Raw genomic sequence first — 61,402 nt, 5'->3', positions numbered from 1 at the left:
GATCCAAGTGCTCCTGCGTTTGCTCCAGCATTTGCACCGGCGCCTCCAGCAGCGCCATTACCAATGGCAGATCCAGGCGTTCCATAAATAGGGGCACCTTTGGTTGGAGCACCATAACCACCGATTCCACTTCCAGATCCAAGTGCTCCTGCGTTTGCTCCAGCATTTGCACCGGCGTTTCCAGCAGCGCCATTACCAATGGCAGATCCAGGCGTTCCATAAATAGGGGCACCTTTGGTTGGAGCACCATAACCACCGATTCCACTTCCAGATCCAAGTGCTCCTGCGTTTGCTCCAGCATTTGCACCGGCGTTTCCAGCAGCGCCATTACCAATGGCAGATCCAGGCGTTCCATAAATAGGGGCACCTTTGGTTGGAGCACCATAACCACCGATTCCACTTCCAGATCCAAGTGCTCCTGCATTTGCTCCAGCATTTGCACCGGCGCCTCCAGCAGCGCCATTACCAAAAGCGGATCCAGGTGCTCCATAAATAGGGGCACCTTGGTTTGGAGTACCACCATAACCAACATTTCCACTGCCTGATGCACCAGCACCAGTACCAGCATTAGCTCCAGCGTCAGCTTTGCTTACTCCACTGGATCCAGGGCCGTAAGTTGGTGCAGAGGGTCCATAGATAGGGGCATCCTTCGTAGGAATACCGTAGTTACCATTGCCTGGTCCAGAATTTCCAAATGCACTGCCCGATCCACTTGGTACAGTTTCGTAATTTATTTGTGGACTGGCAGGTATGACTATAGGAGCCTCTTTAATCGGTTGACCGTATGCTCCACCAATTCCAGCTGCGTTTGCGCCAGCATTGGCATTAGCAAGGGCCCCGGCATTTGCTCCTGATCCTGTAGTCGGTCCGTAGCCTCCTGGTGCACTGCCCTGACTGGGATATGGTGCTTTAATTCCCTGTGTATTTCCAGTTGTTGCTCCACTATTATCAGATACGTAATGTCCAAGTTCATGTGGACCTCCAGCTTCCTTAGCTCCAGAGTTAAGGAAGGGATTTTGTGCACCGAATTGTCCTTGAGACCCTCCAACTGCGCCAGCATTTGCTGCAGCGTTTGCACCGGCGTTTGCGTTAGCATTGGCGCCTGCATTTGCAAGTCCTTGACCTTGACCACTCAGGAATGGATTGTACGCTCCAATGGGTTTTTGTGCATTGTTTGGATAATAGTTTCCACCCTGAGCTGGCGCTGATGCTACTGGATATGCGTTTCCATTGGCGATGGCGCCTGCATTAGCATTAGCCGCTGCGTTGGCGTTTCCTTGAGAAGATCCACTTAAGAAAGGATTGTTCGCCCCGATAGAAGTGGTTGGAGCACTTCCTGGATAGTATCCCGATCCTTGAACAGGGCCTAATGATCCAGGGTAACCACCGTTGAGGCTAGTACCAGCACTGGCGATCGCTTTTGCATTAGCGTTTGCGTTTGCAAAACCATTAGCATTTGCGTTTGCAACGGCATTAGCGTTTGCAACGGCATTAGCGTTTGCGTTGGCATTGGATCCTCCATAGCCGGTCGGATAGTCAGGTTGGAAGCCGGTTGGTTGGTTGTAGTTACTCTTTCCAAATCCGCCTGCTGGAAAAAGGTAACAATAAGTAAAAAGGAAGAAAAAATTAGTTGATCTTTCATCGCGAGGACAATTTACAGTACGTGCTACATAATAGAAGTGATACATAGATGTATATTACAATCGTGTTTTTATATCTTTACAAGATATCAGTTGTAGATCAGTATAAAACAAGAAACATTGAGAAGTAATGAAATTAATACAAATTTTAAATTCACAGTCATCCCAGGCTGCAACAAATCCTCGTGTTAAATGTTAATCATAGTAAGACACAAAAGAAACGAAACATCAGCTTCCTGTTGATTAATAACAATTCACACAAACTTTACGTTAGTACTTATCGATCTGAAGTATATGCAAAGAAGAAATTCTCTTAAACTCCAGAATAAAGTACAGGTGCGTCAGTGCAGTGCATCAGTGCAGTGCATTATCGTGTCAATTTACACACCGCTCATCGATCACTCTCAGCGGAAGTACAGTCAGTTAAATCAACAGTGCGACACAAAGTGATTACAATCGACACTCCTCTTCAACGCGAAACTGTGTGTTCTTTAACCGCATGCATGCCACATCAGCTGTAAATCAACTGTACACCGTCCAATTTCCGTCCGAACGAGCTCACCTTGGCCATGCTGCGGCGACTCCTCGAGTACGATCACGACGGTTTCGGGTTCTGGACCAGGTTCGAGATCAGGTCGGGGATACATCGGTCTACCGTATACCGGTTCCTTCATCACTACCACTGGAATCAGTGTGTCCCCATTGTTGGGAGGAGGATGAGGAATCTGTGGAGGCTGCCGAGTTGGAGACATCGGATGTACGATCACTTGTGGACGCCCATGATGATGATGATGATGATGATGATGATACATCGGAGGAGGATATGCAGGAGGTGCATAGACTGGAGGAAGTGCGTGAATCCCTCGATTGTATCCCTCGAAACGGTATGGAGAACCGATTAATGTTTCAGGAGGTCGTCTTTGAGGAATGACGAGAGCTTCACTGGCAGAGGCCGCGTTGCTTTGAATATTTCCTGGAGAATAGTAACCAACCGGTGATTCTCTGCCTCGGTTCGATTTCGAATTGGCATTTACACCTGCATTGTTCTGGGTGGTTTCTGGAGAATAGTAACCCTTCGATGATCCTGTACCGCCGATATAATTTGATTTCGCATTTGCATCTGCAATTGCACCAGCGTTACTCTGAAGACCTCCAGGAGAATAGTAACCGCCAGGAGGCCTTGTTCCGCTAATAGAATTTGCTTTTGCATCTGCACTCGCAATCGCGTCTGCATTAGTTTGAAAAGTTCCAGGGGTGTAATATCCACTGAGTGCTCCCCGGCCGTTATTCCAAGTACTTTTAGCATTCGCATTCGTGTTGGCTGCCGTATCGATTGGAGCGTATTGAGGGGAATAATAGCTGGTCGCTGATGCATCGCTATTAGAGACAGCATTGGCATTCGAATTCGCGTTGGCGTTCGCGTTCGAGTTTACACCTCCGTTTGTATTAAAGTTCGCATTAGCATTTGCACCGGCGCTCGCAACGGCGTTCGCGCCAGAATTACTGCCGTGATTCGCGTTCGTAATCGGTTGAAAACCGGAACTACCGTATTCTTGATATTCTGTTGGAACGTAGTCGTTGCCAGCGGCGTTAGAATTATAATCTGGAGAACCGATGTAACCTATGTTCAAAGAAAATTCAACGCTTTTTACGCGATCGAAGAAATTGCTTGGCGCGACGTAACAGGAAACAGCGATTTGCTTCTTGTTTACTCTGACATAAGAAAATCCTCCGATTACGAAACGTTCACGAGAAGATGTTCGATAATCACGTTGAAGAACGTGTTTCGTATTTAGATCTATTTGCACACTTTCGCAGATTATTTTCATATTGAACATTCTCGATCAGTCAGGTATTCCGTTTGAATATTCTCTTGTATTAAATACCTTGAGCGTTAGCAGTTGCACTGGCGTCGGCCTTCGCAGAGGCTCCCCCAAGGGCCTGAGAATTCGCGTTGGCAGCGGAGTTCGCAACACCATTGCCTTCGGCCGTTGCCGAGGAGATGGCTACAGTGCGCGAAATTGAAAGTGGTCCTAAATCCAAGTGGTGATTGCTGCCGAACGAATGGCTCGAAGATTTAGGTTCCTTGTGAAACAGACCCAGTGGATCTAACAGCGTGCCTTTGTGGTTCTTTAGCGCATCCAGGAGCACACCTATAAAGCAAGATTGGTATTTGTGTTTTAAAAAAATGATCTATGGAAGATATCTTAATAATTAGACATAGTAATTAAATTAGATATTAGCAAAGGTTTTTTTTCGAAATTCCGAGAAAAAAAGAAACTGCAAATAAAATCAGAAGACTCAAAGGGCAAAAATAATTGCATCGAAAATAATTAGTGTCCTTCTATTCGTTTCCTAAAATACTCTTTCGTATCGTAACACAGTTAATTTTTGCATCGCCTCTTCACCACCCTCGACACTTATCCGCTAATACTCGAGTTCTAAATAAGACAAAAACTCACCAGGTCTCGCGGACGAGCTGCCTAGGTATAAGAGTACCAGCACCGGCACAAAACACTTAAGAGATCGCATGTTTCTCGCACTCTGTGAAGAAGATACACGAATCCACCAACTTAATCTTGCCCACCGCTATCGCTGCTTCGAATCGATAATCGCCGTGGTCGAAGAGTCAAGAACGACTGAAGCTGTTGAACGAGACAACAACTTATATACGAAGCATCGGTGGATTTTACGTTGGTCAATAATTGACCGTCGGTCACTGTTGCTCATTGGTCTCCTGTATTCTATTCCTTTCCCCCATACGGACTGATACTTTCAACTGGAAACTTCTTCGATAATGTCGATAGACTTTCCGAAAACGATCCTGATCTTCTAGGAATCGATAGCAGGGAAGCACCGACCGATAATAATTTTGTGGTCAAACGACGAAACTTTCACTGGTTAGCAGCGGCTAACACTGTCAAGGTTAAACCGCTTCGTCGAACTGTTTCTCGTTTTTCCATGCTCGGGTATTTTTTCTGTTTATTTTACAAATCACAATTCGGTTTTCCGAATGAACGAAAGTTGGAAATTTGTCGAGTTACCTGGTATTATCCGAACCAAAGACAGCACAAAGGGAAAATCCTGGTGATTTCAAAGATACAGAAACGCATCAGCATTGATCACAAAATTATTTGAAAAAGAGGATATTTCGATAGAGGAGAGGTCGGGGTCAATAGGTAAAAGGACGAAGCGTTATTTCTGAGACAGATATTAGAAATTAATTCATACATATTGAAAATATTGTTGGAAATTTTAGCACGATGCCTTGGATAATAATTTCAGACAGCGAATATGTAAATAAATATATGCGAATAAGTTTTGTATTCCGTAAAATATTGCGTGGCTAGTTATAATTAAAAATAAACCTTGCAAGGAAACGTTTCTCGAAAAATAAATTAGTCGTTAAATTGATCGTTTCCAAAGTTGATCATAAATGTCATGGTATTCCAAGCCGATATACAGCAGGGAATCACATTTCAATGTACTACGAGTATTTGTACTGTTTATCTGTGGACGATGGGCACAAACTTGGAGATTGTCTGACATTATAATATTGTTATATAACGGGTGACAGATTTGACAAAAAAATGATGGACACCGATGGAAAAACATTACTTAATAATCTGCAGTTAAGAGAACCATGACAATTCCATCGATGTATTAACGAAGCAATTAATAACTATGAGTAAGGCACAGTGCGTAGGAGAAGATAGTAAAATCGTGGAAGAATCGGAGAAAGAAGGATACGCGATCTTATAAAGATCCGGCATCGAAGGCGTTTTATAAAGAAATCTCATTAGCAACATGTATCTGACACGAGCTACCGTAGAAGTCAGATTTTCAGAATTATCATCAAGAAATGGATTGGTGTTTCTGAGAATGGAACCTGAAAACCTGGAAAGTTAGTTGGAAATATCAGTGGAATGTTGTTGGATGCCGCGCGGCACTTATTTATTTCTCTTTGTATTTATCGGTATTAGATAATTGGAATTTTATGATCGGTAAACGACGCGCGCGTAAATGATGGTTGACGTAATGACATTAGCATACAGGAAAATTCTGATAGCGGTATCTCTTCGTAAGAAGCGCTGAGAAAATATTTGAAAATAATATATGTATATATGAAATCTTCTTCTCATCATGTGTAAATATTCCCTTATGCAAATATCAGATAAAAAGATTTATGACGATCGATCTTAAAATATAAATACGGTCGATGTTAAAGTATGGATAAAGTCGATGTTAAAATAAAGAACGCCATAAAATCACAAGGGGAAATCCAGTGATACAAACGAATTCCCATCGATTAGTAATCTCCACTCTCTGCTGTTTGTCGGACGCGACAGTAATTTCTTGACCCAATGAATTCTGATATTAGGTCAAGGGATATGTCGCGTGGAGTTACCAAAGAAAAAATTATTGATACGTATTTCTCTGAAATGAATTAAAAATGTTCAGTGTCCGGTATCTCCTGTGTTATTGGTCGTTTTTTCTTCTTTTCTGGCAACTAGTTTTTGTCCCTCTTTTTCATTCTCAAGCCCGAAATGCCATTGACGTAAGCACTTGTTTTAAAGGCAAGGATACATGTCGACTACAGCTATCCTACGTAGAGATCCTTTTGCGAAAGAAAGTTAAAGTTACGCTTGCGACATTCGAACTCTTTCGCAAAGGATTTTGTTCTCGTCCGAACAAGAATTTATCATCATCTTATGCGAGCCTCTAATACATAATTTTTCGATTTAATCATCGATAGATCGACACATTTATGATCGTTTTATATATTGTGTATCGATTGTAGGTTTCCGAGTAGTTTTACAATTTCTATTTGAGACTCTTAGAAACTGGTATCTCCAAGGTCAGGTTCAACGACTGCTAACCCATTGGGTATATTATGCGAATATTTATGGAGAATACAAAAAAAAACATTGATCGTGTCCACTTAACGACCAATTCGTCTTCGAAAAAAAAAAAGAAAAAAAAAATATCAATGTCGTCGTTTGCTTTGGATTCCAAGCATAGGTATAGAGAATTTTAAAGCTAACAGATGATCATTTTAAATCTTTGAAATCGTCTCGATACTTGGAAGGAACAGAAATAGCGATTGTAAAAGGAGTAAGAAGACACAAACGTGTCTCTGCGATTATGTAAATTAGGAATAAAAACCGGTTGATACTATAAATGAAGGGCGCAAGATAAACCTTCGGGATAACCCGTCCGTTCTATAATTTAAACTGCACAAGATGTCCCTCGAAGATACATCGTTGATATACACTATTTCTGTGTAGCTCGATTTTCAGGAGAAAGGTCACAGCCAGATTCCTTTTGTTAAAGGAACTGTGAAAACAATAATTTTCATGCTGGAGTTTGAAAAAAACAAAAGGTAGATTATCTTTGAGCGATAAATTATTCTTTTTTAACAATGAACATCAACGCCTATCGTATTATTATCTGCAGTTAAATCTATCGACGTCTAACGAGAAAATATAGAGATACGAAATACTTTTTCCAGTGATTTATTTCTCTGAAAGAACAATCGTGCCTTTAGTTTGGTTGCTGGAGAATCTTTCATTATAAATTCAACGACTTGTCCGCAATGAGATCTTTATCTATCTGTACATGAAGAAAGCGATCCTGTTATTTAACGTTCATGCGGAATTAAAAATTAAGCGGGATGATAAGCCAATAGCCTTGCGTTTATATTGCGCATTTACGACACAACTGTAACAACTATAATAAGAAAAATCGCGATTAGTAAGTTACATTGCTTACGAAAATATATGATGACAAATAGATTTCTCGAAATATTTTCACGGATTCTAATACAGCCGTATGATTTTTCATTGAATATTCCGAGGTTTCCACCTACGTCATGGTAATGACGACTCGAGACGGACACGTACCGGAAGCAGCGTGATTTAATAAACAGTTCGCTATAAACATTGTTCCGATCATACACCTTGAACCACTAGTTAGAAATTCCAGAATCTCGTGAGGGAACTTCTAATTAGATTCAAGCTGGAAATCCCATTCTCTGAATCACACTGGGCAAATATATAAAAAATATTTCGATTTCCATGTTTACAATTTATTTATCACGCCTACGATTTGTCGACATTTCGCTATATTTTATACTATAACTAGCTGTACCTTTTATCTTCTTTGAATACTATACATTTTTGTAGGATTGTTCCATAATTTCCTGCGATTTCTATTTCGAATTTAAATCTAATTAAAACTGCTTGTTACATATCAATTTCTATTTAAATAATATTTCCTCTCCGATATTAAAATATATAATTTTACGTCGACGGTAGAATATTACCATCCGATAAAATGCCACAACAAAAATCCCAATTGAAAAATTATTAATCGCTGAAACTGTCGAGTAATTGTGAAGAAAATTGAAGTTTATACATTTATTTTGCAAAAGCCGAACGAATTTATTGATTAACCTATCAATCTTCCCTTCAGTCTGCGTCCTTTGACCAGAACTTAGGAGAACTTCGTATAGATCTGTTCCAGAACTCGATATCTGGACTACACGGAACGCCAAAGGCAAACGCGCGAGGATATTTATCTGAATATATGCATGAAGTCGTGTGAACGTTCGATGAGTTTCGTACGATATCAAAATTCGAGTAGGCAATTCTCGACGACAAGAAAGAAGCGATTTGCTGCGTAGAATTCAAGTTCTTTGGGTCAAGTGCCCCGAGAATCAAGCGAAACGAGCACGCGTTGCTGATACGGAACTCGCATTCTTACGAAACCAGACCGCGAAACATTTCATTCACTCGCTTCGCCTTGATGACTCACTCGCTGAGCGAATCGTGTTACACGCGCGACGAAATTCGATGGCTGCCAAGAAAAACCCAATGCGCCAATGCCATGCTTACGTGACGATCACGCACGCGTTAGGCTGTTCCCACATGGAGATCGAACGAGATAGTCGATTTGCATAAGCGTTCTTTTCTTTCTGTGAGCATTCGTTGTTAGCGGACAGAGGAGGGCAGTGGGAAATTTTCGGAAGATAAGTGAAAGAAATGTACGATCATCTGAAAATTTGATAATGAAATTGTCGTTGAATTTGTTTACAGAATATTTATAAAGATGTCTATTTCAGTGAATGATGAAAAATTTGGGCTGTGGATATTTATAGTACAAACGCATATTTCCATGAGTATGACTAAAAAATATGGAGCCTAAACAGCAGTTTGTTTCATTTATCAAATATTGTGACGTGTACTCGACTTTGACGTGCATATATTTTTTATTAATATTTTTTGAATATTTCATCCATGAAAATAATATTTTTGTATTAAAGTATGAGATAAGAATGAAAACACGTAAAGCGTGAAATATCTAATTTTTCTAGAAGTTAAAAACATTAGAATGTTTGAATCTATTTAATCGTAAATAATTCTCGAACTTATAGCCCCTTTAGGACTGTGACCCGGTTTACAATGGCTTAATCCTTGCGTCATACTGTAAGGCGTCATTAAATATCGCGCGACTATTTCTTTCGCGTCAACTTAAAAATAGAATTTGCATAAACGGTAGCTCAAAAGTGAAACATTCGTTTGTATTTCATTCAAAAACTGCTCTTAAGTAATACACCCAATTTATATGAGAAAAAGCATGATCAGTGCAATACGCCATTAGCTTTCCGGTAATGGGATAGTTTTCTTCTTGAAAGTCCTCTTCTTCTAACTCATTTTCCCGGATACCCACTTTAACATCGATACTCTGGTAAAATGTATTATTTTGAATAAAAAAGATAAAATTTAAATATTGGAACAGGTATGAAAATAGAAAGGATAAGATAAAATTTTAATTTGTTAGCTTTCGGATTAAAGGTTCGAGACGATTTTAGTTAAAAATCACCTGTTTAGAATTTAATGTGGTTGACGCAGTGCCCACTGTGAAGATTTCGGCAACATCGACGATAAAATCAAAGGTCTTTGCTTCTCTGAAGACATTTTTGAAAGATATAAAAGCTGGAGAGCTTCGAGTGATCACGTAAGGACCCATAGGCTTTGGCAAGGAGCAAGAACCGATCAAAGGGAAGCTTAAAGACAAAGGAGCTGTTAATCGTTACATTAAAACATCGAATTACCAGTTTCACTTCTATTAACATTTCAAGCGAACAATCATGTACGTGTGTGAAAAAGAATATCAGTACGAATTATGCTTTTACATAAATTCTCCGGCAGTGTCCGAAGATGCTATCAACGTGGCAGTGGCATTTTCAACATCGTACGGCTCGTAAATTACGTCGATTATACCCTCGCTTAGTTCATTCACTTGAATATTTTTCGGACACGCGAAACACTCACTATCTACCTAAAAAAGTAATAAAGAAAGAAGCACGTGAGGCTAGATGGACTGTATTTTCCAACGTATCAGATTGCTATAATATCACGCACGTGTATCAAAAATATGGCATTCTCGCGAGTGAAATTTTTCACAGGAAGCGAGAACGCGTAATTGCTTCCTAAAGCCGCATTGACACGCGTGGTTTTCTCTGGAGGAGCGGGACTGGCCTTCAATCGCAATTCGTATGGAAATCGGCCCAGCTTGTCGGAATCAACATTTAACATGACATCGTCGGTGATGAATGGCATCGTTGGATGATATATTATAGTAATATACTCCTGCAATTTTCCACATTTCAACGTTCCAAGTATTTAAAGGAAGAAGAATAAAACGACGCTAGATTAACGAGGATTACACACGTGCGATAGTGGTTGCACGATCTTTGACACTTTGGTAACAGTGACAAATGGATGAAGACACTCTGCTGTAAATTTGATCGTTTCACGTTCGAGGGGATTCTCCAGTTTCAAAGGGTAACAAATCTGGGATCGGGCAGGGGTTGCCAACTTGATCGATTCGATTACTTCCGGTTCTGTTACTTCGTACTCTATCTCGTAGAATTGATATTCTTTCTCCACGTTGGTGAACGTTACCTGCATCGAGCAAAAATAAACATCGAGCGTCGTGAGAGAAGGATACATCTCTATTTTTACGTTCTATTAGAAATGTTACGTACTTTGAAATAAAAGTTCCATTTCTCGTAGCAATAAAACACTGCTCGGTAATCTCGCAGACTGTTCGGTGGAACGTCGATTCTTTCGTTACCTACGAAGCTATATAGAGGAATCTGTCCACGAAGAATGAAAAACGGTAAGAGATTTATGTTCGAAGAGCTTTGAAGCAGAGCACACGATATCAACACTATAAAAATCAATCACCTGTGATTGCGTGTTATCGTTTGTTAACAATTCGATCTTACATTGGAATCGCTGTTGCGTATTTAACCAGTTGTGAACAGGCAACAGTTCGGTATACCTTGTTTTCGCGGGGAATTGACGGCTTATCTTCTCCGTAACTCGAGGTGGCAAGCTTCTGCCACGAAGAAAATATAACAAATATAAGTTTTCGTCCTGGGATTTCAGCATCAGCGTTCCCTGCACGAATAAAAAGAAGAGAGAAACAGCTTCGTATATAAATTTCCATTTTGAACTTTGATTTATATCGGTTGACTTTCTACCATATGCAAAGTGTTTTCAGAGTTCATGACCAGCGGTGAATATGTCACAACACAAGGAGCAAATTGTTGCGAAGGAACTTGCAACGTTTCGTCGGCGGAGAAGTAATCTCCGGTTACTTCAACCTTCAACTTCCAGGTATGGGTGGAATCGTTCATTATAACCGCGGATCGAGTTTGCTTTTCTCGTACCAAACACTCGAACGCGATCGTTTCGATCGGATCAGGTAGTTTGCAGCACGCTCCGCTAATTTTAACCCTCAAAGATTGGTACTTCTCAATCTCCATTACTGTCTGCAAAAAAGATACCGAAAGTAGTAAGGAAAAATAGTAAAAAGAAAAAATTAGGAAATATACTTGTATCGAGAACTCGTCAAAAATCATAATTCGGCGTTAATCTCGTTACGAAGATAGATTAAAGATTGTAAGTAGGCTGTTAAAAATAATCAGCGGTCGAAGCCCCAATTACTCCGACGTCAGCGGACAATTTTTAGCTCGTGTAATCTCGAAAGTTAAACCGACGCGACGTCGAGGACGTGGTGGAGTGGCGGGACACGCGTGCAGAGAATCTCATTAAGAGATTGTTTGACATATTTGTACGCCGTGACGGGAAATGAGGTCGTGAACTCACCTCACCCTCAATTAAGTTACGCTGCTCAGGGGGTTGAAACTTCACCGTGAAACTGACATCCATACCGGCCGAGCAGTAACCGGACATAGGAGTAATTTGGAAATCTTTCGGCAATTTCGATGTGTTCCACTTGAATCTAAATTAGTTTTCCTATTAACAACGTAACTTTAACCTCGCTTTATACTGGGTGTTTCGGAAAGATTAATACAAATTTAGGGGCACGCGGTGCTTGTTTAACTTTATCATTCTTCGTGTCACCCTTTAATTGTATTTATCTAGCTTTAACGAATTTAAGTTTCAAAGAAAAATTGAAATAATCGTTATCAACATGTACGATCTCTGGTTTGAATTTTTTGCTACAGATTTTGGTAAAATACACAGTGTAGATAAGTAAGTAAAACAATCAAATGATATTTTGTTTCATCTTTATTAACATTCTTTTGATTGTTTTAATAAACATTATGACAAAGAAAGAAAGTGAAATTGTTAAATAGTTTCCTCAAAGCAAATTTCCAAGAAAAATTAATCCTCCTACGTTCTATTTTTCTTCTTTTTTTTTTTACCGCACGCGTACCGAGCGAAAATTCAAAGTCGATTTTCTCGAAAACAAAGCCTCAAACGAAAAATTTTTATTCTATATTTTCGACTTCTTTTTTCGCGTAGAATCACCCCCTTTGCACTTGTACCACCAGTTAACAACCACCCTGTATATCCTTGTAAAAGTAAATTCAACTACTTCAGGGGTAATTAAATAGTTGAACGAAATTAGTTATCGACAAACCTGGAGCCCAAATCTCCGATGTTCATTAATATCACCTTAGACTCTTCTGTACAACCCTGAACTACAGTACCAAAAGAGATATGGTTCCTATTTAATCGAAATTCCGCTCCTACGCAACTTCCGCGCACCGAAAACAATGGCAGGATCATGGAAGACGATTGAAAGGCCACTTTAGTTTCGAACGATCTTATCCTCGATGGAGATTTAAAAGTGACCAACACGTTGACCCTTTTATTCGGCTTCAAAACTACGCTCGACGATGGTTCGATCTTCAGAACGTCCAAAAGTTTCGGTTCGCCGGTTTCAAACCTTTGATCTATAGTCCAGGAACGCTTGATCTCCATAATGGATGCCTGAGCCATTTCGCTCTCGTCATCCGACGGGTCACAATGTCTCTGACTTTCGCGGTACTCGTCGTAGCCATTTAGATACTTCATGATCCCGAACCTCAGATCAAGCGGTGCCAAACCTTCGTTTATCACCGGAATCTTCCTTACGACGCTCTTGCGAGCGGGAACGTTACCAAGATCTATCGATTGATCGCGCGGGTTCACCAAACGAACCTGGAAAACACTTACATAGTGTAACGCAGGATATCAACGCTAGAAATTCGAAATACGCGCTTTTTAAGATAGCGATAGGAAAGGAAAGGTTGGATTTTTCATTCGAGATATGAAGATTGCCATCGTGCCACCTCGGATTTTGGGAAGTTCCGAGAGATTAACGTTTGATCCTCGAGCGAATTCGAGTACGTATCTCGCCGAAACGTTAGTTAGTGTCTCGTGAGAGTTCCTCTTTGAACGCGTAGCACCGAGAAACTTGCTTTGTTACGCTTTCCGTCGCGTCGACTTCACTCCGTGGAGAACCGGATCCCGGTCGCGAAAAACCTGACGAGCAACCTCCTTATCTCTATACGAAAGTTTTAACAAGCCGTTGCTCAGTGCAACATGATGGATAATTTACTTTATAGCCGATGCCCTCGCCAATAATCGTTATCCTCTTCTCGTTTGCCGAGTTGATGGTGAACACCAAACATTCGTGGTACTTAATCTCCTTCAATGGTCGAAAAACGATCGGTATGGTGATCGTAGAGCGTGCAGCCAGCGCTTCTGATATCGAATTTAGGTCGATGGAGAGGTGTGGTTGTTCTTCGAATTTACATTCGATTCTGTGTTACGATAATTGCGTAAGATAAATAGAAAGGATCACAGGCTCGTTAATACATTGACGCTAGAATTGCAAAACGCTTGAATCATTCACGCTGTAATAGTCGTATATGTAACATAATTATTTTAGTTCACTTTACTTGCAGTTTAGTTTAAATTATATCGTTTAATTACAGTATGTATCGCGATATTAATTAACAAGTTGATGAATCTCTTAATCAAATATGCTAATGTGTCCGAAAATTCAGCCCACGAAATTATAAGTTATAAGAGGCAAAAAAGACGCAACGAGATAAAATAAGAAGGATAAGAGGAATAAAATAATTTATAGCGAATATTTTATCGATTATACCGTCTAAAAATATCGCGCAGTAATTTTAATTACATCAGGTTCTGAATAAAAACGCCTGGATACTTTCCTGGTGAATAACGTACAGTTTACAAAAAAACGTTCTAAAAAGTCCCTGAGCATTAAAATGTTAAAATAGCAGGTTACATAATAGTTCTGGTCTTTACAATTAACGGTCAGTTTTACAATTACGTTAGTTTAATTGGCAAATCAGTTCTACCCCTGTCCACTGATTTCCGCTGTACCGAAGCTGAGCTGTAGTCTTATGACACGCGATTACTATTAAGCGTACAGAAACGAGCGCTTAGAAACTCTTATAAACCGCAGACGAGAGATACAGCGACCGTAAAGCGGTAAATGACTTCTAGTCCTTCATTTTTTATTTCGACGAGCGGTAAGAGGAACCTGAGAAAGTTCTAAAAAATTTGAAAAAATTGTAGCCTCGAGGGTTCACGTCGTAAACTTAAGCAGCTTAATTTATCGTATCCGAGGGAATGATTAACGAGGAACATCAGCCAAGCGTGATATGCGACTTTGATGAAATTTTGATCACGAGTGAATTTTTACAAAGAAACTCACATAAAAGCTACATCATCGGAGTTTGTTACACGAAGCTCCGCGTAATAGGAGATTGCATTGTGTTGCTGAATGTAGCAAGGTCCGAAATCGTAGCGATTGAAGCTGAATTCGATGGCAGGTCTTCTGGACGTAGCTTTCAACGTGAATTTGTAAGTGGGACCATTGGATATCTGAAGAGAAGTAGGAAAGATCGTTACACTTGTCAAGTGAGATATTTCACGCAGATCGGAAGATTTTTTAAAAGTTTTCTTGTCGCTTGCGATTAGCGTACCTTTAGAAGAACACAATGATCCTTTATTGTAACTTTTTGATACGTTGTTAGGGTCAAATAACAGGCGGATCGATCCTCGCTGGTCACATGGCCTTGCTTCTGAGACGTGGTCACGCTATACGCGTTTCTGCAGGAAATTTCCGGCGTCATACCGAGCTCCCAAGCGTAATAGAACGCTACTTTACACGCATTCGTTATGTCGAACTTGAGATTAATCGGTACTTCGGGCATTATCTTCGAGCGAAAACAAGACACGTTTTCATTTCTTTTCAATTCGCCTTGTTGCATCCTTAACACTTTGACTGCCACGCCGAAATCACATGTTTCGTTCAGGACGCCACAGGAGTATTTTTATTATTCAAAGCATATAATGGCGAAATAATAATAAATTGATGATATAAGACAATATGCTTCTCCAATGGACCGTTTATGTTGACAACATTCTTCCCCAAGGGACCGTTTATCTTATTGGTGGTCACGGGTGATCACCGTGGCGCCTTGGTAACAATTGATAGCGACATATTATAACGAGGCTTCTTTTATTTCAACAAACCATTCGCATTCGTTATTTTGTCGTAAGCAAAACGTGCAGAATATATTGTTGAAACATGTAGAAGATGTCAGTAAACGGTATTTGCTCATTGTATATACAGGGTGGTTGGTAACTGGTGGTACAAGCGGAAAACTATTTTCTCTTTTTTTAATTTTTCCATCGAGACAACGATCTACAGTGAGATCCGTTATAACGTACCGCACGCGTACCGAGCGAAAATTCAAAGTCGATTTTCTCGAAAACAAAGCCTCGAACGAAAAATTTTTATTTTACATTTTCGACTTCTTTTTTCGTGTAAATCACCCCCTATCCGCTTGTACCACCAGTTACCAACCACCCTGTATAATAGTAAGGTATGTGCACACTTCTAACTTCAATTATATGATTATAAAGCAGCATTTACGATTATTTTCTAAGATGTGTTTACAATAATATTCGTAGATTACTCGTCAAAGATATGGATGCAAACACAGTGCACGTTAGATGCAAGATTTGTTCTCATTTTTTTTTATGTTCTAATAAAAATGTTTAATCGTTCAATGGGGCACTTTTTGTCTCAAAGTATCTTCTATTTATCGATTATATTCAAAATGCCCTAACTGTCAATTTTTATATAATTTTTACGATTGTAAGAAGTTCAAACGCTCGGGTCACCAATGACCACCGTGGCTCAGATCAACGTGGCAGTCGAAGTGTTAAACGCGCGTGACAACTAGACTGCGAATACTTATACATTTATGTTAAATTTGAAATTGCAAAATCGTATATCGTGCACGTGGTATACGTAAAACGTACAAAATATGCAAGAAAAAAGTACTCGTTATAAAATTTAACAGCTGAAACAAATCTCTGATTAGCTTCTATTCCTGTAGTTGTATTCGTAGAAATATAAATTTGTATAAGCATCCCCAATCAGCCATGACATTTTCCTTTTTTCTTCCTTAGTGATGTTCGGAACCGGTTTATTCACCTTGCCCAGGTCGATGACGTTCTCCTTACTCTCGGAAGCTCGCACGATTTCGCCGTTGAGCTTGCAATACGAAACCGAGGACACGATATCGTAAACGGAGGCGGTCACGAACATGGTAAGGGGATTTTTCATCAGCTTCACGGCGCATTGAATGGAAAAGTGGAATTCACCGACCTGGGTTGGATGATACTCGACCCTGTGGACGAATTAAAAAAAACATTCATCCTATCATTCTGCTCGGTATCTCGCGTAGAAAGCGTAAAATTCGAAAATCATCTGACAAACGAGAAGGATTTCGTGTTACTGATATAAATCGATATTGGAAAAACAGTAAAAGAGGGAAAATCGTATAGATAAAATATCGCAGAGGACGTTGTGTGAAGCTAAAAAATTGGTTTCAAGATAAAGAAGAAAATGAATAGTACTGAACCAGGGGTAAGAGTATTTAAAAATATAGATTTTTAACTATTGTTAAGAATAACAATGACCAGAAATGTTGCTCGCTCTTCGAGATCAGAGTTCCAGTCATCGGCGTTACGCTAAGCTTTTGAAATTTACCCTCGGAATAAAGCGATTCCTCTAACACGCTAAACGGTATATGAAAATCCTCGTTGTTCAATATTTTCAACGAATCTCTCACGTTGAATCCTGAGAACAGAATAAAATCCGCTGTGAGGTTGTACATACAAGCGGTAGAAACGAATGAAACGCGACACCCTGTATACAACTGTGCTCCGAATGAGAGAACAGAAATGAGAAAGAGAAACACGTTGGGTGGTTCACGGTAAGAATGCTTCGAGTCCAACCTAAGATCGTTGGCTTGAGTTTCACGTGAATCGTGAGGCAGTACACCGACGGTTCGGTTACGATGCCGACAAGCAGGAAAAGGCACTCCAGATTGTATCTATCGATGGAAAAGAGCCAGAATGATTCAAAGACGCCGATGTTCTCTGCCAAAAATGTGAAAGCCAGGTCGGTACGTTTTCCACGTTCGGCAATGCCCTCGGTCACCGCGCAATGAAAATTCGATATCTCGCCTGGTCCAAGAGGCGATCGATTCGTCCATGAGAAATAATAATCGTCTACAGTGGGGTTGATCAGGTGGAATTTTCTGAAATCGTACATTTTTATTTTTATAGCTTAAGCATTGTTTCAAGGTTCGCGCTGCTGTAACGAACGCTTCGATCGTTGTTCGAAGAAGATTTCTTTTTATTTACTTTTCTACTAAACTTCGTTAAAGCAAAACGTCTTTTACAAACGGTACAATGTAGTACACTTACTTCACATGAGTTCCGGCCACGCCAACCACTTTAAATTCGATTACCCTAATGTTCTGCCACAAAGTGGGATCGTCTATTTCATATCCCAAGGGACCAGGTAGCGATGGATCTCGTCTTCCACTGGTTACGTAGTCGCTATCCTGTACGTCGAAGTGACAATAAGGCAGCAAACTTCTTGCTACGACGGGAATTATCAGATCCGCTTGCTTCGATTCGTGATTTTCTATGCTATATTTCAACAAGTTTTGAACAATTTTTTCCATTTCCAAGGCTTTTTTAATATATAGCAAAATATGATAGAGCGGGCTCGGTTAAGGGGAAATAATTGATATGCAAGCTGAAAAGATACATATTTAGTTCGATAATGAAATAAAAGGGGAATTTTGGTAATATCAGATTAATTAACAACATACTGAATTTTAATACCGCTGCTTTGTAAAAGAAAGAAATAGAAGACATGGTTTTATTAGATTCATACTTGCACGTAAGGTATGCCTTGTAATAAAATACATCCTTGGGTGAAAATTTTAATGTACATTCCACAGATTGTCCGGGTGATATCGTTCCTGTCTCGGGATAAATTACGAAAGGCAGATCATCGCCTTCTAACCAACTGTCGGTGGTTCTTCCCGATAATCCTGCGGTACTGCTGAACAGATCCGATTGTTTCATCGTTGAAGCATCTTTCATATCGACGCTATCTGCAAAATTATAAATATTATTTTCCATGAAAGATAACCTAATGACAGAACGGATGAAAGAAGCACGAATGAAATAGAAGAATATTATGATACCATGAAATTGTTTTTTAAAAATTAATGACATACACCGAAAGACAGATAATTCATGTTTTCCTCTTAATCACTGATTTGCCATTGATTTGTAAAATTTAGTCAAAGTCACATACTATTACTATGAATCTTACTATGTACAATATATAACTTATTGGTGGACTGTGAATTTTTATACAAATTCATATTTATGAAAATACACAAATAACGAAACCTGGAATTGGGTTTGGATTTTTCGTATATTTTTTGTATTTTTACGTTTTACGTGAATTCTGTGTATTTTAGTATCTTTCAATCTTCAAAATGCATAAAAGTCCACAGTCTTTTTTACGAGCAATGATATACCATTACCGGAAACGAATGACATGCATCGTCGTGACAAAATATTCGTGTTAACCCCAGCGCTCGATTCATCCTGGCCGAAATTTCTGCGACTGAGTTCACTTGTTGCGGAGAAGATTCCCCTAGATGATCTCGAATGCTGGGAGCGGGTTTCCTCCGCGGTTCTCGGTCTGGAAGTCACGTTCGAACTGTCTCCTATGTACCTCTTCGGATACTGTTCGTCCATGTTTATCTTCCAGGCGAACACCGTATCTACGATCCCTGGATTCGATAGGAAGAATTTGTACTCCCTGGTCTGCAATGAAATTTCGCAATTGTTTCCAACGCGATTGAAATTTTTATTGGTATCAAACGTAATTTTGTTCCAGGATGTGCAACGAATACGCGAACTATTTATCTTGTTAGAGTTTCTAATTAAAAAAATCTCTTCTTCTTAGTTTTTAATTATCTGATTGCAAGGTAGAAAATCGACCTGAAACATCAGCGTATCGTTGAAACAAATTTCTTGAACAGTGCACAAACATTCCGAAAATGCAACAATGGCGTTTAATAGGAGATCGATCGATCTGTTCGTCCCAGCCAAAATTTCGTGCTTTGCCTCGATGGTTGGTTCCACGATTTTCTTCAGTAACAAGTTTACGTCGCTTAATCGATCCATCAGATCATGATGTATCCGCTCCCAACGCACCTCCGTCTGTCTATCGTCCCAACCTACTAACTGGTGTTGCGAATATTCTACCAGAATTTCGCATATCAAACACTCGATACGAATCTAAAAGGAAAAATGAAAGGTAAAGAGCACGTTATTTAAAACAATTTACTAACGTTTGTGAACGTGAAATACACAAGTTGAAGTGGCAGAAAAATGATAGATCAGATGTAATATCGTATTTTCAAGGAAACGATACTATAAGACGGTGGAATATTGGAAATTATTTCGTTCACGATTCAGTGACAACAGGTTACATTTGGGAAACGTACGTTCTCGTAATTCGCAGGTTCAGGTGCCAGGAAAGTAGCAACGATTTCTTTGCACGTGAGATACTTGATATGTCCAATAGATGGCTCGAACACAACGTGCGGATGTGCACTCCATTGGAAACGAAACCATCGATCTGTAGATTTATTGGCAATCTTGAATGTCTTTTTGTACATTTTGCTAACGAAACAAAGTCCGTAGTCGAGAATGTAGGTCAGAGACGCAGAGTGCATCGAGATGCTCGAAGCTGTAAAACACACTTCCGTTCACGTCGTGGTTAATGAAACAGCGAAATTTGAATGAAATTGATGACAAATGAATCGTTCAAATTTCAACTTTGTACAGTCGTTCAAATTGCCTTTCACCTGAAACCAATGAATTCTGCTTGGACAAAACTCTCCGGACCTTGTGATTTTCGGTCACGACTTTACGTTTATTCTCCTCGAATTGTAAGCCGTCCAGAACGATCGGCTCCACGTAACACTCGCCTTCCAAATTAGTCGACATATTCTCGTACGGATTATCGATCACGTGCAAACGAATTTTTCCATGATGTTTCCCGATTTCAGTCGGAGCGAAGATTACTTTGAAGCGAGCTACATTTCCGGGTGCCAGACGAACTACGATGCATCGATCGCGTGGCTCTGTAACGACAAAATTACAAATGTTTGGTAACATCTTCAATTTTTCTTTATAACGCTGAGATGGGGTTAACGCTAGGATGAAGATGGTCGCGTCAATTCCAACTCGTGCAAATATTTTACCTCTACTTCTTTCTCAATTATATCCGCGCGTCATTGTTCTAACAATTTATACGAATAATCTCATTTTTCAAGTAAATTTAGGACACTGGTTAAATGGCTAACCATCGCAGTAATCCTCCCAAATTTGCAGTAAATGGTGCGTATCCGAGCAAGCGGAAAAGAGGAACACGTTATTCAAATCCTCGTCGATCTTCACGATGACTTTCGCCTTAATGAATCCGATGTTTTCCAAAGCGAGATATCTGTAACTGCTCTCGTCGATCAATGTACGAGGAAAGTTCAAAGTAGGTCTTTCTCGTGCTCCATGCACTGGCTCTGTAATCGCCACTTCCGGCACGCAAGATTCTCCTATCAGTTTGATGAATAGCTGGTCTGCTTCGAGATGCGAAGGCAAAACCACGGCTGCTCGAAACGTTTCTTGAAACGTCTGCAAACAACCCCAGAGAATTTCGAGAAATTTCATTTAATCTCTCTCTCTCTCTCTCTCTTTCTCTCTCTCTCTCTAATGTAATAATTTCAATCACCACGAATTCACCTCTATGATGTGCGGGGTAAAAGACACTGTGAACACTTTGTGACTCATTGGAGGAATCTGGTCGTTCGTCGGTTCTACGATAAACGTGTTAGGTTTTGCTGTGTTTGGCATCAAAGATTCTTCCATCAAGCGAATTTCTACGTTCGCAGCAACTACGCCACGATTATACAATTTGAAACAAGTTACGTGAGTGCTCAGTACGTTGATATACCGGAAGTAGAGTGATTTCTCTTGACGAGCAAACACAGTGTGCGCCCCGATCTGAAAAAAGAAAGAATAAATGTAAAGAAACAAAATACAAGATTGCACATTCGCATTTGCAAAGCGTGCATCGTTTTAAAGGACCAAGAGACGATAAGAACATCTTTGGGACAGTCGAAGTCTTGAATTCTATCAACCACGCGATTTTCTTGAAACGTCGAGTCGAGGTCCTGGAAATCGATAGTGGGCATGAACGAGTTCATGGATAACGTGACTATTTTCCCTTCTCTGTCCTCGGGAATGCTATTGTCCACCATAATAATAATCTGTTCCTCTTGGGAACCCACGAATTCTGGGTAACAGCTGATGGCGATGCTGTCCGCTTGATCAACGTCTACGGTGCCCTCTGTTTTCATTATCGTAATTGGCCCTATTGTCAACCTCTCTGGCTCCGAATGGATTCTATACGTTCAAAGTTAATTAAGTCCTCCTGTATTTCATTATTTTGCCGCATTTCATTTGTCAAAATATAGTACTTGGTCTCGGTCTTGACGCTTCTGGCAGATTTCTTCCCTTTCTTCGACGTGGTTCTTCTCTCCGCCAGGCTCGTCTTCTTAGGAAATTCTTTCGGCAACGGTTTGGTCATGTACATGACAGAAGGATGTTTGTGCAATAGTCGAATAGAATAGTGTAACGGAAATTTTCCGATGTTCTCGATATTGAGGTACATGGTTTTCTCGGTGCACATGGCCAACGCTCCAAAGTTTACCACAGGATATGGATTGATACGAAACCTGTCGTAATTCAAAGGGGAATTCCATGGAATCCTCAATATCCAAGAGTTTTCAAGATATCGAAGAACATACCTAGTGTAATATGCAACAAGAGAAACGTTGAGAGGAATCTCGGCGATTATAGTAGTTTCTTTATGAGTGTCAACCAAATGACATTTTAATATCGGGGCTTCCTTAAGCGTCAGCTCGGTCTTCGGTTTGAATATCATCTATGACAGTAGAAATGAGACATACAGAAGCCAAACCGATCGAGTCCATTGAGAGAAATAACTTGATCTCTCAACAAATTAAATACCGATCATTAAATTGCGAATGTTTATATTATACTTTTCTGAAAAACTTAAAGGTGCAGAAAATTTACAGGACACACGTGGCCAGTGACTCGTTAAATTATATTTAAAAATACAAACTTCTACAGTTTTCTCCTGATTTGGTGAAACAGTTCCAGTGGTTGGTTCGATTTCCAGCTTCTTCTTGAAATTATCAGGTAAGTTTAATTTCGCCAATTTCTCTTTGTCTTCCACGGTAATTCTACAAAAGTCATCATCTTCCTCGTCTTGTTCGTAATAATATGAGAAAGAGAAGAACGTGGAGCTGTCCTTACGCGTATTTCACCTCGTAGTCACCGCGATTTCTCATGGAGAAAGTCGTCTTCGCGGCGAAGTTCACCCTTATGTATTTCAAATCGATAGGATTCGCGTAGTTGATGTCCACTGCGACGTCGTAAGTTTCTCCAGATATTAATACGACATCGTAGAAAATGGGATCGTTGTCGTCCTCGTCTAGAAATGCCTTGAAGATTATCGCCTTCTTGCGGACCACACCGACCTGTACAAAAATTCTCTAAGAAATTCTTTCTTTCTTGTTAGATAATATTTAGAAAGTTTATTCTACGTTTAAAAAATGTTCTCTAAGTTACTCGACACGATATTTAACTAACTTTCAATTGATCGAAATCAAAGAAACACATGTTACCGTGGTAGCGTGATAACAAAACTCAATCTTTTGCTCGCTGCGAGTCTCTATCACTCCATGAAAAGGCGTGAACGTTATCTGTGGATCAGCAGGCTCTTCGGCTTCCAAATACCAAAAGAACGGAACCGGAGTTTTATTTCTGATAGTCAGTGTTCGATATTCTATTCGATAGAGCAGTATGCGACCGAAGGACAACTCTTTCTCATCCAGTTCGATGTCCAACACGGTACCTTTGCTTTGCAACTGAATTTGTTGCGAAATTATAACGATTAAAAGATTTCGGATCACGAGATGTAAAATAATGGAAGAGCCAATTTTACTACCGACAATGATTCTAGAAAATAAATTGAATGGCGTCATCGCGTTCCATCACACATAGATAATATGCTTTTAAAGAAAAATTAATTGCAGTTCAATTTATTGTAATTTTCTAATTAAAATACATCTTCTAAAAAATAAATGTCAAAATATCTCTGACCGATATGTATATTAAGTATACGAACGAATAATCCAGATTATTCAGTGAAGTTCAAAACTGCTTTCTATAACTTCAAAATCTATTAAACAAGATCCAATCGTCAAGCCACTGACAAAGGAGGAAATTTGCGAGGGAAATTGCTGTGTGACAACGCTTGGCCACAAACTGCTTCTACGACAAAAGACATCAACGTGTCTTGGTTAGTACATCTTGCAGCAACTGGACATTACTCCTTCCAATTATCATCTGTTCCAATCGATGTGACGCGTCTTATCCGACACGCACTTCCAATTAGTGGATTAGATACAAAAATGACTTGACGATTGGAGCTTGTCTAAAGACGCAGCATTTTGCCATGATGGAAGTCACCACTTGCCCCATAGATTGGCTTAAAAATAGAGAAATCAACGACGAACACTTCGATTGAACAACTTGCTGTATCGTTTTTTAGCTAAACGTTAACTTTCCTTAAAAATTTGGACTATTCATCTGTACACCTAGTATTTAAGTTTTCTTTTCACAAAAGCTCTTCAATTAGTTCATTAAAAATACCAGTATCCTTCAAAAGTCTATTTCTACAGTTACCTCGATCACTTCGACTTTCGGATTGTTTGTCACGCACAAGAACAACTTTCCCGTGATAATTCCTAGTCTGGTAGCGATGGCCGACAAGATCAGAGTCGCGCAGTTACCTCGCTGCGTAGATTTCGTTTCTCGTTAGCGAGTGAATCGTTCGATTTTGCGAGACGCGGACTACTACTACGGAATAATTAAACAGCGTGTCGTTAGCCGATAACGTACAGCGATAAGGAGCTGCTGGGGCTGAACGAAGAAGCACTGGGAATCGTTTTCCGTCAGTGAGACGCGAACCTCCACCTCCACCTCGGAAATGTTGCAAAACTTCAGCCGAGCCTCTCGACGATGCGGCCTGCAAACAGATAAGTCGATGTAACTTGCGAATTCGCCAACTGAAAATGGAAGGAACGCGCTCGATTCCCTTGATAATAGAGGAAATCGTTTCGTTTCTTTAACAGAGGCAATCGGTTTCGTTGCATTTCTCATTCTACCAGTCGAGTGCACGCGCATCATTGCACTAACGAAAGGACTATGGTCCTACAGACGTAGTACTCTTAGAAATATTCTAGTTAGTATTAAGAGTAATTCTAAGAGTATTTCTATTAGTACTATTAGAAATACTCTTTTTCCTCTGATATTTCTTTCTAATTACACTGAGAACATAATTGCGAAGATAGTTATAGATTCTTCTAAAAGTTATAGGAATTGTCGGAGCAACTCCGACACTTTGTATAATTGTGTAATTAATGCATTAAAATGTTTAAAGCGAAGAAATACCTTCTGTCTTTGCGGAGAACCAGCTGAGATCCAAAATCGTACAACTCTTTGTCGTAGAAGTACGTAGAACTCTCTGCCTCGTTCAATTTAGCATCTGCAGTCTACAATACGTTTACGAAGGGATTAACCAGATATACCTGAATTGTTTCTAACGATTCAAAATGATATTATCTTTCCCTTATTTGGCTCTTTAATGAAATATTAATCGAGGAACTTTCTGAAAAAATTTTTATTTCTTCTCTAAGTATGAAAAGAACAAATTTCTTTGAAAGACATTTCTACCATGTAGTTGAAACATAGTTAATATTAAAAAGCTAAAACTTCCAACCCAATGAACTTTTGCTACCTACTATGTATCCATGGGTTCCTGTTCCAGGAAGCTATTCAAATATTACTTAGTAAAACAAAACAATAAAGTAGAACAAATAGTAAAACGAAAAAGTAATCATCCTTCCGGAAAGTTGTTAAATATGTTTCCAAAAATCGGAAGATAAAATTATCTGCATGAATTCCTGCAGCTAGTTCGAGCATATAGAGATAGAGAATTAGTAATTAGTACCTTCGCAAAAATCGTTTTAGGATTCATATCCAGCCTCGGTATATCGGCTACACCGGTAACATTCACTTCGTAGGTGACGTAATTTCCATCCAACAGAGTCAACGCATACGTCTCCTCATAGTGACCCGACTCTTCCGGTTGGAAGCGGATCTTGAACCTCTGGCTTTCGCTCGGCAGTAAAATCCATCGTGGCTTCAAGGACTCTTCCCGAATCGTTTCCAGAAATGACGCGTTGTTCGTGTCCTTGCTTCCAATCGTCGATGCGTTCACAGAACGATTTTCCGCTCTGCTCAATGATTTTTGTTCCTCCGTTTTGCTCGCTTTACGTCCACGTCTTCTACGATTTCTTTTAGCGATACTGTAATTCTCTTGCACGCTTACCTCGCTCACTGCGTTTGACTCGTTCACGGAGAAGATTTCCGGCATCGATGTCAAGGAAACCAATCGATAGACGTCTGAATAATAATTCATTTATTCGCGAATCTTTATTATTGGAAATATCGGTATAGGAATTACAGTGAGATTCAAGAGCGTACCGCCGAGAATTCTTTTAGCTCGTTTTTCTACGGCTTTCCACCTGAGGACGGAATAAAGCTTGGGTCGAAGATCTGGTACTGGTATAATCTCGACGGCTACAAAAGATACGTGCATATTGTATATTTAAGAAGACAGATTGTTATTATTCAACTTACGGAGAGCAGATTTTGCCAATAGGTTCTCGTTCATTTGAGCCACAACTAGATCGTACATTGTGTCTTGCCAAGGATCGCTGGATCTTACGTACCATATGTGAAAATTGTTTGCAGGCACCTAATTTTTACATTTCTTGTATAATTTTCTACGAATTATATCGTTTGTACAAGGTATAGTATCGTTTCTTTTATACGTCACCTCTTGAACTGTATCTAAAGGAGATACATCTTTGGATCTAGCGCTTCTTGATGCTTTAGACTTCGTCGTAGAAGCTGTTTCCTACAGACGAAATAATAATGTCGTCATCGGTACTCAAGAGGAATTAGCAAGGACGAAAATAAAATTACTATCGTCTTTTTTATGGGATCCCAATTACGAATCACAGTCTCGATCGACGAGAGATCCTTGTAATATCGATCCATAGTGGCTGTAATTTCTTTCACCTCGCTCGATACAGATTCTTTCCCTGCAGAATAAGAAACACGTGGTCATATAAATTACGACCGTTGTTCTTAGTTCTTTACTTTAGTAGACCCACTTCGTTTCGAGCTGTCTCTACTTCTCGTTGCTTTGCTTGTCCCTCGTTTACTGGAAGCTGGCCTCGAGTTACTGGCTGCTGTCGCGTGTCTCGTCGACTTTGCGTTCCGCTTCTTCTTGGTTGTCTTCAAGCTTGAAACGTAGCTACGATCCTCCTGCGAAACAGTCATAATTTTCATGTAAATTTACAATCGAATTCAAACCTTGCAATCTCGCAGAGAACCTTCGAAACTTTCTAATTAATGGAAAGAGCTTCCGCGGCTTTCGGATTTAACCGCAGCTGATGCTAAACTTCCATTCGCTCTGAAACTGTTTGAAAGATCGCGTTCGTTCGAAAATTTTTCATTCGATAAATTCTCATAAATTAATACATTCACCCTTTAAATACATCTGCCGCCAATAGACAGTGAAAATGTATTTTGTAAGAAATACAAACTAAAGATATACAAGAAATTTAATACGCGTACGTAAATGTCTTTAAAATTGTACGATGGAAGAATAATAGGAAGATGTTAAGGAAATCCTTGGAATTTCTTTTTAATAACTACGATATCGAAGAAAAGGATTCTACGATGTAAATCGTTTAAGAAAAAGTTACGAATGAAATATTGCATTAATGCTATGTTAATCCTTAATGGGTTGCCAACACAGATCGGATTCTACAGATCAAACGATCAAACCTTTTTCTTTGTACGTTCCATCATTCTTTCGATGAATCGAGCTCGCCTACGCGATGCTTCCGCCCTTTTAAGAGGTAGAATCGCGTCCAGATACATCTTCTTATCCTCGTCGGGAAGTTGATCGTATTCGGACGACGACATCTCGTCGATGTCCTGGATCTTCTGATTGGGATCGGTCGCTTTCATCGCTGCAAAGATGAAAAGCTCGGTTTCCTGTGCCGTTGGCAATTCTATTTCACGTGCAATTTCTCATAGTGAAGGATCGAACAACTTTTTATTTCGAAGCTATCTCGCGTTTTCTTTCATTTTTTATCTTCTTATAAATTGCCTACTTTGCCTTTTAATTTTACCTATTTCCTTTTGAAGTTGCTCAACCCTTGTGTCGTAGCAAGCCATCGAATTAAGAAAAGTAACGAATAGAAGATACTCGATATTGCCGACGATTCGTAACAAGGAAAGCAAAGCTTCGAGCGTGTTATTTCGCAGGAAATTGCACTCCAAGCTCTGTACAACGAAACCTCGCTTGAAATCCTCCATGGATAATCTATAAACCATTCGTTTCGTTATAAATTGAGGCAACTGGTTACAGATCGATCGATTTTTAATCCATAGAAAGATCCATAGAAAAAAAAGGAGATTCAAGTAACAGAGAAACCTTTCTTCAAGAGCTTCAGCTATTAATTCGGAAGTAATCCCAAGAAACGAATCCTTCTTTTTCCTTAGACTTCTATCACCTCTGTCTCTGGGCGAGTCATTGATATCACGGTGATCAACTATTTTCTGCAGTAACAAAATAGCTTGTATCTTATATTCGTATCTACTCAAAGCATCCAACATTTCCAGTTTCTCGTTGGTTGGAATTTTATCCAGCTCTACCAGCGGATCAGGATCTGCATGAAGTCGAAGGATCGTTTCTCTCTGCGCGTCTGAACTTCGTATTTTGGCAGATTTCGACGTTTTCAATTTCTTCGGGGTTTTAGGCGATCCTCCTGTCCTGGACGATTTCTCCTTCGGCGAACTTCTCCTTTTACTCGAAGTTCCTGTTCTTCTAGTTGATTCTGATCCGACCTCGTTGCTTTCACCAGCGTCTTGGCTGATCAAACGCTGTCTGATAAACAATGAAATATTAACTCATTAACAAAAATGAAAACTTCGAACAAAGGGAAAAGCGATTATGCAAATTCCTTTATTTATAATTAACCAAAGAAAGCAAACGCAAAGAAAGACTTTTGTCACATCTTCCGAATAAGTAATAGTATCTTATTTTGCATATTTGTTACTTATAATTTATTATTCATTAATAAGTACTTTCAAGTATCGTGGATCTTACTTTTGTTTCACAAAAGCCTCCGAGTAAGTCTCATAAGCATCGTCGATGATCTGTCGAAGTTGAATCGAGCACGGACTTCCGGAAAGCGCAGTAACTTCCGTGATCGCCTTATCGATGCTAAGAACTGGAATTTCTAAGACTCTGGCGCTCCGGCATGCAACCTCTTGATACTCTGAACAATATAAATTACGTACCATCGATTAAGAAGATATCGAACAATGACTAATTACGTGTCCGAAGAGATTATATCATCGTTAGTGGTATGGATTAAGCTTTGCAACAAAGTAGATCGTGGAAACTGGAGTTGGTGTGGGATTCGTGAATAGCGAAGATGTACGTGTTACAATGGAGTACCGGTGAAAGGAGCTCCATGGAAAATAACGCAGACTCTTTTCTCAGGCTTCGAGGGATCCGGAAGATTGTTCGACACGTCGGATTTTCGCTGGATATTCTCGAAAAGTTCCTTCACCGGGTCTTTCATTCTACTTTGGAAATCTGAACTCTTATAAAGGCTGTCTATGTAACCTGGCAATATGAAAACTTATTGTTGTTAGAGTTTAAGTGGCAAACACTGTACATTGCCATTCGAAGGTATTCAAATATTACGTCATGCCATAAGTTCGTGCCGACTTTTGTGTATACATTTCATGTGTCGATTTATAAACATACGGCGATAAGGGATCAATGCACTTGAGCTTAGCTGATCGAGAACAGGCTAGAGCAGATTTTCGTGGGTATAAGATCATAATATAGTGAACACAGTGACTTCTAACAGTAAAAAATCATGAGTGAAATGCGTATCCATTTTCGACATCTCGTGTTATATGAATTTCGGAAAGGAAGTTCTGTAACAATTGCCACGAAAAACATATGTGCTGTTTACGGAGAAAATGCGCTTTCATCTCGCACCTGTAGGAAGTGGTTCCAACGTTTTAGAGCTGGGAATTTCTGTTTAGAAGACGAGGAACGCTCCGGACGTCCTCCTCAGACAGACGAAGATAAAATTCGGAATCTTGTTGAAAAATCACGAAGTGTAACAGTTCAAGAGATGTCAAATGTTCTGAAAATACCTAAGACAACGATTCATGGGTGTTTAAAAAAAATAACATATATAACCGCTCGAAAAACGGCACGAACTTATGGGATGACCTAATATTTTCGTATTTCTGACGGCATATATTTTGATCGCAAAATTTCGAACAATGGTCAGTTTATGTCAATTCCGACATATCGTTACGAAAAGAAATGACAGAGAAAGAAAGGACTTACAGAAAAGCATGTGTTGGATTTCTTCGGGATCGCTCGTGGGTAGAGGAATGGACTCCAGTAGAGTTTCGTTCAAAATTGAAAAGTCCGGATAGTCTTTTCTACCCGAATCCGTGCTAGACAAGTCACTGACAACTTCGTTTCTTCTCCCGCGACGACTAGATTCACGAACGCTGCTTTTCCTCGCCGTAGATTGCTGAATAGATCTTCCGCGTTTTCTCGTTTTCCTCTTCAATACGCTCGACCTGGTCATCCTCTCTCTCTTCTTCCCCGTGTCTCCTTCGTGACTCCTTCTCTCAAGCTGAACTTCTTCCTCGAATAGTTCTTCTTCGTTTAACTTCTCCATAATTAACGCCTGGGCCATCTCGTTGATTATGTCTCTGTAAAATTTCGTTAATTGCCAGGGTATCGATTCACCAGGCTTTCTGGGTGGCAGCAGTATTTCCTTCACTTTGTAGTAATACAACAGAGCTTTCGTTATATGATCCTCCATCTGGAAAACACTGGACCAACGTCGTTTATCGAGAAAGCGATATCTAGCAACGTCGTTTATTAAAAGGTAGGTATGAGTCACTCAGATATCAAACTGATCAACTCTCATCTCAATTGTCTGTCTCAACACAATTTTTATACGTTTTTGATTTCATTGCTTGGATTATTTCTAGTATATAGAATTAACCGGTGTAACTTCTGAGCAACTCATAAGCGTATCTTTACTCGTCCAAATGATGCCAGAAGAACTCCACAGGATAATTGCAAGTATTCTCGATCGTGAAAACTACTTCTTGAATATTCGTATACGGAATAGTGGGCAGAAATTGAATAGTCGGTTCGATTATGTTCAATCTTTTTTCGATTCCACGACCAGTTATAGCGACTATCTGCGTTTCAGGGCTCATTTTTACGATAATCTTTAACCTCGTCTCTATATAGCACTGAAACGATTAACCCTTCGAAAGAATTTCTTAACAGAGAGCTTAACAGAGAGCTCTTACCGTTTTCCGAGGTTTGAAATATACCCGGACAATTTCGAAATGACCAGGTGGGCAGTAATTTGTATCGTACTCCACGTAAAATGGATAATCCTCGTGTTGCTTCTTACGATGAACGTCCGATAGCCTCGCCTCCCACTCGCAATCGACTAATCCGCTGGGAAATGATTTTAGGTGAAAGATAAAATGAGTTTGACGAAAGTCGAGTATACAAGGATATCAAAGGACGGACAGGAAGATTAAATTGACGTTAAAAATATCGGACCAAAACAGAATATTCAAGACGACCATTGCGTACGAGTATGTTTGCATTTTCTTCCATCCATTTCATATTACTTTGTTTCCGTGTGCGCCAGATGAAAGTGGAAGATAGCGAATAGGTCGACTTTAATTAAGATTCTATTTGAACGAATTTGGAGAAAAATGACTCGCACGCAATGGTGGTTCGCGATTCTCAAAGAAACGCCTGACTCGTTACGCGTTGCAACAACCGTCGTTGTGAGAACGAGCTTTTTCAGAGAATGGAAGGGTGAAAAATTTCGTATAAGAGGACCGCGTGTTTGCGGTTAAAAGCGGATAGGCAAGAAGTTCAGTTCGCAAAGCAGCACGATCATTTCTAGTGGAATATACAGCGGCAAGAAATTTTGCGGGTAGCATTCTGACAAAATGAAATTCGTAAAGTATTATTCTCTGTTTAAATATGGTAGGATGATCCTCGCGTTTCGATCACCGTTTTGTTAAATAATTTTCTCATATTTGTCCGATAGAATTTATACGACAAGAGACAAATGAAACTTTTACGATAACAAGCGTGTAAGAGAGAAATAATCGTCGGAAACAACTGTCGACGAAAAGTAAAGAAGCAAGAAAGATAAAAGCAGAATAAGAAAAAGTTGATGGTTACGCCGATGCGAAACAGAAGAAAACCGATTGCAGTCAGTCTTTACGCCAATGGTTCTCGCGAACACGAAGGAACAAGGGCTTTTCGCCGACGACGCGGCCAGGAAAAAGCTGCCCACGTTCTCATGTGCTACACACTACTGAGTCAGCAGTTTTTTGTTGCTTCTAGTACTCGCGCAGGAATTTATATGGGTCACTCGGCCGAACTCCATTCATTTTCGATATTTTCGTGCGCGAATCGTACTACTAGTCGATCCAAGTAGAATAGTCCGATCTGGGCCGGACAAAGACAGAATTAAATAGCTCGTCCCGTTCTACGCATTGACTCTATTATTGTCTAAGTTGCGATAAAAGAATAATTTATTACTCATTCTTGATCAAAATGTGGAGAACCAAACATTCTCCAACAACAACGTCCTGGAAGTCCAGAAACTTAGTATTGACGGTGACGTACGGATAAGTTACTATTCCCTTTATAGTGACAGGAATCGTGCATCCATATAATACCTGCATGGAATCGTAAATAGAATTTCATCTGCCAAGCTCGTGAATTCTCTTCGTTTTCGTCTGGACAAAGATTACCTCTATGTAAATCATATGTTTCACTTCTGTGCTTTTCTCTGAAAATCTTTCTCGTGTAGGGTGCCAGGTCACTTGAAGAATAGCAGAATCGCCGACCAACAGCTTGGAATGCTTTCTGAAGTGTACTATGATGCCAGATCTTTCTGGGTGGTCTTTCTTGTTCTCCATTTTCATTCTCATTTCCACGTTCCATGGGCCGTAATTAATTACATTGGCCGAATAATGAACAGTACGTTCGATGATCACGTGTTTCATATCTTGAAAGAGAATAAAGTTATTCAGTTTAATGATAATAATCTGTTATTATTCACGACAATGATATTTGATAATTGCCTGTGAATTTGAATAAATTTGCGAAGAAGAAACGGCAGAATTTGCAATCGTTCGCAGGCTGCATAATGCAGAGCGAATAATATAAACGCACAATTACGTTCGAGGCAATAAAAGGAAAGGTTACGAGGAGCAAGACATACCAATAACGTGCTCGGATGAAAAAAGTTGAGGAATTGGCTCGTTCCTGCGAGTCGTAGCATGCTGCATTAAAATGTATGAATTTGCATCGACGAACTTCCTTGCCAACCACCTTTCTATCGCCATGTCGATGTCCATCGTTCGTGGAAACGTCTCGTCGTACGGAATAATACACCATTCCTCGGCTCGAAGGAAAGTACAGTGTGTTAATACGAAACGAACCATATAGAATACTTAATGTTTGCCTACTGTCATTCTTGTTCACGAGTCGGTGAAATATTCATTCACTCTAAATACAATAGGACTCTGCGCGGCTACTCAGCTTTATAATAAATTTATCGTTCCTTAAATATCCTGACAATATTGAAACTTACCGGCTAACATCTCCATGTCCGTTTCGAGTAAATCGTTAATCTTCTTGGCAACGATGTTCCCTATTTTCTGTCACATACAATCCATCAATGTTTATGTAAAACGTTGGAAACATCGTCGATTTGTCTTACGTTAACTATGAAATCCTCGGTCAACGATTGGATAGCAGAGTATTCTAGCTCGATGGAATGATATTGATGCATTTTTCCTCGAGGAATGCACAGGTAAACTTGTGGAAAAGCACCATAAGCGATCACTTCGATCGTGACGGGCATCAAGTGACCGATCTAAGGATTTTTTTAATAAAAATGCAAATGCATGCCTCCTTATAGAGCCTTTACGAGCCCCTTATTAACAAATCTTCGAATAACAAAGAACTCGATGGAATCGTCAAGCGTATTACCGATTTAAAAAGGGTTTAGTCGTACTTCTAACTGAAATCGATGACCGATAGGACCGAGCATCGTTGGCAGATGATCCACGTGAAACTCCACGACCGATTCAGCGTCCACAAAGCCACCATCCGGTTGGATTATCAATGGATATATATCGAATCGATCGATCGCCTCGTTGGAAGCCACCTCCGTGACTTTTATTTCGTAATCGAACGCTATCGTACAGAGATTCCTCAAGACAAAGCTGCTACGAGAATATTCCAGAAACAACTGTAACATGTTTTACAATTTCGTGAAATTGTATGACGATCTATATTGATCATGAATTACAAACGTTCGTAATTTATACAACTGACAAAGCTTTCATTTGTCGCGAGTAATATTTTAGTATCAACCCTTAACGATTGTCATGGCTAAAATTTCGTCCTACAATAAATTCTGTACTAATATTATCGCCCTGTAATTTATAATATCTTAGCATAGAAGTAAGGATCCGGCGAATATCATAAATCTCAAAAATAATTGTACAAGAGAAATGTCGAATAACGTTCTACGATTAAGTGGATATTTTCATTAGACAGTAAGATGTATGAATACCTGTTGACCAAAATCGATAACATTCGTGTCAATCGCGTATCGAATAGCGTCTGCGCGAGCGAGTAGATGAATCCGCTCGGTGGGTCCACGGAAAATTTCACAGACGATGATGGCTTTTATTCGAAGCCGTTCGAAACCGTGAAATCCTACGTGTACTCGTTGCACAGAATACGGAAGCACCGTGCCCTCGTTTGGAACGATCTTCAGAACCTGGAAAGATATTTCATACGTGGATGTTGTCATAAAACAGAACGTTATATTTCCTCGTGAAAAGCAAATATCGGGCTTAAACTGCTTTGAAAGAAAATCTTTACTGGATTTGAAAAGAGAGCTCTATCTACCATATCTAATGTATCTGTTCCTTTAAAAATTCTTCCCTCTGTCTACTAATATTATTTTACTTTTAATCCTTATAATTTTATTTAGTATCATTAGAATTTTATTTCTATTAACTTCGTTGATATAGTCATTCCTCGGAGGATCGGTCCGCATGCTCTCTAACACAACCAGATCTTCGTCTGTCTTAAAATATGATCCAACAATCGGCATTAGGAAGTTTCTTATTTCCTCTGCAGATACCAAACAATCGTCTATTTCAGAAATTTTCTCCGTAAGAGGAACTTCCGAGCTCTGGTTCTCTGAAATGGGCGCTGCAACAAAATTCCGCTAGTTTTTACAGGAAGATCTGAGAGAACATTAATTGAAGCAAGAAATACAATTCGTAGGTGGCGGTATCGTGTCTAATGGCCCGTCTCCGACTCCGTCTTGCTTGTCACTCGTGTAAATGTCTTCGTGTATCTCGTCCGCTACCTCGACCTCTTGCATCTCGGCTGTATCCGCCTCTAATTTTGCTTTGCGCGATGAACATCCAGAACACTCCTTTAAGTGCATAATAATTATGAAGATTCAAAGTACTAAATCAAAATGTCTCGTTTTTATCAATTAATACAGAAATATACTTGATATTATTCTAATTTCTTTTAAATTGCATACTCGATTTAAAGATTATCATTAATTCGAAAGAATTAATATCATGTATGACCATCTTTGGTTCTTTCGACGATTTTATCAAATAAATATTCGATAATTGAAATTTCGTCGAGTAGTTGTTTCCTACAAATCAAAATGTAGTTTCATTTTCGAACTCACCGGCACGACGTCCGAATCGCGTTGTATATCGATGGAATCTGCGAGCCACAGGAATTTATATACAACCGATACTGGTCCGTTATTGGTTAACGTTAATATTTCCTCGGCGCTTGTGCCCAGCTCGCAGTTAATTACAAAATCACTAGGCTGTATGTCGAGGTTCGGAAAATTCACGTAACCCTTACACATGATTTTATCCTAAAAGCAATTCTTCCAAACCATGAAACAATATCAAATAACCCTCGAGAACACCAAAAAATTTACCTGATTGGGATGCTCCTGATATTCCAGTCGAAGTACGCCGGAATAATTTTTCGAGTAACGATCCTCGGTATCGCCATCGAAGGAAAAGAAAACGCGAATTTTCGTCGTACCTCCGTCGATCAGGACGATCTGCATACTTTGCACGTGTTCTTCGGTAGAGGTTATCAAATGAAATGGTTCTTTCACCGAGAGCTGAACGTTAAGGTCCAGCTTCGATTGATTGGTCACCAATAATTCGTCTAAACGAAGAATCACGACGATCAGAAAATTCAGACGTCAACAGATCGTCTTCGCGTTTACGTGTTTCACGTGCAAGATACCTGTTTGCTGTAATTTGTCTTCCTCGGGGCACACGTCCACCCGAAACGTTAGCCTCCTTTTACTAAATAGAATCTGTGGTTCTGTCAACGTAACCGTGAAAGACGACGTGCCGATCAATTCACGTTTCCCTATACCGTGAAATTGACCGAAAACGTTCCATTTTTCTACCACGCACTCGTTTCTACGTTAACAGTTATGTTATATTTCAGTTTGATCGTGAGAAATTCTATTTCCGTTCAATCATTGCGTGACCGTTTTGCCATTCTACTCACGCTTTCCAGAACAACTTGCAATAGACATGTCTCGTTTCCCCCGGTGGAATATTGACGATCGAAGGATGTAGTTGAAACTTCGTGCTGCGTTTAAAGAAATTTATACAGCATTTATACAATGGGAACGGTCAAATTTTCTCCTTACGTGTGCGACATTTGCATTTGACCTCGTCGAAATCGTACTTCTGGTTCGGTTATCCAGATCATTTGATAGTCATGAGTCCCCTTGTTCGTCAGAGTTATTGTTCGATCTATTTGCTGATGGCTAAACAAGTGCAAGCATACATTATTTATATTACATTAAGCTGATAGGAAAGTTCTGTCGCTTTCGCTGCTCGAAAAACAGAAATATACAGGGTGGTTAGTAACTGATGGTACAAGCGGAAAGAGGGTGATTCTACGCGAAAAAAAAGTCGAAAATATAGAATAAAAATCATAGAATATAGAATCATCCCCTTTCCGCTTGTACCACCAGTTACCAACCACCCTGTATATCGTCTCCAACAAAGACGTTTCCACAAAATGCAAGCACTAAAATTATGCTTCGTCGTACAAGAATTTATCGGTCGAATCGATAATAATTAACTCCTCCGATAATATTACCTTCTTCTTTCTATAAATCGTCTGTCGATAGTCTAAATATACAGAGTGTTGCCATTTTAAACGCCAAAACTTCTGCACCGTGTAGGAGACCGATAAACTAAGAAAGTAAGTCCTTTGGAGAATTGTTTGTTCTTGCTCCACTGTGGAAAAAATTGCAGGAAAGAAACAAAAAGATTTTCGCTCCTACGTTTATTTATTTACGCTTATTTATGTATGTTGGACCGTTCAAAGTTTCGTCCTCTTGCTGCAATACAAATATTATATCTAACAATAACCTCCTCTTTAATTACAGATGAACATTGCTTTGATAATATTTGATGCACTGCAACTACGATTCGACCTTATCTTCATTAAATAGACGATAACACGAATAAGTGAATGAAAGAAGGAAAACGTGTTCGTTTCTTTCCTTGTGATTTTCTCCAGAATGGAACAAAAACGAAGGAATCTCTGACCTTTTTTTTTTTTTTTTGCTTAATTTATCGATCCCCTACTCTCTGTATATGCTTTCCGATTATCTGCGGTTTGTAGAAATCCTGAAATAAGCTTGCAAATATAAAGGCAGAGAAGCAAATGTCTGGCGACAGAACGTTCCGGTCGATCGAGTAATTTGATAGTGTGATAATGAATGATTGGAACCTGAAAAGCAGGCCCCAGTCGAAAATTGGGAATATTTGTGGCTCGAAAACGACACTGCAACCATATCCAGTTGCTTTGACCTCTACAGGGATGGTTCTGCTGTTAATTACACGCAGCATAATTTTATCTTTGTATTTCCCAGGGTCCACGAGGTATAGTTTAACAGTAATGATCATCGATTCATGCGGTTCGAGATCACCAGACTCTGGACTGACGCTCCACAGTGAATCTTCGCTTTTCTTCAATGATTAGAAACAAAAAAAAAAGAATTAAAAAATCGAGTCGAGAATTACATTATCGCTCGAGAGAATGTGGACAATTGATTTCTCTGTAATTTTTGACAAAACGTAATTTAACTGCAAAATCACTATCGAAGAAAATAACAAGAAGAATAGTACCAATGTCGCGATAAACTGAGTAGGAATAGGCGAATCGTTGATAAGCTGGAATTCCATCGTTTTTTCTTCGAGAACTTTCACCTCGCCGAAGTCCAAGGAAGTTGGCTCTGCAGAAACCACGGGCCCTTGCCCGTTGCACGCTATGACCAAGTGGGATGATACTGACGATGGTTCTCCCATAACTAACATACTATAGACATTTTTTTTATACTGTTTCCAAGTTTGTAAAACAGTTTCGATTCCAAGCTACACTTAGGTGTATCAACGATAATTATAAAACATCAAGTACTTTACTTTAGCATGATTTTGTGAGGTCCTAGAGTCTTCGCGATAATAACAGCTTCCATTGTCTTCGACCGATGAGCCTTGACGTATCCCTGATTGTTGCAAAGGGAACAAATCACCGCCGAATTATCCGAAACCTAAAGAAACCGAAATTGAAAGAAACGAACGAAGAGGAAAAGCATCTAATAAACATAACTACGCTGAATGCTGTTGATGATTGTCCATCCCAACGATACCTGTTGTGGTATGAAATAAAAATAGCCATCCAAATCGGAAGTATTCTCCACAGCAAAGGATCGCGAATAAGGAAAATTGGTGAAGCAAAATTTAATGGTGATTTCTCGCGGCACGATCGATAACGAAGCCACTTTACCGCAGAATTTCACTGGCAAGGTGACAGGATCCGAATCAGAGTCCCACATGTCGACCTGAATAGTCGTCTGACCGACACGCGCGATATTGGCGGTGTAAATGACCTGCAAATCGTTAGAATCTGTTTCATAATCCCCGTTAAATCAGTCAATCTAACTTGTCAATTGTTAATTATAAACGATCGAGTAAAGGGATTGTTTACTTTGATTTTCATCGAACCATGAGCAGCCACCACCCCTTCCTGTGGGGCGACTTGGAATTCTCGCGGTTTGCTCGGGAAACTTGGCTTCGTTTGGGCTTTCGCGTAGTCCTCGTGCAGCAATGGAACCTGATCTCCGTCGTTCAGCACGGTTATGGTGAAAGCTACAGGTATCAGGGCTAGGTTGTTCAAGTGCACGTCTTGTCTAGTGCTGAATCCTATGAACAACATAGTCGTTTAACTGTGCTTGTTCTTATCAGCCGTTCTTCAATTTTTCATTGAATATTTCTCATTGAATATTTTTCATTGAATCTCTAAGATTCTATATTCTATATCGACGGTTTGCTAGAAGAGTGACACATCTTTGACATATTTGGAAACGTTGATTCTGAGTTATTTATTAAGGGAATGATGTCATAATTACCTAATGAAACTATATTATTTAACAAGAACGATATCGGGGCCCCCGAAATCTATTAACTAAATTGTGAAAGAAAAAAATTGTTCCTTCGTCAAATAGTTGACCAATTAATAATTTTCTTTCAAACTTTTCATTTCCTAAAAATGTACTTTCCTTAATTATGTCATTCTTCCGTCGAATCGACGATATATTTCGCCTTTCCCTCTTTTTCTCTACTTAATAGAATCATTTCGCCAAGCGTACCGAGGGCTGTCGTGCCGAAATCGAGGCTCTCCTTGTCAAAGTGCAAAGTAGGACATATAATGCATCCCCTGTAAGACAAGAAAGCGACGTATCGTCAAAAGGAACATCGTCTTCCGAACGATTTCTCCCTAATCTTCGATCGTACAACGTACTTGATATGCAAGCTGAGCACCTCGAGGCTCTCTTTCACCACGAAATCGACCCTCTCCACGAAATCACCCTTACGATTCGACGAGAACGTTAAATTGAAAGATTTATGCTCGTCTGGTTGTAGCTTAAGACTGAGAGGTGTCACGTCGATCGTTCCGCCGAAATCGGTTGGTTTTGCCCTATAAATCAACGTGCCGGGTATGTGCCCTTTGTTCGCCACTATTATCTGAAACGATGGCATCGTTTGTTTCAACGATTTCTGATTTAATTCGAGTTTTTTCAGGTGAAATTAATACGAGCCGAGAGGTAAGATAGAGAGCTCTGATGGATCTGACGGATCTACGGTAGATTATACCTCGTAATTGTGCACCGAACACATGTAGATGTTCTCCAAACTGATCGTGAGAACGTTCAAGCGGAAAACCGGTCCTTTGCCTGTTCCATAAAGACTACAATAGAAGAACAGAATTTCGTGTATAACTCTTACAATCATTTGAACAGTCTCCTGTAAACTAGCCTTTTTTATTCTTTTTTATTTCTGTTTCTGTTCTTATTTCGCGATACTTTATTTTATTTTATTTCTTGTTACTGCTGTTAATTTATTTACAACCGATGTAACAAAGAGTATTTATCTTGTGGATATCAACGAATCGGTATTATTATTATTATATAGGGTAGTTGGTAACTGGTGGTACAAGCGAAAAGGGGATGATTCTACGCGAAAAAAGAAGTCGAAAATATAGAATAAAAATTTTTCGTTCGAGGCTTTGTTTTCGAGAAAATCGACTTTGAATTTTCGCTCGGTACGCGTGCAGTATGTCATAACGGATTTCACTGTAGCTCGTTGTCTCGATGGAGAAATTAAAAAAAAAAAAAGAAATTTTTATTCTATATTTTCGACTTCCTTTTTCGCGTAGAATCGCCCCCTTTCCGCTTGTACCACCAGTTACCAACCACCCTGTATGTTATTATTAAAATGTTATTGGTTTTACAATATTTTAGAGAATTATACTTGTCTTACGTCAGTGGTATTCTATCTTCGCGACCAGTCACTTCTAGATAGGCAGTACTGGTCACCTCGCCAACTTCCAGCGCACGAAAGAAAACTGTTACATCGGTGGACGATTGTGGCCAAATTTCAGCTTCCTAACAGATATTCGCCAGTAGTCATTTATCGAATAAACGTAAGTGGCACGTAAATTGTTGTTTAGAATCGAAAGAACTCGCCTCTGGTGCAAACATAAAACAAATATGATTATACTGAAAGGTTTCTTTCGTCAGAGACTCTAGCTCGTCCGTGTAGATACGTTGATAAACCAGCTGATGGATATCAGGGGTGCACACGTTATAATGAACGAGATCCACGCAACGATTAAGCTCGCTCTCATAAACCAGATGGAACAATTTCTTATAACTGCGGCAAAGTTGTTATTTTTCACTCTGCCATTATCTTCGTGATGATCGTTTTACTTACTGTTCTCTTCGCTCGTTATCCGCCTCGATGCTCTCGAGCTGCATCCACTTGTACTTGACGATATAATTGCTCCTGTTGTGGATCGTGAGAATCTTACTTCTTGATAGACCCAAGAAAGTATCTTCCATCCTGATGCTGCCTCTGTCGATTCGAACGGGGCAATTCTCTGTGGAGCATCGAAGTTCTATTCGCAGTTTTTCTTCTAAAAAAAAAAAAAAAATAAAAAAATAATAAAAAAGAAATAGGGCAATATCGGTACTTATCTAATCTTTCGGGTTGCCCTCCTTCTTTAAATACCAGTTTCGTATTCGAGAAAAAGATTTCCTTCGAAATCGCCAGTCTTGTTAGACAGAAAGTGTACAGTGAACTGAAGCGATTCTTCTTCTTCCATTCTACCCTTCGATGGCTCGATCCAGAAGCAAGGGCTGCAATTTGTTGCAATTATTTTTACCATTTCATCGTAATATTATTTACGTATGTAAATTAATGAGGCTTTCTGTCGCCCACGACTCTTTGAGTTAATTAACTTTGATCCATAAGATCGCTCAGGCTCTTACAACCTCCGCTTTCCACATTCTTATAACTCAAAATTCTTTGTCTCGATTAAAATAACACTAAACTTTCATTGCAAATGTGACATTTTTTTGTATTCGATGACACATGTATTTATGTCTCTGGCTCTTGGACTAATATATTTTATTCTTCTTATAGAACTAATGATGGATGAATTTTATCTCGTATATGAAATAAATGAAACATAAATTAATTACTTGTCAGTGTAAAGGGTGAAAACAGTTGAGGCACCTCCGATGTTGCGTACAAATATCGTTTTCGACGAGGGGATCTTCACGCCTGTCAGTGGTACTTCGATTCGATCAGGAAAGTCCAAAATTCCTCTCGCATTGATCGCTATCGATGTCATTGTATGTTTAAATTGTTCAATGTTCTACTTTCATGTAGAATCGACGTCGACACGAAAAGTCGAAAAGAAATTGCTCGGAAGATATTAATGGTTCTCAATATCTCACCTACTACTGGTACTATCAGATCTCCGCTATCAGTCGCGAATTTCAATTGATAATGGTAGTCTTGGTTCCTATCAGGCATGAACTTCACTCGATAGGAATTGGAAATACCTGGCGCAAGCATCGTCAAGTAACTGCTTCCACAGAAATCCACGGAAAAGAAAGGATCAGGCTCGTAAGAGCTTCTCAAATATCTTGGTACCTACGATTCACGAATAATCGAGTGAATCTTATGATTCTCAATTTTGATTTTATTAGCAAAAGAAACGTAAGATCGATCGTATCCTTGAAAATAGTTTTATGGCAATCTAATCGAGTTTTTCGTTATAAGAGCTTAAAATTACCGCTGACGCGTTTCGAACGGTCACTGTCACACTCAAAGAGATTCCTGGGGTGAACTGTTGAAATACGATAATACTAGGGCTGACTTCGAAATTGGAAGCCTCGAGTTCCATACACAATGGTAAATTGAATCTATTCTTCCATTTCAAAATATACTGCGTCATCTCGTCCGTTGTCATTAACATTTGTTTCATGTATTCTGATGGGCGGGCAGTATACTGGAAATATTCAATTGAATCAAATTCTGATCAAAATAATTGATGGGATAATATTCTTTGATAGTCATCGCAATGTAAATTTTGCGAAAATTTGCCAACCTCTTCTGCATCCTCGTCTTCTTTATATTGCGACTTCCGAATCAAACAGTTTACGATCTGCGTCGTATTAAATTTCTGAGGACCCCTCCATATATTTGTTTGATTGTCCTCGTTCATTTTTTCCTCGATATTTAAAATAATCTTCCTCTCGCGAATGATACTGATTGAAAATTCAGCAATTGCTCGTGCATATGTATGTCAATAATCAATTGTTCCAGTTCACGCTGCTATCGATAATCGAAATTCAAATATTACATCCGTTCTTATCTTGATCATTTTACATACTCCTCCTTGAGGACAAACTTCGCAAATTTTTTAATTAAGATCTAACTCGATCAGGAAGCGGCGAATCATGTCACCACTTGACGCTCCAGCCCTAATATCGTGGATGATATATAGATTGCGTTGGCTGATACGTCAAGCAGCTCTTTGGAGAGTTAATCCAAAATTAGTCAAAGTTTAACCGTCTGCGGAACAGCAGCTCTCAAACTTTGCCTACTTTACCTAATCGTCTCCTGCTTTTAATCACATTAGAAATTCATTTTGCACTCCTTCTAATATAACGGGAGGTAATGACGTTGACATTGTTCCTTTTGCACAAGATCCTCCATTTACTTTATAAAATAACAAATACCGTCAACAGACATTTACGATCACATTTATTTCCATGAAACGTCCATAAGTACAGTGTACAACTCTGAGAATCGGACTTATCAAAATCCCTCTCTAATATTGCACAAAAATTTCAGATATACGCGACAATTTTTCTCTCGTAAAGTATCGATTCTCCATTCAACCACGGAACACTATTATTCGCTTGAATAATAAATTGTTAAGGATGTTAATTAACAGCATGGATAGGGGTTGCAAGGTGGTACTGTGCAGCAAGGCGATGGGCAATAGGGTACGGTGGTGCAAACTGATGGAGGACGACAAATTTTATCGAGCATTTCGACGCAAAGTTTACGACTTATTCGTGCACAAGGTGGAGAAAGAGGAGATTCTGGAGGGTAGCCGACTGCCTTGGCGTAGGCTTTTAAGCAGCACAACGGAGGTGCTCGACAAGCAGGGGGTTGAGGAGGTGGTGGACAGCAAGGCATTTTTGATATGCAACAAGGATCGCAGTCTTCCTGATAACAGCACATCCCTGGACAAGGTCCTCGTGGACAACCTAGAGGCGGGCATCTGACGTTGCATACTTCCGGTTCGGGTTTTCTACAAAAATCGTTCATTCGAGATCATCGAATGATTGAAATTACTTTTCTATTTCATTATTCCTGTATTTTTTATTTTTTAAGAGGAATTTTTTAGAAAAGACTAACCGGCATCCGATCTCGTCAATTATTTCGAGCATCTCGTCCATGTAATTGCGGTACTTGCAGGGATCCATATTTGTTGGAGGATTAATTGATTGTTCACCGAGAATTTCATATATTTGTTGTTAATGCATAATAGCGAAAGCGATGAATTTTTATGTGAACGTTGGATTTAATGCGTTTTACTGTCAAATAGAAAGAAACAAAAGCGTAATCGAACAGTATCGATACGATATTGTGCGATCAACTTCAGCCACGGGTAATAGAGCAATAATGACGTTTTCAAGGGTTACGTTTTACAATTAGAAATTATTCGAGACGAGAAGAAAACCACTTTGTCGGTGAACAGCATCCTATTGGCAGACGGCAATTTGCTGATGAGGACGAAACGGCGTAGGAATGGCACAAACAATAGGAAGAAGAGAAGAAAGGCAGCGATTCTAGCAACGAGGATGTGCTTGACGTTGAAAGGGAACAACTATCCAGGATGAATGTCGAAACGCTCCTGGACAGCTTCGTTGCTATTCGATTCGACAGCTACTGTGAAACGCTGCCTATTACTTTCCCAAACTTTCCTTCTTCTCTCATTATAGAAACACAGTCGATCGTAAGAGTAATAAGACATTTTATTCTGAGAAATCATAAAGATCTAAACCACGTCCCTTGAAATTTATCAGATCAACGATCTGTTTCGTTCAAAAGACCTGGTTCACCATAAAATAATTAAAAAGGTCGCATATACAAAATCACAAATACAATAAACGCTCTTCTAAAAATTCACAAAGCACATATCAAACAAAACTGAAGTATAAAACAAAAATAAAAGAATCTCAAAAAGTTCGTATTACTAGTACATCATCGGGGGTTGCACGTGTCTGTTTGCAATCAGAGTTTCTGGTGCCACAATCTGCTGATTAGGTAAGTAGTCCTGCTTTCTCGCCAAATATCTCACACCCCCGATGGTCCTGGATTCGTGAATATCCGGTTGGCTGTAATACACCTTTTCAGGTAGCATCTTATCCTCCGCCATTTGTCCATTCATCGAACCATTCATATTTCCACTAGCGTCACCACCAGCATGATGGAAGCTTCCCTTATTCAGTTCTATCCTCTGGCTCGATCCGACATCGCCTTCGCCATTGTTCCTCCCTAAATTCTTCGTGTTTTGATAATACTGTTGCATCTGTTGATAGTGCTGAGGATAATTTCCATCGAACTTAAATGGCATTACGTTTCCACGATTTACCATTAGATTTCTCTCGACGTAAGGAACGAGACTCGTCGAATTCTGATCTGATAACTGTTGCTGGACTATCAATTGTGGCTGATCCGTGGCTACAGTGCCATTTTCTCTTTCAGCTTGCACGCTATAGTAATTATTTGGAATATTTGATTTCTGTCTGGGATATTCTTTCAAATATTCCTGTTCAATCTTCCTCGGGTTTAATAATCGTTGAGACGAAGGATTGTTCGGATTCCTCGAGTTGGCCAAACCATTCGCAGACACTTTGTTAGCAGGTGGCGGTGAAATAGACGTGATCAAACGACGCTGAAACTCTGTTTCTGCCTCGGTGCGATCTTGCAATCCGTTCAGCTTTATTATATTCATCTTCTTAGGAGCCAAATTAGCCAGATACTCTAGTCCTCTTCTGGTTTCCATCGGCAATCTTTCATTCTCCAGCAGCTCCTTCGCCGCTGCCGGATCCTGCAATCCGTTGTTTCGCCTCTGTGGCCGAATGTCGTTCTTATATTGACGCATTTTTAACAAACTACACGGCTCCGTAGACTGACTGGAAGATTGGACATGTTCTTGATTTTCTTGAAGAATAGGCTGATAAAGCTGCTGGTATTGTTGTAATTGAGGTTGATTATAGTACTGCTGATGAGATTGTTGGTGAATATACTGACTCTGTGGCATATTTTGTTGATAATTCATAGATTTCATCGGATCGTTCACATTGCCAGGTACTGGAACAGTGTAAAGTTGGGGATGCATGTTATTCGTGTAATTCTGTAAAGCCCTCTGTTGCTGCTGCCAATTAGCCTGTTGCTGTTGCCAGTGCTGATGGTACTGCTGATTCGCACCCTGAACAGGAACCTGCTGGCCAGACATTTGACCCATCATCTGCTGTTGCTGTTGCTGATGTTGCTGTTGCTGGTGTTGCTGTTGCTGGTGTTGCTGTTGCTGGTGTTGCTGTTGCTGTTGCTGTTGCTGTTGCTGATGTTGCTGATGTTGCTGATGTTGCTGTTGCTGGTGTTGCTGTTGCTGGTGTTGCTGTTGCTGGTGTTGCTGTTGCTGGTGTTGCTGTTGCTGGTGTTGCTGTTGCTGGTGTTGCTGTTGCTGGTGTTGCTGTTGCTGGTGTTGCTGTTGCTGGTGTTGCTGTTGCTGGTGTTGCTGTTGCTGGTGTTGCTGTTGCTGGTGTTGCTGTTGCTGGTGTTGCTGTTGCTGGTGTTGCTGTTGCTGGTGTTGCTGTTGCTGGTGTTGCTGTTGCTGGTGTTGCTGTTGCTGGTGTTGCTGTTGCTGGTGTTGCTGTTGCTGGTGTTGCTGTTGCTGGTGTTGCTGTTGCTGGTGTTGCTGTTGCTGGTGTTGCTGTTGCTGGTGTTGCTGTTGCTGGTGTTGCTGTTGCTGGTGTTGCTGTTGCTGGTGTTGCTGTTGCTGGTGTTGCTGTTGCTGGTGTTGCTGTTGCTGGTGTTGCTGTTGCTGGTGTTGCTGTTGCTGGTGTTGCTGTTGCTGGTGTTGCTGTTGCTGGTGTTGCTGTTGCTGGTGTTGCTGTTGCTGGTGTTGCTGTTGCTGGTGTTGCTGTTGCTGGTGTTGCTGTTGCTGGTGTTGCTGTTGCTGGTGTTGCTGTTGCTGGTGTTGCTGTTGCTGCTGTTGCATCATCTCCATTTCCCGAGCTTCTTGTTCCCTTCTTCGTTGCTCCTGTATTTTCTCGACTTGTAGGTAAGATAATCTCGTAGGCGTCAGATGAATCATCCATTCAGGCTTTTCATCTTCCTGTTTTCTTTTGCGATTCTTCACCACGAGCTTCGTTCCTTCCGAAAATTCTCCCTGTTGGTGTAAAACCTCCACGTACTCTAATAGCTTTCGTTGCTCGTTCAGTAACATCTCGAACTGTCTTTGCATGATCTCCAAGGGTACTCCTTGCTGCTTCATAGTGGCCAACAATTTTTCCTGATCGCGAATCATAGCGACAGTGAACTTCAAAGGCTTCTTTCTTCCAGTTTGTTCTTTTGGATGACTGTCTTGGGATTGCTGGGGATTGAACTGCTGAGTAGGAACCATTTGTTGATTGGGATTCATCTGCTGATTAGTTCCTGGCTGATTATAGCCCATCAAACTTTGTTGTTTTTGGACAATCGCGTTTCCCTGTACAGGATTTCTATACAACTGCTGATACTGATGCATAGGATGTTGCTGATGTACAGAGCGTTGCAGTTGCACAGGCTGTTGATGATGTATAGAGTGTTGCAGTTGCACAGGCTGTTGTTGATGTATAGAGTGTTGCAGTTGCGCAAGCTGTTGCTTATATTGAGGCATCAATTGCTGTTGTTGATTCTGTAGTCTACAGAGTGCCTGGTTACCATTTACCACGTCAACGTTGTAAGGTTTCAACTGGGCCTTAATGCTGGAATGTTCAGCCATCTGACTATTGTTGTTCCATCCATTTTGTACATTCATCGCGCTATGATTCGGTTGGCTTGATCCAATCATTCTTGAATTTTTTAATTGACTGGTCGCTACATCTTGAGGGGAAGTCATTCCATGACCAGGAAAATAGCTTCCATGTTGCTGAGGATTATAATTCGCAGGAGCTACTTGGCCTCCTACTTGCTGTTGATTCCCCATCATCTGCGTTTGATAGTTGTTAGCCCTCTGCTGCATCTGTTGCTGCTGTACCATGTTCTGCTGCAGCTGCTGATAAATCTGCTGAGGATTCTGAAGATTCGTGTGCGGTAAAACGGGACTACGCGAAGAACACTGATGCAGATGATCAACGTTAGGTGAGTTTAACGTAACAGGATCCATAGGATTCAGCAAGTTAGGCTGTTCTTTGTTCAGCATTGCTCGTCTGTAAGCCATTGCATTTCGGCCTCCTACCGGTTGTTTCTCGTAATCGACTTCATCAGCATTCGTCTGATCCTCATTTTTTATTTTTCCTTGATTCATAACCAAAACGTTTGAAACCTGCTGTATGCCTAGTTGCGACGTCGCTGTAACTTCAGGCAGATTGGAGGAAATCGCGTGGTTATTCTTCCGTGGAGAATACTCTCGCGATCCGTAGGGCACGAAAGGACGATGGGATTGAGCGTTTGAAACTTGTTGAGGCAGCGTACTCTCCGAGTGCGGATTCATCTGACCGATCTGATGGATCGCCTGCTGAGGCACAACCTGTTGCTGACTCACACTTTGCACGCCCTACGAAACGATTAATTTGTGCTTTAATGCGTCCAAGTTGGACTATTTGAAGATTGCATTTGAACTGGAAATACTGTTCGTGGCTAGGAAGTTGGATAGCAGAGGCAATACGAGTCTCATCGGTTATAGCATAATAGGATTAAACAAACGATCATTCCCTGGCGGAATCAGATTCTCAATTGTTCGTATTTCACACTTACGCTCGTTTTGGCAAACGAAAAACATTTGTTGCGTTTGTAATATAAAATCCTTTATGAGACACGACTGACTCGATTAAAATGAAGAAAGCGAAAGTTAAAATAAAAGATATCCAAATAAGGATAAAAAGACCTTTAAAGAACTTTAAGTGGATAAAAGAACTTTAAATGGTACAGTAACGTCATATTCCTCGATCAAAGTCTCCGTAACGAGATTGATAAAATTAAAAGGAAAAAGGCAAAGTTAATAAAACATTCTCATAGTAGGATATTCGGACAATCAAAAGCTTCAGATGTAATAGAACGACTTCACTTTCATCTATCGGTTCCCGCATGAAAAAATTGATAAAACTAGAAAGAAAAAATAAAAATTAATAAAATATCGACTTACCTGTGGCTGTCGGTGTTGATGAACATGCTGTGTGACCGCTGTAGCGTCACCTTGACCAGTGTCGCGACATTGCTCAGGATGTCCAGCCACGTACACGATTCCACATTCTCGAGGATCTTGCTGTGCGATTAAAGCACCTATTGGTTTGGGAGAAAAAGGCGGAGGACTTTCCAACTTTTTAATTTTCTCCGCAGGGAAATACTTGAGTCTCGGCGAGGAACACGACCTAGACTCTTTGCATCTGTCTTGAGAGCTAAACCTTGTCTTCGGCATAGAAACGTCCACGGCTTTGTTGATCAGTTTTGAAGGATCATTCGAATCGACGAGATTGTGCGTAGATGGTAATTTCTCGGTTTTAAAAAACTTTTGTTGCACGGTATTCGGTTTCGCGTGCAAACTGGCTGTGCTTGGCCGTCTGGACGATGCTTTCTGCCTGATGTTTCTATCCACTGAAGCTTTCCTGTAAGAAGGAATTTGTATCTCTTGATACAAATAACACGACAAAGTGGCGAAAGAATGGCAATCAAAAGCAGAAATCAATCGTTATTTCATCGCCACACATTTTATTTTTTAAATAGAAAGGACTGTTGGAAAACGAGGCTCGTAACGTTCTCCCGTAATTTCATGACAGATTTAAATAGTAAAGTAACTACTCTTAAATATTAAAAAAAAAAACTTCTGGTATAAAAAGACAGGGTTTATAAGATTGATTAATAGAAAAGAAGAAAATGTTAACCCCTGATTTACCGAATTGAAAAAAAATAAGGGACTTTAAAAGTTGTACCTTTTGTTCATTTTCGTTCGAAATTTTGCGAGAGTAATGGGAATATCTAGTGGAACATCATCTGTGATAAGCCAGGTAATTTTCTAGCTCGGATTTTGCATCACCGCCGAGGAAAATGGGAAACTCTGACAGCGAGATGTCAGTCCAGGTTTGAAAGTAAGCTGTGTTGTCATGGATACAGCTTATGGTTCGTTCTTAATTTCAAATTTATATCTAACTGAAGCAAGCCACACACGAATAAAACCGATCAACAATATTGAGGTTAATCATTTGACTTCTTTTTAATTAAGCACTTATCGTGTATCCTCGTAATGAAGGAAGATGTTATTACAGATTGAGCAGAAATGAACTTGTTCAGTTTGACTTCCGAGTACTTCAAATATAAAAATAACTTCCTGTTGATTTTGTTAATAAACGAGAAAAAAGAAATAAATATTTCTTGTAAATGAATGCGACTTAAATATTTTTACAATTTTTTATTATGTGTTGTTTACATAATTGTGTATTTCTTAGCTTCCCGTATTTTTCTTTGCGGCTACTGATAATGTCAATAGATGATGATATAACTTCGAAATTTTTATCTCAAACGTGATACGATAAAATCAGTCATCCCGTTGTCGCAACCGTACCAAAACCTTGACAACGTGACTTGATTCATAAAAAAAAATCACAGTAAAAAATGAATGGTACCTGTTTTCTATTGCGATCAACATTATCAAATGCTGAAGTACATCGTAATCACGTTCGTTTGTTTAACGATGATATTGAAAAATGAATATATTGCCAAACCGTATTGAAAAATATGCAGCAAATTCTCCCCGTGACCTTTCACTTTGCAAACGCACTTATTTTTAAGGGGGGAAAAAATACATGCCTGTGCATAGTAATTTTAGCTTGCGTGGGTCGAATTGCGGCTGATTTAAGATCGTCTAAAACTGAAAATTGGGAATAACAGATAAACATTTTTCTCGATGAAATCTCGATCTCTATCGCAAGAATGATCCTCGTTATTTTAATAATTTGTCATTCTAATGAATAACCTAACAAGGTAACGTCTAAATCGGTAAGTCACTTAATTCTTGGTAATTCTTAATTCGGTTGCGATGATCATCGAATTCCTCAATCGGGAAATAAAAGTTTGTTGGAAGACGTACTCGAGTGCAGTTCAATCCGAGATTACAACCAATCGGGGTCTCTTCGTCGTAAGTTTTGTGCCACTTCCGAGACAGTAAATCGATCATAATTAGGAACCTGTGTCTTAATTCGTTTTACCTGATCAGGATTTCTTCAACGTTGAAACAGTTCCATGTATCTTGTATTTTTATCTTAACTCGCAAAATTTTCTTCGAAAATTATATCTCTCTGTACCTGATATTTTCCTAAAAAAAAAAAAACAAAAAAAAGACAAAAACGTTATCTTCAGATACTGCTATAATTAAATGTAACTGAATCAACAAAACATTTCAAAAATCACCTATTTTCGTATCAAAAGTCAAATCCACGTATATATTCGTCGTTCTCGTTAGATCCCACACGCCTAGCTGTCAGATCCCAAGAAACCTTCCAACTCTTGCCTGCAGTTAACAGGGGGGATGAGACACTGCACAAAGAAAACCACAGCGTTGAACGTCAATTAATACATTCGTTTTCCTGAGGATCGTTCAAAAGTGAATGGTATTATGGCGAACTGACGGCAAACTGCACGACAAGGGGAGCAAGGTGGCGGAGTAGGCGGTGGACAGGGCATACAGGGGACCATTTTCTTGGTGCAAACGAACGCCACAGTTGGACAGGGCGGTGGACAGGGTGGCGGTGGTGGTGTACACGCAACGATAACCTTTGGTGGACAAGGAATGGCGCAACAAGGTGGACAAGGGGTACAAGGCCGTAGGTAAACCTAATTTCGAGGTGAGTTATTAAGTTAGCTCCGTGAAAACAAGCTACGTAAAGGACTTAATATATTTGCATTGTTGTTACGCGTTGCTCTTTGAAATTCTTGTAACGACGATAAAAGAGAGGAAGAATAAAAATTTGATTTGTCCCGTATTTTTATTTTTATATTTTGTTGGAACTCACTGTTGTTTTAGTTGGCTGAGGTGGGCAACGGGGTGGGCAAGGTGGCCTGCATAAAATAGTGGGTGGAGGGCAAGGTGGGGGGGAGCAGCATGGATTACAGCAAGATCGGCAGGACATATTTTCGAAACAACCTTCGTACGAAAAAAGGATATCATAGTTTAGATAAATAAGTTTAACAGAATCTTATTTATACTTAATATACTTGAAATAAAACTGTGAAGTAAAAAAAGTAATAGTTGATTAAAGTTCTATATTTCATCAAATTTGAGTCCTCTGCGTCTCTTGTCGAATTCGAATTATCTAAATTGTATTTTAAACCGCATTATAAAATCGATTAACTGCTAATAAGAGAGACTTTACTTGATTACGCTACGGCACTAACGGGATACGAGCTGATTATGAGGAGTTAAGTCGATATTTCCATGCGATGTCCGTGAGTCTGCATATTGTCGTCGATCCCCTGACGATGGACCAGGCCCAATCTAACGAGAAACGGCGGCATTGGTGTGGTTCGACGTCTATTTCGGACCACTTGAAATTTTGTCGATGGACGAACGAGAAGCCTAAACGGTGTGACGTATTATTTGCTTGTTTAGTTTGCCGGTTGCCTAGACGATCTGATCTTTCTTTTGTCAGCCAGTCGTTCTATTCTTTTTCAGCGGGAAAATAGCATGTAAAATCACGGCTATTCGACCTTATTTCTCGTAACGATAATTCTGTGAAAAAATTTCATGTTTTCGCTTAATTGATACTTCCGTAATCTGCATGCGTATATTGATATTATTAATATCAATTAAATTAAACGATTTCTAATGGCTACTATCACGACTAATTACAAAATCAAATTCGAAATAATTCAAGATGATATATTGATATTAATTTAAGGAAAGAAAATAAAAGACAGAGAAAACGAAAAAGAGGTAAAAAGAAGGAAAAAACATAGGGAAAGTTAAAAGTCAGAAAAAGAGAGATAGAGGAGGATGACAAGAAAGGGGCGAAAAAAAGAAAGACGAGAAGGAAAAAGAGAAAGGATAGCATTGCAAGTACGAGATCGTTCACGTGAACTGTCGTTCGTCTACCTCGAGTTGCAACTTAATACAGTCTCTCTGAAGTATAAGGACCGTTCGGAAAGAAAACCAGGATAGGCGCGTAAACTAGGAGGAGAAATGAGTGTTTTCTTGACGAAATTCTATTACAGACTGACTAGTGGAAGAATAATTGAAGTTAGACATATTGCTGGCGATGGGTAATCGAATTACCTCACTTTTCTCGAGATGCCAAGGGTAGAGAGAATAAGTAATTGGTGAGGGCATATGCCAAGGAAGGAAAAGGTCCAACTTCTACGAAATGGTCCACAGGTAGAAAGATAATAAAACACCCTGAGTTTAAGGAAAGAAAGGGAAGGTACAGTAAGGCCGGGGCCAGCGTTAAATCGACGCTGCGTTGCGTGGCCTGTGTTGTAGAAATGTACGCACACGCGAGCACTGTGGCACATTTAGTTGTGTGACACGTTGTGTGAATGCATTTCTACAACACAGGCCACGCAATACATCGTCGTCGGTTCAGCACTCGCGTAGCCCTGGCCTAATTCCAAAAAATCCAAGTCGTTGAGGTTTCCTTGGTTATAAACGGTCGCTAATTACTTAACCAGTTAACTGGGGAATTTGATTTTAGAAATCTCTCACAGGGTTAGGCCGTGGAATGCGTAAATGAATACAAGCAACAACGAGTACAAACGTACCGAAATAAAGCTTTTGTTTGACGTGTATACTCGTCAAACGCAGTTAACCGGTTCAATTATTTTTAAAGACTCGATGACTTTATCATCTTGCTGGTGCGCTGCAACAGATAGAAAAGCTATCAAAGGAGGAATTTCCTTATTGCTAAGTATCTATCTTTGCTTCTGCTTCATCAAAGTTAAAGCAGTAATTAGCTAATGTATATTAAGTAACGTAATGTAATTAACTATGCATTAGCCGACTGTAAATTTTCTATAATTCAGTGAAAACTTTCGACCGTAAATATTTTATACCTATTTTGTATAGTCTTCTTACAAATTTCTAACTATAAAAACATTTTAAATTTTAATCAATTAACCTTATAGGAATATCAATTAACCTTACAGAACGCGCGATTGATCTGTAAGTTACATCGAAAATCTTTTTTAATTATCGGACCAACTTTTGGAAACACTTTATTCTTTATTACATTGCGGCTTCTTTTTTTTGTAAATAGTCATTAATCACTTGTTAAAGTGTGACGTGTGTTTCTGGCACGTCTAAATAGAATTGTTAAGCTAATTGTCCTTCCATTACATCACGCAGAATCCAGGCCCATTCGGTGGTTGCGCCGGAATTCCACGCCTGTTCATGCGACAGGCATGCTCCTCGAGGCGTTGAGCAGCCTTGTATTCGTCTGGTTTCGTACTGCTCCAAAGACGCTCTGCAGCTGCGCTAGCACGAGGCCATATTCTCGAATGCACATTGTTCCTAGAAACAAGAACATCAATTTTTCAATTACCCATTCGACGGATAAATCGTACGTTACTCGAATCAATTGAATATATTTTAAAGTCTTATCCACATGGATTCAAGTTCAATTAGACGCGACGAAAGAACAAATAACTACCTGTCGACAAATTCTCCCCACATGCAAGCTTCGCCACCCAGCATCAATTTAGTTAAGTTTGATGACACCCCGGCGAACGACAATGGGTCACATTTGTAGAACTTCTTCCAGTCACCGCCACCAGCGATATGATCCAAATACCAACAGGCTGATAACAGTACCGGATGTCCAGCTTTGGTCGCGTTCTCCAACTTCTTCGCCCACTGGCCGGTCCACACGTGCACCACAGTACTATTCGGCATGACGACTCCATTTTCGAATACCTGAAAACCAACAACGATTTAGATCTCAATTCACTGACCTGGCTTCTGCTTCATTTAACGCCAATGCAAACGACCAATAAATTTGCTTTGGGACACTTATCACGATGGAATATTTGCTGTCGTTTGATGTTATGAAAAATGAATATTCTTCTGTACGACCGATCCAAGCAGTAAACGATATCATCGTCTAAAATATACCATTTATTTAACGTGTTTTCCACTTGCGGAACGTCCGTTGGTGATAAAACGCGATCGTTTCATTTGCAATCTCACGCACGAAGCAATCACAAGGCGAGCGATTAATAGGTTCACTATCGGTTTTTATTACCCGGTCGTCTTCAGCTTCGTTTTATGAGACGAACAAACACCATAGGGTGATACTTTACCTCCTGCCACACGATCGTGCTCGTCTGAAGAGAATTGGTGATATGAAGAAGCTTGCCGATGTACTCGCTCTCGAGTTGCGTATAGCTGGACATGTTGTGCGATTTCATATACGAATTGATCACCGGATTGCTCATCCAACAATCGAATGGCACTTCATCGCCGCCAAGATGAACGTATTGATCCGGAAATACCTGCACGATCTCGGCGAATAAACGACTGAGGAACTCGTAAAGCTGCGGACTCGTCGGATTCATTGGGCCCAATTTCCCGTTTGCCTTTCCTTCGTTATCTAATAATATTTTTCATACGACAGCTTAGAAATTTTACCGTTTTTCGAATGGTTAAACGATTAGTAATAGAGAGATTAAACAATAATAAAAAAGTGAAAAGACGGATTAAAAAGAGAATTTAATAGACCTACACGTGTATGTACATATATTATCCTTGAAAAGTTTGGAATCATTAATTATTATAGTAGTATCGAGGAATTTAAATGGAATATTAATTTAAAATTTGATAATTGTGGAAAAATTTTTTGTCAGAAATCGATCGAAGTATAATGTATTTACCGTAGCAAGTGGTCAATAGTTCAGGATGAGCTAAACCCCATGACCTAGTATGTCCAGGAGTATCGAATTCCGGCATCACTCGGATGCCCCTTAGCCTGGCGTAGTCAACGATCGTCTGGATATCGTTTAATGTGTATACCATTGAGGGATGGTACGCTCCCTTGGCGGACAGTTCCGGATAACTGGAGCTCTGGTAAGGGAAGCTGTTGTCATCGACGATGTGCCAGTGAAGAACGTTCATTTTATTATAAGACATGGCGTCCAGAGTAAGCATTATATCAGAGATGGGCAAATAATGGCGAGACGTGTCTAACAGTAGTCCACGATGAGGAAACTTTGGAGCATCCTGAATGCTCTGACATCTGATTTTCAACTACAAAAGAAACGCGTGCTTATAATACATTTTTCATATTTATTCATTTTCTATGCACATACTTACGTGAGAACCATTACCAGCTGGGATTAAGAGCTGAGAAAAAGTCTCGAGACCTCGAAGAACTCCCCATATCGACGCACCTAGCAGATTCGCGACTGTAGAGTTTTCGTTGATCACGAGAGCGTCTGCGAAAGTTCAATCGATTCGAGTTTAAATCTGTTCGGAGAAGACGCATCTCTTCCTACCGATGTTTGCGAGAGTCGACCGAACTTTCAGGTCTATCGTAGTACTTAAAATTTCTATCAAGTTCCTGTTAGGGGAACCTTGGAACTCCGTGGAATATTTATCGATCCTTATCGTGACTCGTTCGTTTCATTCAAAAAGGAAAAACGAAGACGAAAGAACTATCGCGTGTAAAAGATTTAAATCTTGCACAATAATGGTAGAATGTGCGTGCGTATAATCTTCACGCTACTTCTGCAGTTAATCGCTCGGTTCGACTCTCAAGCAGAGTTAAATAAGAAACGATGAAGAAAAATCAGGCTTCGTAACCTGGCTTTGTTTCGATCGTCCTATTGACTCGTTTATTCGCGTATCATTAAACGTCTTTCTAATATTTGCAGTTTTTGGATACTTGTAAGCATCTTGCCTCTCGAAGCTTTCGTGATCTCGTAATTGTATCATTGACATTCTATGTTATCAGTCGAGAGATGAAATAAAAAATGACGATGTTATTTAATGAGATCCATTCGCACTAATCCACTTACCAGCTGTCTTAATGACTTAACACAACTGTTCGGGAACATGTTGCTTATGTTACATCAAGTTTCTTATTAAGAATGCACGATCATTTTGCTACTTTCCGTTATAGCAGAAGCACTTACATGATTCCGACATCTCTAAATGAGGCCAGTGATTGCCATCCATCTCGCAAGGCATTGTCACGTGAATATCCAAAGCGCTGAGAGTACCTTTGATGGTTGTATCGTCTCTTACTGGGAATTTAGGATGGCCTTGCGACGAAATCTTCGCTATTCGTGCTTCCGTTAGAATAATTGCCTTGTACCTCTCCACCGCATCCGTCATAATATCGCATGCGCCGCCGATCACCTGCGAAACCGATTCACTTCAATTTAGACAAAATAACATTAATTGTCCATTTGAAGCCATAATTATTGTAGGAAACCTGACTTTGCATTCCCGCCGTACGTCACACAGATAAATCACGCGCGTAGTATAATTAAGATAACGACACAGAGAGTTATCTGTTATCCGCAAATGCGGATACATCGAAAACGATACAAGTTAGACTAAAAAACAAGACAACGGAACAAGATAGCGAATATTTACAAGCACGTTCCGACTATGAAATTAACTTTTTATAAAAATTTGCACGCGCTTGGGCCGAATTTCCACGGGCGAGTCCCCCAGTCAAAGGAAACCTGTTCCTGGAAGAAGATACCTCTACGCTTTGCTATTCGCTTCCTACTGAGGGAAGCTCCGCTATCATAAAGCCATAAAATGCAACAAACCTACAACTTTCGTCCAACTATCATAGACTCTACAATCAACGAACAAGTCTTTTGGAGCCAGAAACTTCAGCTGCCAATGTCCCCGTGAAACACTTAAACTTGCTCTACGTGAAGTACCAATTAGAAATACCCACGTAGAAAACGAAACGTCTCCCCATGGAATTACCTTCTTCAATTACTCACGTTAAACTGGAAAGTCGAGGGTCGCAGAAGATAGAACGCATTGCGCACCATGCGATTTGTTGGACTGGGCCATGGTTCGCCCTGAGTGGGACGCACCCAAGAGCCAGCGTCCGGGTTCAACGAGTGAACTCTGTGTACCAAGAGATGCGATAGCCATCCTAGCAACAGGAACAACGTTGGCAACCTGGTCCTCATGTCCATCGGTTTACGAGCAGGTTTTCAACGGGAGGAACGATGCGACGCCAGCGAGTGGTCATCGTCTACTGAACGCAGAGAACGACGCGTACGGTAACGAGAGTGGTAACGACCTTAGGCTGCGCCACTTAACTTTCATCACTTTGCCTGGCGGCGTGCTCACGGTCAAGTGGGAACAACCAGTCCACGGGTCGGCTGTGTCCTTAAACGAACGTCTTGCAGTAGACGAGAATCGCTGTTGCGGACAAAGACGAACGCTGTTAATCGTTGATCGCATTGGTAGATCGTTGACACCACGTGGAATTCTTAAACGTGACCGCGTTCAACGCTGCGTGCAGCATATGAGACCGGTTAGAGGAACATCTCTGCAAACATTCTGGAAAGTCATCGGGAGAAACTCTTTTCTTTTGGTCAAGAGCGACAGTCTTTTTAAAGATGTGGAAGTGGTGTAGAGTTCAAAACCCTGACTAGAGTTCCTAGACTAAGGTACCTATTCTTCGAGATGGTTATGGATAATCTTGCTAATGAAATGAAAGGAAACCTCACACTTGCAACGTTCCTCTTTTAAAATGAGTGCAACAAATTCTAGTAATTAGTATAGGCTGGATGTATAGCAATATGATAACGAGCATATATGTCTGTGCGAAAATTTGCAATCGAATTGCGAAACTTTTATAGAAGATATCGCATCTTAATCATATCAATCTCTTCGCATCGTTCTTTTTAAAATAAGTCTCTTCATAATTATCTTTTGATATCAATGACTTTCAATTTATCGATAATGTGCCGACGATAAAAACATACGATACGTTGTTAAAATCAAGCGTTTATCCGACAGTTTGATTGATTCACGACTGCAACATTATTTTGTCACGGTTGAATCAAAATTAAAAGGAAATGTTACGCTGTCGAATGAAGTAGCGTCGGAAGCATGCAAATGTTGGTACCGTATTATGAATACGGCCTCTCTGAATGGGAGACGTCGCCTATCGTGTCTAAATTAATTGGAGAATGAAGTTCAGCCAAGCGTGATCCGCTCACGATATCGTCGGTCAATATCGAAACGGCGAGGCATCGAAGTGCAAAGGTCGACGATCGCTCGGACTTTGCGATAGCGGATGCCGATAGATCATCGTGATTATTGTCGAATGACGTGACACATGTTATTTCCCGTTTTTTACTCTTTTTCGCGTAAACGTAAATAGAGATAAAATTATTTCTTGATAGATTTATTTCACTTTCTTCCTATTGATATTAACGCTAGAATTGCCAGCAATAGAAATATAAAACTTGTACGAAACGAAACAAAATGAAAGGTTTATGAAGAAATAAATAATGCACAGGGGAAACAAGCATTTTATTCTTCGAGATACTTCACGGATACAATTCGGGTTCTCAAAAATAACGAATTGGTAGTTTTTTATGAAAGTGATTTTTACAGTGACGTCAACTGATCCCTGATATCAAACAACGGGCAACAATATTTCACGAGGGATTCTCTGGATTTCTGTTACACGACGGATCTTTTGAAAAGTTGAGTCATCGGGTAAACACGAGTTAGTCAGAGGAAAATGCGAATTCGAAGGTGACGAGTTTCACCCCTTGGAGATTAGGATGAAACGCGGAGGAATGAAAAACGGGGAAGACTTTCCCCCGGCGTCTGTGTTGTCAAAGAAGCCGCTGGCCCGATCGTAAAACACGGGCTTGCGCATTTCCTTCACCTTCCACGAGCGACGGCAACGATTCCCAACTTTTCCCAACGAAGACACGTCTTTCTGCTCTAAATTCTTCGGCCGAGGATAACACAATTTCCCAATTCCGCGTGAATCGATACAAATTCGCAACAATGCTTGCAACTTGTACCTGTGGAAGAGATAAAGGTAGAATTACGAAGCTTCAAACCACGACCGTCATCTGTTCGGTCCAAAATAACAAAAGTACCTTTAAAATTCCAATGTAAATTTGTGGCTCGTTCTTTTCTGTATTTCGTACGATATTACCAACTGTTACGGGGAAAATTGATGACACGTCTGGTTTCGTGAAATTGGAACTTTAGGAGCCAGTTGGTCGCACGGCACTGCTCGGTGAATCGTAGCTTCATTGATTGCGATGTCGTACGCCGGGTCGACGGACGCCAGAGGGGTGAGACGAGGGGTTGCGAAGTGGAACGTGCATTCAGGAACGTGTCACGCAAACTAGGCACCACGTTGACGTATTTCCATTCAAAATTTGCATAGCAGAAACCTCAAGAAATTGCAATACTTCTATTTACAGAGGAAGATGGTTCAAAGTTTGGAATTTTATAAAAGTCGCTTTAGACGAAAGCTATGTACGTTTGCCGCATTTTACATTTATCGTGATATCAATGCATTGTTTGTTAAAACATATTCTTAAAAAATAACTTTAGGGAATAGTTATAAAGAACGGAAAGACGATATTATATCTATGTTCTTAGACAGGGGTGCCCTAGACGATTGGCCACCATTCATGATCCGGTGGTGCGTTTGTCAGCCTTTTAACTCTTCATTCACCAGCCATTGACAATCGTAACGAAACGAATTGGTGACGGTTCTCATCGTTTTTCACCGATGGTACAGAACACGTCGCTCAACTCTGTGACCGTCCTCGTTTATCGTCGTGCAATTACGCCCACAGCGATAAATCTTGCAAATTTTTCATTCTCGGTGCTCGAGAACCAATAACGTCCACCCCAAGTCAAATTACGTCGGATTACTTGCATCAAAACCTGCATCAAAACCGAACTTCTGACACGAAACGATATTTGCAACAACAAATTTCAACCCTTGGAACTAAAATAAACCCTGGAACGGCTTTTCACCCCGAAGTGAGGTGAAACAAAAGTTGGCCGAGTCGGAAAAAGGCAAAGAACAACGTGGATCTCCGTGAAATTCCTCCGGACAAAGTTTTCCCATTAGAGACCGCTCCCCTTCTATCCGGCAGAAGAGCGGATAGGCAAACAAAACCCGTAGGAAGAGGAAACGTAAGCCGTCGAATCGTCCCGAGCTGGTCCAAAAATCATCCGTCGACCCGGCATGGATCTGCGCGCGCGCGCCGGCAACCATCTGCGCAGGAGGGAGGACGAAGAAGTGGGCTGGTGGGGTGACGACGATCGGGGAATATAGTCGGAGGGGTGTACGGTGGGGGTGAGCGCGAGGAATCGAGCGAACGACGCGACGCGTGATGCTCGTGCTCGCGATAGTAGTAGTCCGTCGTAACGACGTCGATGACGTCGACGGA

At 40.1% G+C, this 61,402-nt stretch overlaps 6 protein-coding genes and 1 long non-coding RNA gene across 13 annotated transcripts in view; all 7 read right to left on the bottom strand.

The window, feature by feature from the left end:
- LOC100741543 (fibroin heavy chain) overlaps positions 1–4,304 on the bottom strand; it is a 7,167-nt gene extending 2,863 nt beyond the window's left edge. Inside the window, exons 1-5 of one of the 6 annotated variants that reach the window (XM_033320273.1) lie at positions 4,103–4,302; positions 3,527–3,793; positions 2,203–3,261; positions 503–1,588; positions 19–367 (exon numbers count right to left, since the gene is read on the bottom strand). In XM_033320273.1, the coding sequence (XP_033176164.1) occupies positions 19–367; positions 503–1,588; positions 2,203–3,261; positions 3,527–3,793; positions 4,103–4,172 (2,831 nt within the window). In that variant the 5' untranslated portion in view covers positions 4,173–4,302. Of the gene's footprint in view, positions 1–18; positions 1,589–2,202; positions 3,262–3,526; positions 3,794–4,102 lie in introns of all 6 variants that reach the window. The other 5 variants (XM_033320274.1, XM_012384641.3, XM_033320272.1 and 2 more) reach the window with 5 other exon arrangements.
- A 4,323-nt stretch (positions 4,305–8,627) lies between these two features.
- On the bottom strand, positions 8,628–38,191 carry LOC100744610 (hydrocephalus-inducing protein-like). Its single transcript, XM_033320269.1, is given in 60 exon segments — positions 8,628–9,386; positions 9,525–9,708; positions 9,838–9,983; positions 10,067–10,294; positions 10,376–10,609; positions 10,693–10,803; positions 10,895–11,173; positions 11,176–11,576; positions 11,686–11,957; positions 12,603–13,175; positions 14,694–14,866; positions 14,968–15,314; positions 16,379–16,686; positions 16,979–17,138; positions 17,297–17,601; positions 17,771–17,998; positions 18,249–18,471; positions 18,913–19,198; positions 19,376–19,675; positions 19,885–20,129; positions 20,248–20,658; positions 20,749–21,073; positions 21,182–21,442; positions 21,544–21,844; positions 21,919–22,176; positions 22,249–22,385; positions 22,587–22,707; positions 22,781–23,004; positions 23,152–23,394; positions 24,215–24,346; positions 24,431–24,557; positions 24,983–25,083; positions 25,542–25,996; positions 26,078–26,173; positions 26,234–26,351; positions 26,433–26,513; positions 26,582–26,700; positions 26,773–26,926; positions 27,452–27,681; positions 27,802–27,995; positions 28,107–28,559; positions 28,782–28,953; positions 29,136–29,306; positions 30,051–30,583; positions 30,765–30,982; positions 31,067–31,196; positions 32,307–32,446; positions 32,522–32,778; positions 33,367–33,433; positions 33,496–33,651; positions 34,357–34,566; positions 34,810–35,006; positions 35,073–35,235; positions 35,506–35,703; positions 35,770–36,008; positions 36,090–36,271; positions 36,363–36,446; positions 36,508–36,627; positions 37,605–37,843; positions 38,003–38,191. Coding segments are annotated over 60 exon segments (13,368 nt in total). The 3' UTR covers positions 8,628–9,227.
- Positions 38,192–43,490: 5,299 nt separating this feature from the next.
- LOC105680635 (sperm mitochondrial-associated cysteine-rich protein-like) lies at positions 43,491–44,288 on the bottom strand. Its single transcript, XM_012384538.3, has 2 exons — positions 44,153–44,288; positions 43,491–44,045 (listed from the first exon to the last, which is right to left on the bottom strand). Exons 1-2 carry the CDS (start codon positions 44,218–44,220, stop codon positions 43,676–43,678), a joined length of 438 nt encoding a protein of 145 aa, XP_012239961.1. The 5' UTR covers positions 44,221–44,288; the 3' UTR covers positions 43,491–43,675.
- A 466-nt stretch (positions 44,289–44,754) lies between these two features.
- LOC105680634 (putative uncharacterized protein DDB_G0271606) lies at positions 44,755–49,946 on the bottom strand. The gene is made up of 4 exons (XM_024367018.2): positions 49,936–49,946; positions 49,152–49,611; positions 46,986–48,563; positions 44,755–46,328 (listed from the first exon to the last, which is right to left on the bottom strand). The coding sequence occupies exons 1-4, from the start codon at positions 49,944–49,946 to the stop codon at positions 44,994–44,996; spliced, it is 3,384 nt and encodes a 1,127-aa protein (XP_024222786.1). The 3' UTR covers positions 44,755–44,993.
- Positions 49,947–50,405: 459 nt separating this feature from the next.
- On the bottom strand, positions 50,406–52,827 carry LOC112212686 (late cornified envelope-like proline-rich protein 1). Of its 2 annotated transcripts, XR_002946518.2 has the most exons (5): positions 52,372–52,827; positions 52,012–52,142; positions 51,628–51,832; positions 51,410–51,535; positions 50,406–51,314 (listed from the first exon to the last, which is right to left on the bottom strand). XR_002946518.2 is itself a non-coding variant. In XM_024367064.2 (4 exons), the coding sequence occupies exons 2-4, from the start codon at positions 52,126–52,128 to the stop codon at positions 51,516–51,518; spliced, it is 342 nt and encodes a 113-aa protein (XP_024222832.1). In that variant the 5' UTR covers positions 52,129–52,142; positions 52,372–52,827; the 3' UTR covers positions 51,409–51,515. The 2 variants fall into 2 exon arrangements, 1 of the variants encoding a protein (XP_024222832.1); XM_024367064.2 differs by lacking the exon at positions 50,406–51,314 and having other exon boundaries at positions 51,409–51,535.
- A 1,344-nt stretch (positions 52,828–54,171) lies between these two features.
- Positions 54,172–58,335, bottom strand: LOC100744365 (beta-hexosaminidase subunit beta). The gene is made up of 7 exons (XM_003488818.4): positions 57,950–58,335; positions 57,119–57,344; positions 56,298–56,419; positions 55,859–56,231; positions 55,289–55,578; positions 54,640–54,902; positions 54,172–54,500 (listed from the first exon to the last, which is right to left on the bottom strand). The coding sequence occupies exons 1-7, from the start codon at positions 58,148–58,150 to the stop codon at positions 54,323–54,325; spliced, it is 1,653 nt and encodes a 550-aa protein (XP_003488866.1). The 5' UTR covers positions 58,151–58,335; the 3' UTR covers positions 54,172–54,322.
- A 1,147-nt stretch (positions 58,336–59,482) lies between these two features.
- The window catches only part of LOC117151544, a 4,095-nt gene continuing 2,175 nt past the window's right edge, over positions 59,483–61,402 (bottom strand). The window contains exons 2-3 of the long non-coding RNA XR_004461560.1: positions 60,086–60,388; positions 59,483–60,007 (exon numbers count right to left, since the gene is read on the bottom strand). This is a non-coding gene — a long non-coding RNA (uncharacterized LOC117151544). The remainder of the gene's footprint in view (positions 60,008–60,085; positions 60,389–61,402) is intronic.

This window comes from Bombus impatiens, unplaced genomic scaffold (assembly GCF_000188095.3).
Source record: "Bombus impatiens unplaced genomic scaffold, BIMP_2.2 scf_0264, whole genome shotgun sequence".
Lineage (NCBI taxonomy): Eukaryota > Metazoa > Arthropoda > Insecta > Hymenoptera > Apidae > Bombus > Bombus impatiens.
This window is presented reverse-complemented; position numbering and strand designations above follow the sequence as displayed.

Coding starts and splice junctions, on each gene's coding strand:
- LOC100744365 (XM_003488818.4), bottom strand. CDS start 58,150: ATGGACATGAGGACCAGGTTGCCAACGTTGTTCCTGTTGCTAGGATGG. Junction 57,345..57,949: donor CCTCGACTTTCCAGTTTAAC/GTGAGTAATTGA, acceptor TCGGTTTCGCAG/GTGATCGGCGGCGCATGCGA. Junction 54,903..55,288: donor GCACGATCGTGTGGCAGGAG/GTAAAGTATCAC, acceptor GTTGGTTTTCAG/GTATTCGAAAATGGAGTCGT.
- LOC112212686 (XM_024367064.2), bottom strand. CDS start 52,128: ATGTCCTGCCGATCTTGCTGTAATCCATGCTGCTCCCCCCCACCTTGC. Junction 51,833..52,011: donor CTCAGCCAACTAAAACAACA/GTGAGTTCCAAC, acceptor CCTCGAAATTAG/GTTTACCTACGGCCTTGTAC. Junction 51,536..51,627: donor CCCTTGTCGTGCAGTTTGCC/GTCAGTTCGCCA, acceptor TTCTTTGTGCAG/TGTCTCATCCCCCCTGTTAA.
- LOC105680634 (XM_024367018.2), bottom strand. Junction 48,564..49,151: donor ATCAACACCGACAGCCACAG/GTAAGTCGATAT, acceptor ATCGTTTCGTAG/GGCGTGCAAAGTGTGAGTCA. Junction 46,329..46,985: donor AACACCAGCAACAGCAACAC/CAGCAACAGCAA, acceptor CAACACCAGCAA/CAGCAACACCAGCAACAGCA.
- LOC105680635 (XM_012384538.3), bottom strand. CDS start 44,220: ATGGATCCCTGCAAGTACCGCAATTACATGGACGAGATGCTCGAAATA. Junction 44,046..44,152: donor ATTGACGAGATCGGATGCCG/GTTAGTCTTTTC, acceptor CGATTTTTGTAG/AAAACCCGAACCGGAAGTAT.